The sequence below is a fragment of the Aulonocara sp. 'chitande type north' Nkhata Bay genome, linkage group LG9 (assembly GCF_057382095.1).
Source record: "Aulonocara sp. 'chitande type north' Nkhata Bay isolate Kocher_YH1m ecotype deep benthic linkage group LG9, A_spYH_male_GT1.1, whole genome shotgun sequence".
Taxonomy (NCBI): domain Eukaryota; kingdom Metazoa; phylum Chordata; class Actinopteri; order Cichliformes; family Cichlidae; genus Aulonocara; species Aulonocara sp. 'chitande type north' Nkhata Bay.
In genome coordinates this window covers 12,467,104-12,538,206 of record NC_141352.1, presented here as the reverse complement: position 1 = coordinate 12,538,206, position 71,103 = coordinate 12,467,104, and the positions used below count along the sequence as shown (strand labels likewise).

The following is a 71,103-nucleotide window of genomic DNA, read 5'->3' as shown; positions in this document are numbered from 1 at the left end:
TCTTCCTTGGTTCTGGCAGTAGCAGCAGCATTGTAGTACTTGGGTTCCTGTCTCCTGAGCTCCCGTGGTTCTCCTCTGGAAAGATGTGATGCAGGTAGCATTAAGCAGGATAAAAGGAAAAGCTGGTGTTACAGGAAAAATGATTCTATGTTTCTTTACCTTCTTTTAAATGTATAAAGATGCCTTTTGTCTGCCCTCTGCCTATGGTTAGATTAGTTTAGAGTTATCTTTTTAGACTTTCCCAGCAAACACATCTTGTTTCTGGGACATATTGTTTTAGATTGTTTTATCTTCCCTAGCTCTCTGCTGACGAGACTAGCACCATATATGGAGTTGTTTTATTTTATCTGTTTATTATTTGTTATCCTGTTCTCACTGTCTCTGTGCTCTGTGCCTATAAAAATTACCAAGCCACTGTGCATGGTGTGAGTTGTTCTTAGCAGCTCACCCGTGTACACGTTTGATAAAGAAAGTAACTTTGTCTCATTGTGTCTTTATTTCTCCTGGGTTTTTTACAGAGTTTTCCCCCAACATTTCTTGGTCCTTCGAGCCGGAGCACCTCCATCGTGTCCCATCTCCGTGACCAGTCCACGTTGTTCGCCTGTCGACAGCCCACACACCAGGTGTGTGGAAAAAGACCAAGAGCGTTAAATTCGGGTCTTGGCCAACGTCTTAGAAAGCGACCCACGGTGGTGGGGCCCGATCGAGGTGGACCAGACCCGGCGACACCGACCAGGTAGATACAGACACACTGACACAATCTTGCGTAATAGCGTATTTTAAATTCAGGGAATTTAAAATAGCGAAAGTAGCTCGTCGCGACTGGAAGCTCCCCACCTCTGTGGGTTTAAAGTAGCTCGTCGGCTGGTAGCTTGGAGCTCGTCGACTGGAAGCTCCCCACTTCTGTGGGTTAGGTTTGGAGCTCTGGGTAGCTCCCCCAGCTGGGTCTAGACAGGGTCTAGGGAATAAGTAGCTCGTCTACAGAAAGACTGGCAGCTCCCCTTATGATAAGGGTTCCGATCGTGCGAATAGGTGTGAATGTGAATGTGTGTGTGTGTATTGTTTTAATTAACGGAGCAAGCTGAATTTTCACGGTCCAATAAGAGACTGAGCTGCTCCTACTGTGTTTTTCTTTTACTGCTATTCACTGACGTGCTGGTGAGTTGAGAGAACGGTCGAGTTCCGTCTCGTAAAGTTCACACCGCTTTTGGAAATAGTCCGAAAGTAGAAGGGCGTGTGAGCAACCACTCTCGTCTCTAATACCAGCGAAGGTGATAGCAGCTGTATCGTGTATATATTACTTAAACAAAAATAAGTACATACATAAATAAGATGGGTAATCAAGCAAGTGAAATTAAAACTCATTCCTGCTGACGAGCAGTGGTGAGAAAAGAAAAGTCCAGACGCCGGACAAAAAACAGAGAGAGATTTAAGAAAACAAAATATAAACAGTCAGAAGAACAGAATCCAACTGCCAGTTTAGTAAAACCAGAAGACGAGACACTGTGCAGTGTCCACAATCCTTTTAGTAAACCATCACTCACTCCTGCAGCCGCATGTGCAGCAACACCCATATCAGGAAGAACTTAATAATCCCTTATTAAGTGAAAACTAGAGATCAAAGTAGTTTGAGGTAGTTTAAAAGGGTTGAAAACAGACCCCACTGAGTAGATATAAATATAAAAAGTACGAAATAAAGATAAACAAAGGGAAAGTTACAGTAGAAATTATCTTTAGAGTATTTGAAATTAATAATAGCAAGGATAACAACCTGTAAAGTGATATTATCAATGAAACACAGTTGGCATGATGACCATGCCCACAATGTATAAAATGAATATAAAGCAAATAATTCACACGAAAATATTTTAATAACATAAATAAAGTATATTAAGGCTGTGTCACTGTTCAGCCAAGGACAGTGTGTGAAAAGGTAACTGTCTCCATCCTGGGAAAAGGATGATTCTGCAGGTCATCTGAAGCCCTTGATGGATACAAAATAAAATATAAATAATATATTATAATAGAACTGCCTGGTCCGCCATGCAACAGAGAGAACAAATGTGACCGCAGATTGGATGAATTCTAAATTATCTGTTTGCTGAATAAGATGATCCTAACTAACAAATTGGCTCAGTAGTAGTATAATGGTACACACTAATAAAACATTATAATATGCTATTGCTGTTATATAAGACAAAGAGGATAATATTAACAATGACATAATATTAATATGAAGAGGCACCTTAGTCGGTTATGATGTGAGGTGGATAATTGTTAAACAGTAGTCTGCATCAAGCTTAAGGTTTGCTGAAACTCAGTGTAATGACATGTGAGATGAAGACAATACAGAGAATAACTAAACTAATGAAGTGCATAGAGGCACTTGACCAGCTTGAAACCTATCATCCTAGAATGACACATTGCTGAGATATAGAGCACACCTATAATAACAACCAATAAGCAAAACCCTGTAGACAACAGCTAAAACTACAGGATTGAGAAGCTGAATTAAATATGTAGACACTGCTAAGCTGATGAGCATGTTACACATTTTCTTTTATTTTTATTTATTTGTTTCTTTTAGAGCAGAAGCTGCTGTAACACACCCAAAGAAAGACTCTAGGTCTGACCAACCGTCTCAGTCGTGGGCAAAAAAGATGACAGTCAATAAAATTCTAAAAGATAATTTATTGACGAAAAATATATCAAGAGATAAAAGATAAAACAGTCCAGTGTCCCACTTATGAATTGTATAAAAACACACAGTCCCAAGGCCAGAGACAGCTATGCCACACGGCCAAGTTGCACCCCACATGTTGCCTTTAACAGGGTTAGAAGTTGTCCTTGGAGACCCACCACCCTGCAAGCATATAGTCAGTGGTCACTCAAGCCTCTGGAACTCTGCTGCCTTTAGGCTGTGGCATATAATAGGCCCTGGACTGCACAGAGAGACAAAACAACACAACAGTGTTTGTAGTGTGGGCTATAAGTAGACCAGTGTATCAGTGCAATCAAGTACACCTGCCTCTAATTAGTCCAACCCCATTCCAGCCATTGGCTCACCAAAAATGTGACACACACAAAACCACTCCCAACCCAGTGGAACTTCACACAATAATATGGAGCTGAATTAACACAGGCACATTAGTCTACCACGTTACAAGCTGCATGCTATTAAAAGCCAACATATGCAGACTTCTGCCTTGTTCGGGTGGCAGCATTTTTCTTTTTCTTTTGTGTCCTGACACGTTTATGTTTTTTGTTTTTGTTTGATTATTTTGTTGGTTTTGGAAACGAATTTAAACGAACTTGTGACAATACTTGAGAATCACAGTGACACATAGTGATTAGGCATATGATTGAAAAATGCCTAGGTTTAGAGCTGTGAGCTATGAGCTGTGAGCAATGCAAAGTTAAATATATATATATATATATATATATATATATATATATATATATATATATATATATATATATATATATGTATAAATGGGAAACAACCCTAACTTGAAAGTTTGAAATGTGTGAGATCCATGAATTGTTTGAAAAACTAGAAATTATTTAAAATTGCCTTAAGTGAAAATGTAGTGTTGCATCTATTCTCCCAAACCAAAAAAAAAAGAAGAAGCATTCTGTAACTTAAAAATAAGGCTGACGTGTTGACAACATGACATTAATGGCAGTAAACACACATCAGATTCCACTGGATGTGTTGCAAAGTGAACAAAAAGCAGCAAGCACAGCAGAGCAGGCAAAATGGCTAAAACACGGTGCAGTTCTGACAAACGACTTAATGATGTGTTATGGCAAGCCAGTGTTGCCAAAATCGCTCCACAAGATGGCGGCATTAGTGACTCATGGCTGTACGCATTTGTCATCGGGGGGAATGACCTGTATTGTCAACTCTCATTTCTACACTGTAAATTCTACACTGTAAATTTTGAAACTTCAGCAAAACAATTTGTCAGAACGTGCATGACGTGTCGAAAATATAATGCTCAGGGAAACCTGAGACCACACAATCCATATGGACTTTATTGAGCTAAATGAATGCCAAGGGTAAAAATACACCCTAGTGGTTATAGATGTATTCTCAAAGTGGCCAGAAATCTACCCAGTGAAAAAGGCAGATACAATTTCAGTAGCAAAATGTATGTCTAAGTTGTTGGAAAATAAAGAGATGATTGTAAATGACGAAGAATGTAATGATGTCTATCAAGTGTCTTGCAGATCACAGCCCGGTGACTGGGTTCTGATCAAAGTGCTCCAAAGGAAAAACTGGAGCTTGCAAAATTGCGGAACGACCATCCTGGATCCATCAGAGTCACTGCAGGCGAGTCAGTGAAGCCATCTAAACACAGCTGACGGCAGGCTTGCCCACTTGTTGTGATCTCGCCCGGTGGAGGGGTCAGCTTTCCTGGCCGGGGGGTCTACTCGCGACAGGAGGGTGTGTCCCGTCGTCATGAGGTGGTGGCTCTTAACAACTGCAGCGGCCCTGACCATGGCCGGGCTCCTCATCTTTGCTTCCGTGAGGGACAATAAGTCACGCTATATGAAGGCAGACACTGTATGACAAAGGAAAGTACACCAAGTTTCCCCATGGTTACGCCACTAACTTCTGGTGGCAGTTTATGAACACTACAGCTTACTTGAATAATAAAACTGACTGCTATGCAAATACATATACACTTTCTGCCCACCGAGGAACGAGAGGAAGTGTATGGACTGTTCACTCAACGAAACCTGTGCCAGTAACGCGACACTGATGAGCCTCAACTGTCGCTCCAACTACAGCTACCGAATGATACTACAAACAAAGACTCATTACCAGACAGGATGTGCACGGACGGCACCAAGCAGTAAAGGAACCAGAGTTTCGCATCTGAGGAGGAGTGAAATTCTTACAGAGCTTGATCCCCGGCATTGGAGCTGCCGAGGTGCGGGATCATGTGGAGATCAACCGATATGCTCTGCTACGACACATCAACTTAACTAAGGCCCTGGGAACGGCCTTAGCAGGAGAACAGAAGGCCATCAGAACGATGGTGCTGCAGAACAGACTGACACTAGACCTGCTAACAGCATCACAAGGAGGAGTTTGCAAGCTGATCGGGGAAACATGTTGCACTTTTATCCCTGATGGATACGAAACTGGAGGAGACATTTATGAAGCTTTGCAGAATTTGACCGCTCTGCAAAAATATGTCACTGACCACACACCTGGAGCAGCTACAGCACAAGGCTGGCTGGACTGGCTGTTCAGCGGTTCATGGCTGGCTGCTGTAGCAAAGCCATTTTTCCTTCTAGGTCTCATCATGATAGCACTGCTCATATTAGTGATGTGTGTGTTGCCATGCCTAAGAGTAATGATTTCAAAGATGATAACAACTACAATGACTGCTTATGTTGCCGTGCCTGAAGAAGAACAGCATCCCGTTGCAATTCTGTTAGAGGAGAACTTGTAATAACTGCTAATGAATGACGTGGTGATTAAAAATGACTTGTCAAGTGATCATGCACTGATTAAAACATTAGTAGGTTATGCAGGTTTTCATCCTTTTATTTTTTGAAGTTTTCAGTTTTAAACATAAAGTTTTTCATTTTAAATATAAAGTTTTCATCCTTTCATTTTTTGAAGTTCTCATCCTTTTATTTTTTGAAGTTTTCATTTTAAATATGAAGTTTTCATCATTTTACATATAAAGTTTTCAATTTAAGGTTTGCATCATTTTAAATATAAGGTTTTCATCCTTGTATTTTTTGAAGTTTTCATTTTACATATTAGGTTTTCATCATTTTTAAATACAAAGTTTTCATTTTACTTTTCATCCTTTTATTTTTTGTAGTTTTCGTTTTAAAATATATGGTTTTTATCCTTTATTTTTTGTAGTTTTAGTTTTATTATTTTTTCTTGTTTATTCCACTTGTTATTTCATTTACTATGATTTTCATTTACTATGTTTTTCTTTTTATTATTTTCTTTTGTTTTATTCTTTAGACCAAATGACTTCCATTTCTGCTATGCTGACATTTTGAAAATTAAAAAATTGCTTAAGATACTTAATAAATAACCTTCACAGACAATTGTTGTATACATTTAAAATAAGTTAAAACAGGAGGGAATGTTACAGGAAAAATGATTCTATGTTTCTTTACCTTCTTTTAAATGTATAAAGATGCCTTTTGTCTGCCCTCTGCCTATGGTTAGATTAGTTTAGAGTTATCTTTTTAGACTTTCCCAGCAAACACATCTTGTTTCTGGGACATATTGTTTTAGATTGTTTTATCTTCCCTAGCTCTCTGCTGACGAGACTAGCACCATATATGGAGTTGTTTTATTTTATCTGTTTATTATTTGTTATCCTGTTCTCACTGTCTCTGTGCTCTGTGCCTATAAAAATTACCAAGCCACTGTGCATGGTGTGAGTTGTTCTTAGCAGCTCACCCGTGTACACGTTTGATAAAGAAAGTAACTTTGTCTCATTGTGTCTTTATTTCTCCTGGGTTTTTTACAGAGTTTTCCCCCAACAGCTGGACATCATCAGCGTCTTCCAGTCCACCAGCTTTGCAGCCGTGTATTAAAACTGGCTTCAATTTATCTGCTTGTGATCAAGCTGCAGGAAGCTCTGTGTGCTAAATTGGACATTACACTGATGTCTCTTTCCATTGAGGATTTTTTTTGTGATTTTTGTTGTTAGCACATCTAACTATGTGAAGAACAAAGTATTAAGAATATTTTAATAATTTACATTTGGGATGTCATCTTTTTGTGTTCCCTTCATTTTTGTTATTTATTTTATTTTATTTTATTTTTGAGCAGTCTATATTCACATTGGTTTTTTGGGAGGGTTGTTTTCTTAAAGCCTACTTTCTTTGTCAATTTCTTTCTTTCTGTCCACAGCATCTCACAAGTAAGGCACACACCCACATCAAGAGCTGCTCTACAGTCACAGACTCTGGTCAGGAGAAGAGATTTTCCAGTGCCTACTCTCCTGGGTTCAGTGGGTGAAGTTGAACAGGTACATCCTAATGCAGTTTATGAACACATGACTGGTTATCATGTCTTCAACTCTCACTGAGCCTGACATCAATGTGGTTGTTGATGCTGCAAAACAGGATGGTTTAAACAGATGCTTCGAATCCTCAGCGACAAACCACCTGCTCCAGCAGAGATGCTTAAACCAGTTTTGTGTTCCAGTCTGTGAAGCTGCAAAAATGGCAGACTGGAAGACTCTGATGGCTTTCATCAATTTGAATCTCTCAGAATCTCAACAGGTATGTACTCAGCATTGTTGCCCAGTGAGCAATGTTCAAGTGAAATCTGGTGGCAAATTGTAGGAATGCAGCCAACGTGCAGAGTGTTTGTGTGATGCTATTCTGTATAAGAGTGAGCAATTTAGCCATTATTTAATTACTGTTTTGGTATCATTTTCTGTTCTAAAGTGACTTGTCCCAAAGCATAACAGTAAATATGCTGGCCCATGTGGACCATATAGTTATAATCATTCCTTTTTTCAGTTGAAGACTTGTTGTCAGAACTGAAGGAGGAAGTTTAGGAAAACCAGCACATGATGCAGATAAATTTCAGCACTGTGGCTCGACAGGAGCAGGTCCTGCCTTACCTGAACACCTTTGTCAGTGATGGTGAAGGCCACTTCTTCCCATGTGTTGGTGTAGCTGAAGCTGTAGAAGTTAAATATTACACAGTTCTGTGTCAATATTTCCTACTATTGTTTGGTGCAGTTTATCCATCTAGATTATTTTGGTATGGACAACCCACTTTTGTAGTTTTCTCTGAGCTCCGTGTCTCTGAAAAGTAATGTTTCCATCCTAAAGAAATCCAGACTGTGTTACAGATCTACTGACCTTGTAGGAATTCTTTTCTTTCCTCTGAACTACATCTGCTAACCATATCAGTGTCCTGGAGGAAGCACGTAAAGGCTTTGAACAAGAAGCTTGACTTCATGTCAGGCTTCATGCTTCTTTGTAGTTGGCAGGTGTAGACACTGCACCAGATTTCTGAGTTTTAACAAATTTATGCATTTCAACAATACTTTCGACTGACTTCAGCTGTTGTTAGAATGTATTTAATATTAATTTCTAGTATCATCTGATGTTTGCTGGAGCCACAGCTGTAAAGCTGCTGGTCATGATATCGGTTTGGTTATCTGGTGAGAGGGAAACATGAAGATGAAACCAGGAGATGTCCTTACTGAATCACCAGAGCTGAGCAGGTGATGGAGAAACAGGTTTACCTTTTAGGTGACATGAATGAGTTGAACAGAAGTTCTGAACTGTTTCTGAGAGACAAATAACACCAGCTGACAGCTGGTAACTATGCAGGGGCGGGTCTAGCAAAGTTTTGCGAGGGGGGCCAGGTAGGGCATTAACAGGGAAAGGGGGGCACAAAGAAGTACTTATTCTCATTTAAAATGTCTAGCTTTTTAAAAAAATAATTATCTGAATCTTACAACAAACGATTGATGGATTGATGCATATATACATCAGAAAAGTGCACATCACTGTCACAACAGCATTTGTTTTCATTCAAAGGCTTTATGATTTTTTTTTCCTATAATGGTGGGCCGGTCGATTTATTTATTTATTTATTTTATTTTATTTTATTAATTTTTTTGTCCCAGTCCAGCCGCGTATGCAGTTCATCTGCAGTCTGGTGTTACCTACATCTTCCTATTCGGAAGGCAGAATTTTCGAGTTCTGAGTACAATTCAAAGCACCATAACTGCAGTTTTCGTGTTGGATGTAAAAAGCGCACATGACACTGTGACGTAGGCTAGAATCATGGCAGCGGTCAACGGCGGTCCAGGCGTGGGATTTCTCTCGTGTAAATATACAGATTATTTTTATCCTTTCTATTGGTAGGTGGCACGGTGCACTTGTGGCAAGTAAGCAAGCTAGAAGACTGCCAATCTTGCTTGGTATCCAGTTACGGAAGCAACACATTAACAAGAGAATTCTGAGTAAAACCAAAAATTACTTTTCCTAGTAACTAGTTACTTTGAAAGTAACGAGTAACTTGAAGTAACTGAGTTACTTTTGATAGAAGTAACTAGCAATGTAACTAAGTTAATAATTTAAAGTAACTTACCCAACACTGGTCAAGAAACATGAAAGGAACATTTAAATTGGCCGTCAGATAAAATTTACATTAAACCTGATATGCTGCCAGTGCCAGCTAGTTTCCATGTTAGAAAAATACAGTTGACGCAGAAGTCCTTTAAATTTCTCTGAAAACCACCAGCATGTGGTTTCACAATCAGACCTCCACGCATCATATTTCTGCCATGTTGTTTTTGAAACCAGTATTTCAAAAATCCTCATCTTGAGGCTCCAGAATGACCATTGACCAATAAATGGGGGCTGTAACAGTAGCTACAACCAACTTTATGCTGTCTAGGCTAGAACCTGATACTATCATCACAATCATCGTTATTAGAAAGCATCATTTAGAACATCTGGTAACAAATTTATCTTTTTAACCACCAATGTCTCAAGAACAGAAAGTGTAATCTCCCAGATACAGTGGGGCAAAAAAGTATTTAGTCAGCCACCGATTGTGCAAGTTCCCCCACCTAAAATGATGACAGAGGTCAGTAATTTGCACCAGAGGTACACTTCAACTGTGAGAGACAGAATGTGAAAAAAAAATCCATGAATCCACATGGTAGGATTTGTAAAGAATTTATTCGTAAATCAGGGTGGAAAATAAGTATTTGGTCAATAACAAAAATACAACTCAATACTTTGTAACATAACCTTTGTTGGCAATAACAGAGGTCAAACGTTTACTATAGGTCTTTACCAGGTTTGCACACACAGTAGCTGGTATTTTGGCCCATTCCTCCATGCAGATCTTCTCGAGAGCAGTGATGTTTTGGGGCTGTCGCCGAGCAACACGGACTTTCAACTCCCGCCACAGATTTTCTATGGGGTTGAGGTCTGGAGACTGGCTAGGCCACTCCAGGACTTTCAAATGCTTCTTACGGAGCCACTCCTTTGTTGCCCGGGCGGTGTGTTTTGGATCATTGTCATGTTGGAAGACCCAGCCTCGTTTCATCTTCAAAGTTCTCACTGATGGAAGGAGGTTTTGGCTCAAAATCTCACGATACATGGCCCCATTCATTCTGTCCTTAACACGGATCAGTCGTCCTGTCCCCTTAGCAGAAAAACAGCCCCATAGCATGATGTTTCCACCCCCATGCTTCACAGTAGGTATGGTGTTCTTGGGATGCAACTCAGTATTCTTCTTCCTCCAAACATGACGAGTTGAGTTAATACCAAAAAGTTCTACTTTGGTTTCATCTGACCACATGACATTCTCCCAATCCTCTGCTGTATCATCCATGTGCTCTCTGGCAAACTTCAGACGGGCCTGGACATGCACTGGCTTCAGCAGCGGAACACGTCTGGCACTGCGGGATTTGATTCCCTGCCGTTGTAGTGTGTTACTGATGGTGACCTTTGTTACTTTGGTCCCAGCTCTCTGCAGGTCATTCACCAGGTCCCCCCGTGTGGTTCTGGGATCTTTGCTCACCGTTCTCATGATCATTTTGACCCCACGGGATGAGATCTTGCGTGGAGCCCCAGATCGAGGGAGATTATCAGTGGTCTTGTATGTCTTCCATTTTCTGATGATTGCTCCCACAGTTGATTTTTTCAACTTAGCAAAAAAGCTATAGGTATATTACTACTGCTACATTTGTTACAAGTATCATTACTGCTAAAGGAGGCTGAGGAGTAACTAAACATCTGACACAATAAGCAGGAAAGTGCAGGAGGGACAGATGAAGTAGCCATGGTGCTAACGAGTCAGCTACGAGCTAAGCTAGCGAAACAGTACAGACACAGTGAGTGAATACTTTGGCTATAAATTAGGTAGTGAGTACATAGAAAGTGTGCTTCGGATGAAGCACATGAAGATTATACTGTGAAAAAGAATGTATTTAAAAGTTTTTTTATTAAATTGCTAATTGCAGATAAGCTACTCAGAAACACCACTGTGTTTGAGCAGGAACAGGAAGTGATACTCTACCATAGAGCGAGCAAACACCAAGTGACAGTAATCCGATTACTTTTTTCAAGTAATGAGTAAAGTAAGGGATTACTATTGCAAAAAAGGCCATTAGATTACTGTTACTTTCCCATAAGCACGCTGCGTTACTGTGTTACTAAACCATGATTTTGTTTGCGAGAGTGTCTCATGACAATGACGTAAGCAAGTGCTACGTTCGTGGCAACAGCTGTGTGCAGATAACAATGGATAATATAACGAGTGCAGGAGAGAGTATGAGCGTGCAACGTTTAAAGCGCGGAAGTACTGACCTTACTTTGAGTTTGATTCCGTAAAAAGCGACAAAAACATTAGCGTATGTTGTTCATTGCATGGGAAGAAAACTTCTTTTTACAGTGAAAGAGCCAGTGCCATCCATGAGTTTTCAGCCTCAATGTTTTCTTTTACTTTCACTGAGTCTCATAACATAATGAACTATAATATTTGAGTACATGCATTTTTAGAAGTCATGGAATCTTGTTTAGCCTGTCATCACAGGTGGGTGATGACAAGCTACAGGGAAAAACATAATGAGGTGACACAGAGGTTGACGTGTGGAGAATGGAGAGCAGAGAGCAACAGAGGTTTATCAAATTAAACGGACAGAGTGACAACAAAAAGAGGCAAACACACACTATAAATACACACCAGGCAATGAGGAAATGACACGCGGGGTGGACACAGCTGAAACTAATGGGCATAACGAGACACAGACCTTCAATGTAAAACCGGAAACTGTTTTGAGACACAAACTCAGAGATACAAAGAGAACACCGGGAGAGGACACAGGTAGGGATATCAGAAACACTAAATACAAGAACCAAAACCCAAAACCCAAGGAACTAAGAAAACAAGAATGAACCCAAAACACAAGACAATACTAATACTAAACACAAAACACTGGGTCTAACGACCCAGGACCACGACAATTTTTGTTTAAACTCATGTAATTCAAATAATCTGTCAGACTTAGTCTCTTTCAGTAAATGAAAGACACAAATTAAAAACTGTGGATTTTAGAAATATTAGAATTTTGTAGTGATGGCCAAATGAAGCTTTCCGAAGCACTGAAGCTTGTATTGAAAAACGGTTCATTACTCGAAGCTTTTCAACACAGTCCTCTCCGGTGACATCTGGTGGTGAAAATTTTGAAGAGCAGCTTGAATCTGCAAAATAAAACGGACTGCTCAATTATCAGTGCTCACTCAAGAGTGGAGTTCTCTCTGATATTGGGCCACCGTTCCGTTGCTTTGAACATGTAATTGGTTTTGTTTTCTCGATTGGGGGGCTGAAAAAAATGTAATGCGTATCTGCGTAATACATTTTGATCAATAAACTTTCCCTATTTAAACATGCACTATGGTGGCCTTTCTTTGCTCATAACTCCTTGATGTTGGTAAATACAATAAGTGAGCAATATATATAATATACATATGATAATGCACAGCACATTATGGAGTATGCCCCTGCTGTGAAGTCCTGCCTCCATCTACTTGTCGTTTAATCACTGGACAGCTGGACAGGTTCATACAAAATATTAGATAAGGCCAATTGTCCTATACATATTTTTGACCTAGGGGTGGGATTGATTGTGAACTGGAAAGGGAAAATGCTTAGGGGGCTGAGTACGGCTGCATCGTCACTGATTTGTAGAATCCTTTTGATTCGATACAGGATCCGATTCAATTTGATTGGAATCTGGAAAGTTTTGCCCCAGTCAGAAATATTACAATTCTGATCATTTAACAGTATATATCCATAATTTCGTATCTATTAAAAGAAAGCTGACACATGTGAGACTTAATTAGAGATGTAAACAGAGAGTTATGAAACCTGCAGCTGCAGAAGCCAGCGAAAAAAAAAAAGAGACAAACACAGCGCGGACCCGCCGACACATCAACATCTGATTCTGACGCGTCGGGTCCGCGCTCTGTGTTCACGTTTGTATGCAGAATCCGTAAACCTGCTCCCAGTTACTGTTTTAGCTGCATGGTGTTTGACGACATGTTGTGAGGTTTAACCTGAGATGCTGGCGTTTCAGGCATAATAACGTTAATTTACAAATCAACACAGGATTGTAATGAATCAATATCACTTTATTCAATTTAGCATGGATTGTAATCAGAAAAGCGATAATCAAAACCCACCCCTAATCAAGAACTTGCAAAGTAAAAACATGATCAATGTAAGGTAGCCCTTTTGTTATTTACATTTAAAAAGAGGATTAGTGTTACTGTGCGCTGGCTGAGTCTGTTTCTTTTCTTAGAAATAGTTTCTCCTGCCCTGGAGAAAATCCACTTGCATGGAACAGAAGAGGCTGTGGAGTGCAGGAACCACACTGCAAGTTGGTAGATATGCAGGTATTCCTGGGTCCTGCAGACTATCACCTAAAAACAATAAACAAAATGATTTTCTAAACTGTAGCAATGTAATGTACGTATAGTGCCAAATACATTTTTGTAGTCTTCATTAGCTTTAATTCACATGGAAGTGTTCCTAAAGTCATATGCTGTAATGATATTTACATTATGAAAACATGATTTTGGACATTTCAAGTTTTTCACTTCGGCAGATAAAATGAATTGAGCAAAATCAACTCAAAATATTCCCACACGCCAGAACGTCCTCTCTTCCTCGCTGGCTCCATATCTGTCAGTGGAATGATTACCTCGTCGCTATCTGTCACCATCAACACACTCCACGAATCCCGTGGATGATTCACTTCCTTATATCCGTTTGAATCAGGTACCGAAGCAGTTACGTGCGTAATGAAGCTTCGGACGTCACTGGTCACGTGACTTTTGCCAAACGAAGCAAGCCTCGACACAGTGCTTCTGAACCAGTGTGTTGTTTTTTTCGACACACGCTCCGGAGCGTCAGCTTCAAGCGGGCCATCACTACCACCCTGCGTCATCTGTGTGTTTCCCTGCCGTCACCATCTTGTACCGTCGTCCACCTTGCTTCATGTTTGAGTTCCGGTTTGTATTCAGTAGTTTAGTTGTCTCCAGTCTAGTTTAGTTCGTGCTCCATTTGCTGTTTGTCTATATTTATTTCGTGTCCAATAAACCACCTTCACTCCTCCACTACTGCCTGCAATTGGATCCTCATTTATTATTTTTATACGGCTCATCTCACTCGCCGTGACATAAAAATGGAGAAAATAAAATTCAGACTCAGAGGAAATGTTAATAAGTTCTCACAGATGTGGCAGCCTTTTATTATTTACTTCAGTTCATTGAAAACACTTCCAACAGACTAAACTTTAGTACCATGGGGTTTTCTTTTGTTCTGGTTCTGGGGGGAGTGTTTTTTTGTTTGTTTGTTTGTTTTTGTTTGTTCTTTTTTTCTTAGCTTTTTCTTTTGTATTGTTCTCTGTGTGTGTTTTTCCCACTTTTTCCTTCATTTCTATTTTATTTTATTTATTTATTTATTTAACTTTAATGGCCTAATCTGTATTGAGATATATCTTTGTGTCTGTGGTACCCTCTTTATTGGGCCTGATATGTCAACTTACATGTAAAAACTCTATAAATAAAGAGGGGGAGGGGCTGAGAAAGTTCAGTTTTGAATGGGTGTAAATATTTTATTTACAGTTTCTCATACAAAAGGCATATAGTATTCTTCATGTACATTCATACCAGCAGCAGGGTTAAATTCATGCTGGCCGTTGTCTGGTGGCATCGACCAGCCAAATGTCTGGGGCGAGTTGGGGAAGGTCCACTGAGGTCCAGGAGCAAAACTGTCCACAGCATGATGATAGGGGCCCTGATGGTTTCCACCATTTGGGATTGGGTTTACCTCCTGGTGCTCGGTGTACTGCTGCCTGAATGGGGGCTGTCCCTCTCCCTGAAACTGAAACACAGACAGGTGGACTGTCAGTAAAATAAGAATACTTCAAGAATACTTCAATCAATTCCCCGGATAATGACAGAATCAGAAACAGTGCTTTTTAATAATAGGAGATACTCTAATAGGAGATGTCTCTCTCCCTGAAACTGAAGGGGACAAGGGGACTGTCAGTAAAACGAGAATAGTTGTTTTAAATTATTGGCATTACACTTTTTTAAATACAGTCAATTCCCCAGATAATGACAGAATCACCATCATCATCGTTTATTTGTATAGCACTTAAGAACACACCAGGCAGACCAAAGTGCTGAACAACACAGATCAAAACAACAACCAAATTAAAAATACCATAAAATCAAATCATAAACAATTCTGTTTAATAATAGGAGATACTTACATGAAGTGGGACGCCCTGATTCACATGCTGAGGATGTGACCTCCTCCTAAACTTACTCCGTCTGTTTTGAAACCAAGTTTTTACCTAAAGACGGAAGAAAACAGAAAACATTTAATCAGTACAATGGACCCAAAATTCAATTTCTTATGTTCTATTGAATTGAAAAACACTCACCTGTCTGTAGGTCAGACCTGTCATCTCTGCCAACTGTTTCATCTCCCTTGGCTCATAGTAACGTTTCAAATTAAAGTGATGGACAAGAATATTCAACTGCCTCTCTGTGAACACCACCCGGGCCTTTCCTTTAGGTTTCTCTGGAGCAGTGCTGGGAGGGTGCAGAGTGGCAGTGATGTTGCCATCCTGGCTTCTTGGGAGAGCAAAATCTTGTTTCTGCTCTGAGACTGAACTGGAAACAGCCTCAGAGGTATCAGCGGTTTTTTTGCTCATCTCCATTTTTAGAGCAGTCTCTGCCCATGTAGCGAGTTCTTCCAAGGAAAGACTCCCTTCAGGGCCGCTGCCTGAACTCCACGAGTCTGTGAGGGTAAAGAGACAAGAGGACAAGTAAGCACAAGTCTATATGGTCCACATGGGTCAGTTGCTGATATGTTTTGGCACGACTGACTTTCTAACAGAAAAAATTAACAAAGGTTAAATTGATGAGTCTTAAATCCCAAAAGGTCTCAGACTGAAGAAGTCACAAAACATTTCTTCCATTGAAAACATTACATCCAGGTGAACTGAATCAACCTTCAGGGATTTACTTACCTGATGACTGAGCATCAACACAATGAATCTTAAACACAAAAGTTTCCCACAAAGTAGAAAAAAATAAGTCAGATATTTGTAGATTCTTTAAAACCAAAAAGAATTTAAAGTGGACTCTGTTCAACTGTGGAGGGAGAAATGGTGACTTCTGCCATCAGGACTTACAACACAGAGTAAAAGAGTATTTTTACAAGTTTTCTTAGAGGTTTGCCAACTCTGTTCATATTAGCTCACCAGTCAACAATGCTGAGTACATACCTGGAGAAAAGTGCATCCCATAATCTTCCATGAAATCCCAGTGATTAAAAGAGGAAAACTGGAGAAAGTATCTCTGATGAAAGAGCTCCAAACCAAGCAGGAAGGTGACTTAAGAGCAATTCTCCTGGGCTTTTAAGGAGGTTTGTGGGTGTGGGCAGGAATGTGGGGGGGTTGAGCTTCTTCTTCGCTTTACAACCAGTCAGGTTGTTTCTACCAACTGGCATCATTTACATTTCTTTAAAATGCTGATTCTCAGGTCTGAAAAAAAAAGTACAGTTAGAAAGCTGCCGTGCAAAATGAGCTTTACCAAATCTTTCCACCTCACACTTTATAAAATATGAAACACTTAATGCCTAAAATTAGCAGCTAAAATTAGCAGCTAATTACTGAAATGAACTCACTGCATGTTTGCATCAATTAACGCAGTATTAGATCACCCAAAGAACTTTCCACTCACATAGAACATTTTTGCAAAAACATCTTCACGTTATTTGACCTGCAGCCGTTCAGTTACACCTCTGTGTAAACCCCCACAGCAGCTTTTTGAGGCAAAAATGGTTTTTGTACTCACAAATGTGGCACAGAATATCACAATGACCGCTGACCACTCATTTTGTCTTTATTAACTTTAATAAATGAGTCTGAAAGTGGCAAGTGAAATTAAGTCAATTTATCAAGGTCTGCATAGTTAATCATGTGTTTAAAACGAAACAAGGTGGTCTATATAATGTGAAGAATTTATTTAATAAAACAAACAAATAAATCTAATGAGTTTAGATTGTTCTGCTTTCATGTCAACTAGATCTGTGTTAGATGATTTTGATTTAACTTCCTGCTCTGGTTGTTTCAGACAAGAAACCAGTTTGATCTTTTGCACCAATGATTAATTTATTTTCTATTATCAGGAGATTTGTGCAAATAGTTTATAATTTCAAATGTATCAGAGCAAATACAGCTGCTCTTTAAATATATTTTAAACAAAATGTGTATTATTAGTATTGAAACCTGATATTTATTAAATGTTTTAAAATAAGCCAAATTGTACCAATATTACATACAAATAATGACTTAGACCTCTAATTTAGATCTTTGTAATCATGTGGAGAACATTACTGAGTTTATAAGATAGCAAAAGGTAGTTTCCCCCTTCTTTGAAAAGCACCTCTAAATGTGTGAAAAGTGAAATTAAACCACCCACATAAGCCAAGGTCAACAAAAGCAAGGCTAACGATCCACATCAACACATCTGGCCTCCTCTGGCTCATTCAGAATTCGAGACGAATTCGAGACGCACCCAGTTCACCCAGTGACCACTAAACATACGCTAATGTGTCTTTTAGAGTTCCTGTATCACACCCTGCTACCTCTGATTAATTATCAAGTCAATGCAGACAGATGGCACCAGGGCCATGAGAGATAAATGAGGGTAAAGGTGTTTGTGTTAACATGTCTTGATTTGAAGTAACTGCAAAGACACAGAAGTCATATTGTTTGCAGATGATACAAAGTTATTGTGGAAGTAACTTGGAACAACTTCTGAATGAACTAGAAAATCAATTTAGGACTTGGTTTTTCTATAATGATTTAACACTGAATCTGAGCAAAACAAATCTCATACTATTTGGGAGTCAAGCAAATTATATCATTAATAAACTGATGATAAATAACATAGAATTAGGATAATAAACCAAACCTACTTTTTAGCCTTTTTATTAAATACTCTTACATTTAAAGGCTTGACTGACCTCAGAACTCTACACATAATTTATAAAGCAAGAAACAAATCTTTGACCCACAACATTTAGGACTTGATCAGGGCTTGTGTGGAACCTTCTTTAAATCTCAGTGATTCACCGAGATAGAAAACAATTTGAAAGAGTGAGTGGTGAATCAAAGAGAAGAAATTAAATAAACTTAATGCAAACTGCACAAAAGAATGTAAAACTCAGCGATACATCCAGTGAGCAGCACTTCTCTGAGCGAAACGAGCTTCTTGATGTCAGAGGTCAAAGGAGAAAGACCAGATGACTTCATGCTGATAGGAAGGCAGCAGAGACTAAAAATAACCACCCATTTAAAGCAAACTATACAGAAGACCATCTCTGAGAACACAACATGTCAGAATTTGAAGCACATGGGCTAGAAGCAGCAGAAGACCACACTGGCTACAACAGCTGTCAGCTAAGAACAGCAAACTGAGGAAACAGACTCACAAATATTAGACAATAAGAGATTGGAGAAATGTTTCCTGGTCTGACGAGTCTCCATTTCTGCTGTGACATTCTGGGTCAGAGGCTAAACACAAGATTTCACGACTTGTAAAGTGTAACATGCATGCACTTTTTAACATCCTATCAAATATTGTAAATTATGATGTTGGAGACTCAATAAAAGCAAAACAAAAATGCAGACAGTATTTAATCATAGAAAAGTCATCACTTGTTGGAAGAAAATGGATGGCACTGACTGCAACATTTACAATAAAAATAAAAAGTTGACTTTATCAGTTTCCTACTCGAGCCTTCATCTGCCCCACCAACTCTGGGGAAAAGAAGGGAAAAAAGATGTACATTACATGTTAATGTTTTTCTTATTGTTTTATTTTAACTGAGATTCACTGAGTCTTATCAAAACAGCCTCTGTTTTATATTTAAATGGAAAGAAGATAGAATCTACAAGAAATAAAACAGTTAAACAGGATAAAACATGTGTGTAGCTTCCATGTTGAAAAACTGCAGATGAGTTTTAAGTCTTTTAAATCTTTGTGAAAACCACCAGCATGTGGTTTGGCAAGACCAAGATTGAATAATAATAATGGATTACATTTATAATGTGCTTTTCAGGACCCCTCAAAGCGCTTTACAATACCACTATTCATTCACTACAGTTGTAGCCATGGCTGCCATATCGCGCCATCGGCCCCTCTGTCCATCACCAGTAGGCGGTAGGTGAAGTGTGTTGCCCAAGGACACAACAACCGAGACTGTCCGAGCCGGCAACCTTCCGATTACAAGACGAACACCCAACTCTTGAGCCATGATCACTCACGATGGAAGAAATCTTCATCTGAAGCTTTGCTGAACATAAGGATTTCTCTCCGGTCATCACGATTCGGCCATTATCCTGATCAAGTTCTAAATGTTTTGGCCAAAGATTTGTTTGTTGCTTTATAAATTATGTGTAGAGTTCTGAGGTCAACAAAGTCTTTAAATTTAAGAGTATTTAATAAAAAGGCTAAAAAGTAAGTAGATTTTAATTTTGAGATTGGACTCTCACTTTTATAAAACTTGTGTGTACTGCCAAGCACTGTTTTAATATATAAATATATTAAAACAGTGCTGAAGAGAGTTCTTAGGGGACACACTCGTCACAAAAGCGTACTCTGACCTGCAAGTCTTGGTTGAATTCATTGACAACCAGTTGCAGTACTCTGGTAGCTTCACGCGTACTGATGGATATATGCTAAATGCAGAGAACATTGACTACGCGTGAGGAAAGAGGATGTGCACTTGGTGTTGACTGAGCTGGATCCCTGAGGGGTGGCATTGAGGCACACAAGACGTCTCAGGCGAAGGCGAACTATTTTTCAAAAGGGCTGAACTTCATCTGGCACCTGTACTCCTACGGCAAACTTAAACCATATGGCATCTCAATCAATGAGAGTGTTGATGGTTTGTCGAGAAAAATAATCTGTCTTAATGCATACACAACAAATAGTAATCTGAAAGTGATCGGGGGGTGTTATGTAGAAGCGGTGCAGCGGTGTAGAGTTGCCAGAGGTGATCTTGGAACTGAAAATGGCCATGTTATAGGCTTTCAGTGTTTCCTTGTGCCCGTGGCTCCTTACGACACCTTTGAGAGTTACCTGGAGGGAGGAAGTACTTCCAATGAAAGAATTGAATACTGGTGGCATTTTCTTCACAGCCAGTGTCTGGAGTTCTGGTTATTCTTATTTGCAGACATCAGAGACAATGGGTACTTTGATGGTGGGTTTCCGGACAAAAACCTTCAGTTTGTTTTGCATGGGTCTTATCCGGGTGAGCTAATAAATTATGTTTTCTTGCATGTATGGATGCATGCATTTGTGAGTGAGAGATAAAGGGAATGGAGGAAGTGATAGAGAGGGAGTAGAAAAAGTATAGTGAGTGATGAGATGTGGACCAGATTGAGGGAATGGAGAGACTTGCAGGAAGAAAGAGACAAGAGAGGGAGAAGAGGTGGAGAGCAGCAGGGAGTAAATGAAATGAAAATTGTGTAAATACTATAATTTAGGCTTAAGAAATCGGCTACCTTAAAGAACAGTGTAACAACCAAGACTAGAGAAAGATCTGTGTTCAAGATGTTGACGTGGCATATGTAAACTTCTTATCTATAATATTAAGTCTTTACAATAAACGCTATCCCCTGGTGAATAAAGCAAAGAAAACTGAAAACATGGCTAACAAACGCATGTAAGAAAAAGAATCTGTTATACAAGAACAAACTTATAAAAGGTATAAGATAAATTCATAATAATTATGAGAACGAGTAAAATAAATTACTACAGTAAACTTTTAGATAAAAAAAATATGAAAAGCGTGGACAGTACTAAATGATATTGTAAATAAAGGAACTAAAAGATTGGAATATCCCAATAACTTTCAAACACAAAATACACTGATCAGTGACATAAAACAATTTGCAAATGGTTTTAATGACTTTTTTTCTTAATGCTGGTCCTGGCTTACCTAAAGAAATTGTAAAAACTGGACACCCTTCTAAAAATAAAACATTAACTATTACTGTAGCAAACTCAGCGGGAGTAGATGAACCAAGCCAATGGTAAAGACTAATGTAAAATATCACAGCATTACAATCACAGGAGTTAGTGTGTGGAACACCTGTACGTATGAAATTAACAAAAGTACATCAATACAAAAAATCATACGATTGTTTAAAAATAATAAATTGCACGGTGGGGCAGCACAACTGACACAGCAACACACACGGGGAAACAAGGAACCAGGAGAAGATCACACCACAACCATAAATGATTAAGAAAGATGAATAAAACTAATATATATAGTTATATATATATATATATAGGGCTGTTTTAATTTTATGCATTATGTGTTTTATTTCTATATTTTTGCTGTTTTCTGTTATTCTATTGTTTTGAACTTATTTTCTGTACAGCACTTTGTTCCTGTGCTGGGTATTTTAAAGTGCTTCATAAATAAAATTGGATTGGAACTTTGTGTTGACAAGATTGTTAGTTAAACAATTACAAGTCTACAAATCAGTATTGTTTGCATGGACAGCAACTTTTTTTAAAATTTGTTTATTAAGAGATTATACAAACTTATATACGTTGTATTGTATACATCTTACGTGACATATTTTATCAAACATTTCTTTCCCAATCATTTTAACGTTTTCTTGTTAAACAAAAGACAAATTAAAATACAAAAAACATAAGATAAGATAAGATAAGATAAGATAAGATAACCTTTATTAGTCCCACACGTGGGAAATTTGTTTCATACCAACATCATACCAACACAAGAACAGAAAATTGAGAAAAGAAAAAAAGAAGAAAAAAGTGAGTAAATTAGAAAAAATATTAAATAAATAAATAAAATTAAATTTAAAAAATTAAAATTAAACACTATATAAATACAATTTAAAAAATTAAATTAAATTAAAAAAGAATAGAAGGGGGGGGGGGTAAATCCTATGCCTACCTTAAAAAAAAAAAAAAGAACATTTCAAATTCTTTTCAATCTAGTCGGAGGGTGGGTAAATTGCATTGTTCTAAGGAAAAGATTTGAGATATTCCACAAGAATGTCCGGACAGTATTAAGCCATTGCAATGCAGATGGAAGTAAAATACAGCATCTAGCAAGAAGGGAACAAAAAGCTAAGATCTCAGTTTGCTGGGGAGTTACATTAAGAGGGATCTTTGAAACTCCAAATATGGCAACTAAAGGCTCTTCTCGGATCTGACTTCCAAGAACCCCTGACAGTACAGAAAAGAAATCAGTCCAAAATTGGGCAGAAGAAAAACATATAATAATAATAGATTGGATTTATATAGCACTTTACAATGCCACTATTCATTCACTCTCACACTGGTGGAGGCAGCTACGGTTGTAGCCACAGCTGCCCTGGGGCAGACTGACAGAAGCGAGGCTGCCATATCGCGCCATCGGCCCCTCTGGCCATCACCAGTAGGGTAAAGTGTCTTGCCCAAGGACACAACGACCAGGACAGAGAGCCCGGGGATCGAACCGGCGACCTTCCGGTTACAGATACGCTTCCCAAACCCCCTGAGCCACGGTCGCAAGGGGAGGTGTGACATCTGTCACATTGGTCTATAATTGAAGGAAACTTTAAACTGTATAAGCTGTAGCCTAGCACATGGTGTACTTGAACGCATGATGAGATTCACCTTATCCCACCATGATTCAAACAGTTCAACACCTAATTCATGCTCCCAGGCGGTTCTGATTTTACCTGATGGATTAGATTCGGTCACCATAAGCATACAATATATATTTGATAGAGGTGATTTTTGATTAGGCGTAACAGCCAGAAGGTCAACCCATGATGATCAGCAGGGAGAATTGGGGAATTTGGAAACAGTGATGAGACACAGTCTAATTTGCAAATAGAGAAGGGGCCTGTAGGACTCACAGGCCGTAGGCTCTTTGCCTTTCTTCAGTAAAACTGAAATAGATGCCTTCGTTAAAGTGGGGGGCAGCCAGCCTTTTCTCAGTGATTCATTATATAGATCAAGAAGGAGAGGGGCTAGCTTGTCTTTAAATTTTTTTAACAACTCAGCTGGAAATCTGTCGGAGCCTGGGGCCTTACCGCTCGCATACACTTGATTGAGCCAAAAACGTCCTCTATTTTAATAGGAGCGTCGAGCTGCAAATTTTTTATTTTTTTTTTAAAGTGAACATATAAGGAGAAGCGTCCACCAAGTATTTCCTGCCATGGCGTCCACGTCACCATGGTAATGGCACAGCCAGATAACAACATGAGATTTCAAAACATATGTACATTTAACGAGTTACTTTTAATGAACCTCAACATAATTACTTTTATAATTCTTTGTTATTTATCAGACTCCTGAATAGTATGAGTTTTGTTTTGCTCAGACTCAGTGTTAACTGATTATAGAAATAACCGAGAACTCAGTTAAATTGATTTTCTAGTTCATTCAGAAGTTTTTCCAAGTTACTTCCACAATAACTTTGTGTCATCTGCACATAATATGACTTCTGTGTCTTTGAAATTACTTCAAATCAAGACATGTTAACACAGAAACCTTTATTTATCTCTCATGGCCCTGGTGCCATCTGTCTGCATTGACCTGATAATTAATCAGAGGTAGCAGGGTGTGATACAGGAACTCTAAAAGACACATTAGCGTATGTTTAGTGGTCACTGGCTGAACTGGGTGCGTCTCTAATTCTGAATGAGCCAGAGGAGGCCAGATCCATGTGTCCGTGGGTTTATGACGAGCGTTGTTGTGGATCGTTAGCCTTGCTATTGTTTACATCGACTTATGTGGGTGTTTTAGTGTCAGAGACTTTTACAATGTAGAGGTGCATTTCAAAGGTGAAAGCTACCATGTGCTACCTTATAAACTCAGTAATGTTCTCCACATGATCAAAAATATCTTAATTATGTAAGTCATTAGTTGTATGTAATATTGGTATAATTTTGCTTATTTTAAAACATTTTCAAAGATGCTGAGTTCAATTGGTGTAATTTCAGTTGCCACTTTTAAACTGTTTCATTTAATAAAGTTAATGAAGACAAAACGAGTGGTCAGTGGTCATCGTGATATTCAGTGTCAGATTTTTTTAATGGTTTGTCAGAGTTTGAAAAACTTGTTTTGACCTTAAAAAGCTGCTTTGGGGGTTTACACAAAGGTGCAACTGAACGCCTGGAGATCAAATTAGTGTGAGGATGCATTTGCAGAAATGATCTATGTGAGTGGAAAGAACTTTCCACTCACATAGACACTTTCCACTTAATCTTGCTTTCACTCACCCACTGACTGAACAACCCAAAGAACAACCAAATGAAAGACCCACTGAACAACCCACTGAACAACCTACTGAACAACGCACTGAACGACCCATTGAACGACCCACCGAACTGAATTTGGTGTTGAATTTTTTTTTTTTGCTAATTTAAGAGCAGTTAAAACGGACACTAAAGTAATGGGTAAGAGGTTAAATTGAAAGTAAAACAGTAATTTTAGGCATTACATTTTTGAGATTTTATAAAGTGTGAGGTGGAAGGATTTGGTAAAGCTCATTTGTACGGCTGCTTTCTAACTGTACTTTCTGTTTTCAGACCTCAGAAACAGCATTTTAAAGAAATTTAAATGATGCCAGTTGGTTGAAACTTGGTAGGGTAAAGCGACTCACAAAGGAAGAAGCTCAACCCCCCACAATCCTGCCCACACCCACAAACCTCCTTAAAAGCCCAGAATTGCTCTTAAATCAGCCTTAGGATACACAGCACTATCCTGCTTGGTTTGGAGCCCTTTCATCAGAGATACTTATTCCAGCTTTCCTGCTTTAATCACTGGGACTTCAAAGATGGAACATGGGATGCACTTTTCTCCAGGTATGTACTCAGCATTGTTGCCTGGTGAGCTACATGAACAGAGTTGGCTAACCTCTAAGACAACTTGCAAAAATACTCTTTCACTCTGTGTTGTAAGTCCTGATGGCAGAAGTCACTCTTGGTTCTGAATAATGTATAAATATCCCACTTTTTTTCTGGGAAACTGTTGTGTTTCAGACTCAGCAATTTACTTTTTAAAAACTTTTTTTTCCTGCTGTCTCAGAAGAGAAACAAGATTTTGCTGTCCCAAGAAGCCAGGATGGCAACATCACTGCCACTCTGCACCCTCCCAGCACTGCTCCAGAGAAACCTAAAGGAAAGGCCCGGGTGGTGTTCACAGAGAGACAGTTGAATATTCTTGTCCATCACTTTAATGCGAAACATTACTATGAGCCAAGGGAGATGAAACAGTTGGCAGAGATGACAGGTCTGACCTACAAACAGGTGAGTGTTTTTCAACTTACTACAACATAAGAAATTGAATTTTGGGTCCATTGTACTGACTAAATGTTTTCTGTTTTCTTCTATCTTTAGGTAAAAACTTGGTTTCAAAACAAACGGAGTAAGTTTAGGAGGAGTTCACATTCTCAGTATGTGAATCAGGATGTCCCACTTCATGTAAGTATCTCCTATTATTAAACAGAATTGTTTCTGATTCTGTCATTATCTGGGGAATTGACTGTATTTAAAAAAGTGTAATGCCAATAATTGAAAACAACTATTCTCGTTTTACTGACAGCCCCCTTGTCCCCTTCAGTTTCAGGGAGAGAGACAGCCCCCGTTCAGGGAGCGGTACACCCAGCACCAGGTAAATTCAATGAGAATGGGTGCAGATAATCAGGCCCACTATTCTCATGCTGTGGGCAATTCTGCGGCTGGACCTCAATGGACCCTCCCCGACTCCCCTCAGATGTTTGGCTGGTCAATGCCACCAGGCAACGGGCATCACGAATACGACACAGCTGTTCAAAACCCAGCAAAAATGTCCACTATGATCGAAGCAATGGGAAGAGCTGTGAGTACTCAGACTGTTCTCATTGAACACAACATGGATAAGATCTTGGAGAAGCTCACGGCTCTTCAACAAGAAATTGACAGACCTGGTGACGAGTGACAGACATTTAGACTGTCTGTGAAATTGGAGGCACCAAACCCAAACATCGTCTCTCCCCTGCATACCGATGTCCCTGGAAAGCCCATCAAGACCTTTTTTTTACTGTTACTGTTTTAGAGGTCCTTTTTTTCCTCTTGTCCCTTATGTACGAATTTTCACTGTCTTTTTGTCTTTTTGGTTTCTTCCTGGTGCGGCTACATCCGCAGCCCCAGGACACAGGAATTTCATTGCATGTTGTACTTTGTATGACTGTGTATTTGACTAATAAAATTTGATTTGAACACCAGTTCAGCACTGAATGGAATATAAACAACCCAGGACTTTTTTAAAAATTATTTTTATTGTCTTCATGTAGCTCAACAGTCTCAGATTTGATCGCTTTCAGTAAAGGGGGAGGGGGGTATTCAATATCCAATGGATTTTAGAAATATTAGAATTCAGTAGGCTCCGGCTACTGTAAATAGTCAAAATAGCCAAAATACATACTGGGATATCAGAGAAAACACCATCAGAAATTCTGCATATAAGATTAAGAGATGAATTCATCAAAATGTGTTTTGTTTCATTTTGTTGTATTTGTTGTAAAAAATATTGTACATGAAGAAAATTCTCTTCCTTGTGTGTGAGAAACTGTAAATAAAATATTAGTTTCACCCATTCAAACTGAACTTTCTACATGTCTCCAAACCTTCTGTCAGAGACTGAACATCCGCATATGGAAAAGAAATAGTAAAAACTTATATGTGATTTACTCATGAAAGTGGCCACTTTCTCATTACTTTCATATATTGTTTTAGTAAGTATCCAAAACATACAAGTTTCATTATCTAATTTTTCAAGGGATCTTATATCTGTTTTCACTCTTATATGCTTTTCATACAAGTTTCACACAAGACAGATCCAAACTTTATAAGATTTATATATATCTTTTCCATATGGGTCCAAATGTTTTAGAGACTTTAAACCTCTATCTTTCCATGTTAACTTGAGCTACAATCCTCTATATTCACAATCAAAGTATGAGACAGATAATCTAAAGAATCTGGAGCTTTCAAATGGACAAAAAGATTTTTCCAGGAATACCTCAAATAACAACCCTACCTCAGACTTCATTTTAAGAAACCTGAGACGATACAGTGGAAAGTTTTTGCCTCTGTGATTATCTTCCTAAGACTCTAAATGTTGGGTTTTATTTTAATTGTTAACAAGTCTGATGCTGATTACTTGGTAAAGCTCCAAAAACATTTTATTGTCACCTTTTCTACTCTCTGCTCTGTGACTACAGAGTCTTGAAATGAAACGTGCAATGTTATTAAATCTTCCCCTTACTGAACACCTGAAGTCAGCTCATTTAAAGTGTAGGATGCTCCTGATGGCCATGTATGTTTGTACCAGGGCTGTGTTGGGATCTGTCAAGGAATGTTACGATGGGGCATGGTGGCTGGAGGTTGCCAGGTTCTTGCTCACAGTGCCACCATGATCATGACTGGGAAGCGTACCAGAAACCAGGCGCCTTGCAGCAGGAGCACGGTGGTGTCAAGCAGAGCCTGAGTGGAGCTGTCAGAACAGCGAAGCTGCAGGAATGAAAAATCAAGTCAATAAATGAGCAGCACTGAGTCTAATAATCCATGTAATGTTGTCTTTGAGAGTTTCTGAAAAGCATTATGACATAAGGTGTTTTTCAATGTGCTGAATTTGAGCAATGAAATACAAGAGGCATACAGATTAATGAATACATCATTAACTGAGTGAATGTGGATTGATATTGTACATTCAGCTAAGTAATTTCAAAGACACAGAAGTCATATTGTTTGCAGATGACACAAAGTTATTGTGGAAGTAACTTGGAACAACTTCTAAATGAACTACCAAAAAACTAAGAAATTGAAGACTTGGTTTTTCTATAATCAATTAACACTGAATCTGAGCAAACAAAACTCATACTATTCAGGAGTCTGATGATAAATAACATAGAATTAAAATAAATTATCTGAAAGAACAAACTTCTTCCGGTGATAATAAATCACAAACCATCATGGTCATTATCAGAATCAGAATACTTTATTGATCCCTGGGGGAAATTATTTTTTGTTACAGTGCTCCATTTTAAACCAACATTAAGACAAGACAGACAATACGCTAACTAAGAATAGTACAATATATACATATATATACATACATACATACATAAGTCACTTATAAATAAATAGTTGGAAAAATTATGAATATATCGATAACCTGTAAAACACACACAAAGTGTAATAGGGATCGTAAATAAAACCACTTCAACAGAACCATCATATCCACTTTTTATTAAATACTCTTAAATTTAAAGACTTGGTTGATTTGTTTGTTGCTTTATAATTTACGTGTAGAGTTCTGAGGTCAACCAAGTCTTTAAATTTAAGAGTATTTAATAAAAAGTGGGTTTGGTGGTTCTGTTGAAGTGGTTTTATTTATGATCCTAAGTCTGTTATTTATCATCAGTTTATCAATGATAGAATTTGTACATCTCCCAAATAGCAGAGTTTTGTTTTGCTCGTATCCAGTGTTAGTTCATTATAGAACTTTGTATCATCTGCAAACAATATGACTTCCGTGTCTTTGCAGTTACTTCAAATTAAGACATGTTAACACAAACACCTTTACCCTCACTTATCTCTCATGGCCCTGGTGCCAACTGTCTGCATTGACTTGATAATTAATCGGAGGTAGCAGGGTGTGATACAGGAACTCTAAAAGACACATTAGCGTATGTTTAGTGGTCACTGGGTGAACTGGGTGCGTCTCTAATTCTGAATGAGCCAGAGGAGGCCAGATGCATGTGTCTGTGGGTTTATGACAAGCGTTGATGTGGATCGTTAGCCTTGGTATTGTTGACATTGACTTATGTGGGTGTTTTAGTGTCAGAGACTTTTACAATGTAGAGGTGCTTTTCAAAGAAGGTGAAAGCTACCATTTGCTATCTTATAAACTCCAAATGACCTCCACATGATCAAAAATATCTAAATTAGAGGTTTAATTCATTATTTGTATGTAATATTGGTATGATTTGGCTTATTTTAAAACATTTTAAACATCAGGTTTCAATACTCACTGAAATAATGCAGAACATATGCAAAAATATATTTAAAGAGCAGCTGTATTTGCTCTGAAACATTTGAAATTATAAACTATGTGCACAAATCTTCTGATAATAGAAAGTAAATTAATCATCGGTGCAAAGATCAAACTGGCTGCTTGTCTGAAACAACCAGAGCAGGAATTTAAATCAAAATCATCTAACACAGATCTAGTTGACATGAAAGCAGAACAAACTAAACTTTACTCAACTCACCAGTGAGAAATATCCATAAAGATCCTGATATACACCAGCTCACAGTCAGCAACTCAACAGGTTTGGCTTTCTTTACAAAATGAGAATTTTTCACATCATATAGTCCATCATGTATTTCAAACACATGAGTAAAGATGTGTTTATTTAATTGATTTAAGCAGATTAAGTGTATTAAGTGTTTCATATTTTATAAAGTGTGAGCTGAAAGGATTTGGTAAAGCTCATTTGTATGGCTGCTTTCTAACTGTACTTTCTTTTTTCAGACCTGGGGTCCGTTCTTCGTACCTCGCTTACTACATCCAAGATCAAATCATCGCGCTAACTTTGAGCTCGCTAATCCGGTTCTCCGAACACACCTGTTGTTGACGATTAGTACAGCTGGATGTAGTAATGTGAGATCACTGGGTGGCTTAACAGGGGCTACGCATCGATAGTAGAAACATTGATCGGCAACCCTTTGATTGGTTGGCGAAAATGTCGAAGGAGCGAGTTCGGTATTTTGCGGCAGCAGAGCAAGAACTCTTGATTGAGGGATCTCAATCTGGCCAACACCAGTAGGTGGTAGGGTAAATTTATTATATTACACTATATTATATTATATTACATTATATCCTCTTTCACATTAGTGCCACAACAGGACCCACTAGAACATGGGAACAAGTAAAAGTGAAATATAAGAATATTCTACAGAATGGTAATATTTATCACTTATATTGCTTTTAGTCTCTTGGAAAGAGACCCTGAAATAATCTGTTTGTTTATAACAGCAACCAAGAAAAGGGCAGAGCAAAAAAAAGACAGGTGGTGGTCCTGCACCCCCTTGTCAACAAGTTGGTTAAGTAAATAATACCCTCACGGGAAAATCGATATCTCTCTATGAGCACACTGTCGCACTGAGCTAAAGGATCCTGACTATCCCGCAATATACGCTGAATTCTGAGGACTCTCCTTATCAATCTTGCACCTTCCGCAATGGGTGGCTCGCGTATACGGACAGGACATGGCTGCGACAGACTTCCCAAATCCACCTTCGCTTTTATAGCCGTGGTCTCTCATCTTGATTACACGAAGTAATTTACTATTACTACTCTAAAATATGAATTACATCTGAAATAATCAAATACATGAAATAGAATGATTAATAGTACATTTCCCTTTTTTTTAGGAAATGACCTGTATGTATCTGTATGAAATCAATAAAAGGATCAAGTACTGCATTAACTTTAGTTACATTGATAATATTTATTTATGGTAAAACAGTGGTAAAATATCGCTGTTGCTTTCATATAAATGAAGCGGACATACCTGAGTGGCCGCGATCTAATCCTGTTTACATAAAGTAAGCCTGCTCCCAAGCAGGTTTATGCTTACGGATCTGTTGCTATGACAGCAAATCCCAGATGAGCTTCGGGGAACCGAACGATCCAAGATCACGCGAAATCGTCAACAATCAAATCCAGCTAAGTTAGCGAGGTACGAAGAACGGACCCCTGAGAAACAGCATTTTAAAGAAATGTAAATGATGCCAGTTGGTAGAAACTGTCTGACTGCTTGCAAAGTGACCAACAAAAGAAGAAGCGCAAACTTCCACATTCCTGCCCACACCCACAAACCTCCTTAAAAGCCCAGGACAATTGCTCTTAACTCCGTCAGTCTTAAGTTCCTATCCTGCTTGGTTTGGAGCTCTTTCAGCAGAGATACTTTCTCCAGCTTTCCTGTTTTAATCACTGGGATTTCAAAGATGGAAGATTATGGGATGCACTTTTCTCCAGGTATGTACTCAGCATTGTTGCCTGGTGAGCTAATATGAACAGAGTTGACTAACCTCTAAGACAACTTGCAAAAATGTTCTTTCACTCTGTGTTGTAAGTCCTGATTGCAGAAATAACCATTTCTCCCTCCACAGTTGAACAGAGAGTCCACTTTAAATCCTTTTTGGTTTTAAAGAATCTACAAATATCCGACCACTTTTCCCCCCCAAGGTTGTGTCAAACTGTTGTGTTTAAGACTCATCTATATAACCTTTGTTAATTTTTCTGTTACAAAGTCAGTTGTGCCAAAACATATCAGCAACTGACCCATGTGGACCATATAGACTTGTGATTACTTCTCTTGTGTCTTTACCCTCACAGACTCGTGGAGTTATGACAGCGGGGTTGAAGGGAGTCTATCCTTGGAAGAACTCGCTATATGGGCAGAGAGTGCTCTACAAATGGAGATGACCAACAAAACTACTGATACCTCTTAGGCTGTTTCCATCTCAGTCTCAGAGCAGAAACAAGATTTTGATATCCTGATTGTTGCTCTGATATGTATTGTTAATCAGCACCTCAGCCTGACTGGTGGGCCTGTTTGTGCTTAACCCAACTTGCAATGTTGGTTAAAGTTAGCACCTAGTTTTCTTTAGATCCGTTTTCTCAGGATTAATAAATGGATATGGTTAAAAATTTTCCCCTGTGGCTCTGCTTTGTCTGTCCTGAATTAGCCGGGCATTTCACTATTCCACCCAGCATATACATTTCTGGTGTGGGCTTTCCCACCAGACACTGCTTCCACGGCTGATGCTGTTTGTTAGCACCTCATAAGGAGAAGCATGTCCTCACCTCACCAAAAGTGCTCTATGACCACTGGATTTAGATCAGAGCAGAGAGTTGGGGTGAGGGAGTGTTACGTCCCCCCCAAAGGGGTCTAGGCATGCGAGTGAGGGGACCAGTAACAAATTAGTCCAGAACAGTCCAGAACTCCTCAACATAGTGTCCCAAGTGACAGCCAGATGTTTTTTGAGCCATCACATATGGAGAACCCAGCGGATAGCTAGAAGGCCTTACTGAAACACTTTTCAGGCGCTTCTTTGCTAGGTCATGGCGACAGGCATGCTGGTTAGCCAGAGGTGCAGGTTGGAATGGGTGTGATACAACCAATCTGTCACACTGTAGGTCATCTGGACCTGAAAGACTGTCAACAGGTGGCGGATCACAATTAGTCGATTTCTGACAGGGACCAAATGACACCACCGAGCAATTATGCTCCAATTGTCGTCTCGGACTGGCAACTTTGTCCGTTTGTGAACCACGATTGACTCCTTTCAAAGCAGAGCCTTTTTGCTTTGAGTGGGCATTCAAACAGTTAGCAACCAGGTGGCCAGGTTTGTGGCAGAAGAAACAGAGCTGTGTTTTGGCTCCTGAAACCAAACCTGTATCAGCTTTGCTAGCTCGTACACTCCTAGCCCTTTAGACTGACTGTTTCTGTTTGTAGGTCTTACAATTTGCTACTTGAAACAGAAAAACACTTTGGTTTTGCCTTGGGACGGGACACAGGTACCTCGCTCCTTGGGTACTGCACAGCTGGCACATTGCTAACCTTCACTGAGGCATCGCGTCGGTCGTGCTCAATAACACTAGTTTTATGGGTGAGGGCAAACTCATCAGCCAGTGCTGCAGCCTGCTGTAATGAGGAAACCTGTTCACTGAGGTATACTGCAATCTGCTTAGAGATACGGTTCTTAAATTCCTCCACCAACATTAATTCACGCATCAACGCCAGGTCAGTAGCTTTGCTGGACACACACCACCGATCAAAAAGCACACTTTTCTTCCTTGCAAAATCTCGGTAGGATTGATCCTGTCCCCTTTTTAATCCCCGGAAACGCTGGCTATAAGCTTCTGAGACTAGCTCATAAGATAGCAGGATGGCACTTTTCAGCTTGTCATAATTCAGACTGTCCTGAGCTGACAATGAGGAACAAACTTCCTGAGCCTTACCTACCAGCTTAAATAATAGCAAAATAGCCCAAGAATCCCGTGGCCAGTGCAAGGCTGCAGCTATATGCTCAAAGGACTCAAAATAACTGTCAACCTCGATGTCGTGAAACACTGGAACCAGACAAATGTTTTTCCCCCACGTCAAATGGTGTGTCTGCCTGCCGAATGGAGGCAGTCGGAGGAAGGGAAGCCTGCTGGAGTTCCAACTGTTGCAACTTAACAGCTGTGTCCACCTTTTTCAATTCAACCTCCTTGGCTCTGGCAAGCTCTGCGTCTAAACGCTTAAGCTCCAACTCCTTTAGCTGGAACTGCCTCTCATGATCCTCCTTTTCCAACTGAAGACGAGCCAGGCGGACATGTAGCATAGCATCGTGCTTTGAACCTACGGATGACTCTATGGAGAGTGGTTCAAAGTGAGGCAGTGTCATTGGCTTGTCCTGAGGCAGCCACTGAGCAACAGGTGTAGACAGTGATGGAGCTACAGCTTGAGCTGGCACCTGCGGAACAGGCTGAGACGCTACACCATGCTCAAGTGGACTGGCAGACACTGGCAGGGCCACTATCCCTTTCTCCACCAAGCCAGACACAAGAGCAGCTTTCAGCTCAGCCTTACGTAGAGCCGTGGAGACAGAAATGCCATAAAATGATGCGACCTCATGCAAATCCATCTTCCTACAGGCGTCCAGCTGGACAAGCGAAGGGTTTTCCTTAAACACGGCAATTTCAAAGGTAGCCATTAAAACTGAAACTAAAACTACCTGAGGCTAACAGTAACAACAAAGAAGCACCACCTCCAATACACAAATGAAAAACAGGTGGGAAATGTTTGGCCACAGGTTAACCAATAAATAAAAATACCACCGACCCTCTCCCCAGACCTACCTACTAAAATCTTAGCCTAGTTAGCTTCTGGAGTGTACCAGGCTCGAGGCAACTTTAAAGGCTAAGCATCAAGTGCACAAAGCACCGACAAGCCTGCCCCCGACAGGGAACTAATCCCCACCCGGGATTACTCCGAAAATAAAAAAGGCAAAATAAAAAATGAGTGCCTGAAGGAGGAGCTTACGCTCAGCTAGACACTCCCCTTTGCTAACTGGAGAGAGAGCGTAGTAGATACCATACAACTAAACACGCCACCAGCAAACAACTCACTAATACTCAATTGCTGTTCCTTCCATTCATATTCCGGACGAGCCCCCACATTGTTACGTCCCCCCCGAAGGGGTCTAGGCATACGAGTGAGGGGACCAGTAACAAATGAGTCCAGAACAGAATGAAAGGAAAACAGACAGGTGTTTTTAGTAAATAAAATAGTCTTTATTATAGATAATCTTAACATAAAGAGCTGGCAAGGCCTTTTTACCAATAACACTTGGAAAAAGGGAAAAAGGTTGCAACAACACAGAACACAACAACCAAACAAAAACTCCACACCACGAGGAGGCACTTCCAGGGGCCCACAAGCTCACCCTGTCACTAGCAGCAGCTAGCTTTACTGCCACCAAGGCCCACAAGCCCACACTACTCACGTAAAGCAGGCATACTGCTTACACACTATAGGCAGGACCTTCACACAACTAGCACACAAAGCGGAGACACCAGAGAAAACTCCCTTGCTCAGAGCTCATCCCCAGCTTAAATAGCCTCAGAGGTGATTGCTGACTGGATTCAGGTGGCAAACAAGGCTAACCAAGAGCAGCTGTGTCCTGGGGAGAGAGGAGAGTGAGAGAAACAGAGGGGGTAGGAGTGGCAAGAGAGGAGGAGGTGGAGAAAGACACCACGCCCACACAAGGGCAGTTTCAGGAGGCCCAGCTAGGGCTGTAACAGGGAGGTTTACAAGGAAGTGAATTGGAACAGGTACATCCTTTTGCAGTTTATGAATACATCACTGATTATCATGCCTATGTCTTCCACTCACACTGAGCTGACATCAGCATGGTTGGTTATGTTGCAAAACATTATAGTTTAAACAGAATCTGTGCAGCCTCTGCAACAAACTACCTGCTCCAGCAGAAATACTTAAACCAGTTTTGCCTTTTAGTCTTAGAATTCTGGCAGCAGCCTTAAAGGGAGTTGTCCCCTGGTAGACCTTACTACATGGGCTGAGAATGCTCTTGATAAGGTGATTTACCATGACCCATCGAAAATGAAAGAGGTGGTAAAGATGGCAGTACTATCCAAACAGTGTTTTTATTTTTATGTTTCTAGAATACAAGTGAGAGCCAGCCCCCACTCGAAGAAATTCTACAACCAGCGCATGATAGAGGCAAACTTGAGGAGGAAAAAGGGTGGACTAATTAGAGGCATTGTGTAGTAATAACAATAATGTATACTTTATTGATCCCCGTAGGCCAATTACTCACCAAGTGAATTATGGGGCAACCACTTTACCTACTGAGCTATCCCTGCCCCAGATGACACAATCACACATGCACGCCTGTTTTGAAGTCAGACATGCATGAATCACCAATGATTTTTCTTCTAAAAAAATGAGGACTTTGGTAGAATGAAATACTGCTTCATGTGTCTATGTGAAGATCAATAATATTTTTTAATAAAGTGTTAAAAAGTTCATTAATCTTTCTGATTTTCTCCAGACGCCAGAAACACTCCATGTACATGGACAACAGTGACACCTACTGGTCCAACATTATATAACAAGTGTGTGTGGTCAAAGTCGCAGCAATGTCCTCACTGCACACACACACATACACACACACAAAATCAAAGCTACACTTGAACAATTAGCATCCTCATTCTCACATTTAACAAGCAAAATAAAATAAAAAGATATTTGATGTACAGTGTGTTCTTCTTGCAGGTTTATACAAATTTTATGTTTTTTATTTTTTTAAAAGAGTGGGACTGCCAGCCAGGACAGAAAGAATGAAAACCAGAGAGGAGGTTCATGGATGTAGTGAAGGAGGACATGCTGAGGTTTTGTGTGACAGATGATTAACCATTGAATTCAAAAGGTTCCAGAAACACTTCATGTACATACTCAACAGTCCAGCCTAGTGGTCAAACATTAAACAAGAAGTGTGTGTAGTTGAAGTCACAGCAACAACAGATCATCTTCGTCCTCATGGCATGAAAACTCAGTGGGCAGATAAAATGAGGAAAAGAACAGGAAAAAAAGTCAATGCTTCACTTAGTTCACTTGAGCTGTTTCTCATCACACACGAACTGGATCAGGGCGTCATCCCATCGGCCTTCACTTCAGCTCCAGCAAGTGAAGGCCGATGTACTGCAGGATGGAACTGAAGTGCAACTCCAGAACGTAGACCCAATATGTGATTAAAACTGACATCATATTTAAGCTTTAAATTTGCAGTTTATCAAGCGTCACTGAGCACTTCAAATCTACCTTTAAATCTGTAACATAACAGCTGGACCTCCGCTTGCAACACACTGTGTGACAAACGACACAAAAGCATTGTCAGCTCAGACATCAGCAAACGCACAACCTTTGAATTTGAAATTATCTGACTAAGGTTTGATTCATGTTACAGCAGCTCATGAGTAAATGAACACGGTGCATTAAAACAACTTTTAGAAGTACATTTTTCCAAATAGATTTACTTTAATTTACTTGCGTAGGGTTAGGGGTTGCCACCTCAGCGCACAGTCAAGTTTCGATACCATCTGTGATCATTAGTGCCATGTGTGATGTGGCCTGACAAACCAGTTTTAGGTGACCCTAAAACTTAACGTTCATGGAATAAAAATACAGTCTACTGGAAATCCCTATGAAAACCAAAACAATATATTTCATCATTCAGTGATCAAGCAAGACCCAATGTTCTCTCCAAGGGATGGAAGATACAAAATAACATTTAAAAAAAACATTGCTGTAGGATGTTTCTTTCAGCCACATTACATTATCAGAAAAAGTCAATAAGCCCGTTTTTCTTCTCTTTGTCAAAACAGACTGTCTAATTCTAATTATGAGCTTGAAAGAGCATTTGACATGCCCACTTTTATTTGTCAACACTTCCATCTAATACCTCACCCAAAGTAACAACTTTTAAAAAAAGAAAAGAAAAAGAACCCACACACAAAACAAACAACCCACGATACACAAAAAAGGTTGTACTTAATTTTACTGTGGTCATAAAATACTTACGTTAAAGACAGTCTCCGTTAAGTCAACATCAACAGAACATTAAAATGGCTGTCAGAGAAAATCCACAGAAAATCTGATACACTCAGCTCAGTCATTGTTAGTAGCCGGCGTCATTTACAATAGCTGTGATGTTTAGTGATGTTCCCTCTTATCCATGAGAGTGTAAACACTGGGAGATGTGTATAAACCACCATTTAGGTGGTTGTGTGAGTCACGGGTGAGTAACAGGTGGTACCCCTTGGGGAAGCAACGTAGAGGAAGGAGTGCCAAAGTGGCCAAATTAAACAGTTTTGAGCTGCTATTTTAAATAAAGCAGCGAGAGGCCACAAACCTTGTTCTTTTAAGCAATGTGTGGTTATTAAGAGTTTAAATTAAAAGGTCTGGTGGTATTGCAAGTACTGCCATTTAATTTGCTGCGTTCATTTATTTTTTTATGTTTATTTTATTTATTTATTTTTTTTTATTTTTTAACATTTCACCGCAGTTCTATATTCTCAGGTAATTTAATACATTTTATATTAATTTGCCATGCCTCTGTCTTGTCAGTACAGAGTCTGTGTGCCTTTGTAACTGGAAAACCTTTGCAATGGCTAATGTAATATTTCCTGAGGCATAACTGCACGCCCAAATGGTGTTGTCAGTACCATTTAGTTACCCTTTCCTCTTCTCCTCCTTCAGGCCACCACACTTGGGACAGTAAAAACCTGTTTCTCCTCTGTGACAGAGCTGGAAACAGCTTCAGTTTCAATCAATGAGTCAGATTGACCCAAAATTAAACATGAATTCACCTGTTTGTTGGTCAGTCCTTTCACCTCCTGTGGGTCATAATAACATTTCAGATTAAAGTGATGGACAAGAACTTTTAAGTTAAGGTTAGGGCTAAGCTAGGGCTCATATGTAGCGCTTGTCCTCTGTACACCATGCAAAGTGGCATTTTTGCTGTGGTCCTCCTTCCTTCGCACAGAGCTGGAAACAGTTCAGCAGTCTCAAAGATGTTGTTCCTCATCTCCTAATCAAGAGCTCTTTCAGCCCACATAGTGAGGTATGCCAGGGGGAGACTGCCTTCAAGGCTGCTGCCAGAACTCCACAAGTCTGTGAGGATAGGAAGACACAGGCCAAGCACGTCTATATGGTCCACATGGGTCAGCATGGTTACTGATGTGTGTTGGCATGAGTGACTTTAGATCAGAAAATACAAAAGTAAACCTCAGAGCTTTAAGGTTTTATTCTGGTGGCACGCTTTAAAACTTTGCCACCAAGTGTCGCCATTTGGGGGAAAAAAACAAAACAAAACCAAAACAGTGGTGGTATAATTGGAAACAGGGATAGACCCCCTTTTCTAGTCTGGAAAGTACTTCTGGGAGAACTACTGAAACATGGCCTTACAACACAGAGGGTATTTTTGTAGCAGGTCATAGGTTAGCTAACTCTGCTAATATTAGTTCATATTACCAAAGAAAAAAAAAAGTCTTCCTTATAATATAAAGCACCGTGAAGTGACTGTTATTGTGATTTGGCGCTGTGTAAATAAAAAATGAACATGCATACATACTATGATGAGCCACTGGCAGACAGCTTGGCCTGGCTTTCCTTTGTATACACTGGCTGAGTCCTGGTAGTGAAACTGGCCGTCCATGGTTTGCTGCTCAGAGCTGTGAGATGGGAGCTCTTCCTTGGTTCTGGCAGTAGCAGCAGCATTGTAGTACTTGGGTTCCTGTCTCCTGAGCTCCCGTGGTTCTCCTCTGGAAAGATGTGATGCAGGTAGCATTAAGCAGGATAAAAGGAAAAGCTGAACATCATCAGCGTCTTCCAGTCCACCAGCTTTGCAGCCGTGTATTAAAACTGGCTTCAATTTATCTGCTTGCGATCAAGCTGCAGGAAGCTCTGTGTGCTAAATTGGACTTAAGGAGTAGCTCTTGAGGCGTTCAGAGGGCGTGGGGAAAGACCAAGAACTAAACTTAGTATTTTACAGTTAAGCAAAGCAAATGGGGGGGGGCAATGCTTCCATGTTTACAATACTATTATTATGCATCTCAGGTCATACCCCTGTTGCAATGGTGTAACCCTGATTTGAAAGCTAAGTCAAAATCTATAGAATTTAATACAACCTCTAAATTTCAACTACCAGCCTCAATTCCGGATTAAAAAAACAAAACAAAAACTGGCAGACCATTTAGAACATAGGTGTCAAACTCTGGCCCGCGGGCCAAATTTGGCCCGCAGCCTAATTCGGCCCGCGAAGCCATACCAAATTACTATTAGAGCAGGCCTACTGGTATTATACAGCTAATATATATATTGTTTAGTATTAAGCTTTGCTGTTCCATATTCAGTTTTTCAGCTAAACTTGTTTGAGTCCATAAGAAAAGATTCATTCTTATATCTGGAGGAAGATTTTTTTTTTCAATAAATATTAATGTTAGCCCGTGACTTTGTTCCATTTTGAATTTTGGCCCACTGTGTATTTGAGTTTGACACCCCTGATTTAGAAGGTAAAGGAACAGGGATAAGCTACACTCTAAAAATATGGAATAAAGTGATTAAAATATGTGGTAGGGAACAAATACTAAAAGAATTTAGATGGTGTGCTCACGATACAGATTTTAAACCAAATGAAAGTGATAAAAGATTTCAGTCTTGGATAGAGTGGACTAACAACATTCCATTCCTTCACACATAAAGGGACACTGCAGAGCTTTCACTCTTTATAAATAAGAAATGGCTTAAGACAAGCAAAGGCTGGGAGAACTGGGAGAGCAGGGGCGATTCTAGGATCAGAGCTTTGGGGGTGCTGAGCACCCAGAGAGCTGCCCAGCCAGGCACGTTAAACCTGTCTCTGTCAGTCCCTGCATCCTTAAATGTTGTCTCGAGTTCTCTCTGACTGTCACTTTGGTGCATTTAAACCCCTGTTCCTCTCTGTCCTCATCGTCTGTTGTCTTCGTCTCCGTTATCAGTCATCATAATTTTACCATCTCTGTGCAAGTCTGCAAATTTCTTTGTTAAATCATAAGATTCTTGAATTCATCAAGTCTCTCTGTGCCTGGGTCCTCGTCACAAAACATGACATCACTGTTTTGTACATTTTAACACAATTTAATCCCCACATTTGTGAAAGAAAAGCAAAACACTTTTTTGAAAAGTCTGTAACAAAACCATTAAATCTGATAAAGGTTTTTTTAAATGCTACAAAAGAAGAATGTATTGGAATAAAAAAATACATATCCTAACCTTAATTACTGGGGGAGAATAATGAATGATGCTCATAGTGAGTAAGAAGTAAACTGAGTGCATTTTTTGGACAGAGATTCACTTTTAATGTGTTTGTATAATATAATACAGATACATAAAAAACACTCCCAAAACAGAATTATTACAAATAAATTATTACAAAATATTAATAAAAACTATAAAAATGGAGGCAACTTTGCCTGTGGTAGAATGCATACAATGTATGAAAAAAATCTTTACTGCAGATGCTAATTTTACTAATTTAATAACACTAATTTTGTGTTGTAAGTGTACTGTTGCACCCAATGTGACCCAGTGTCCTATATTGAGATTCACAGCCAGCTAAACTCTCTCTTGCATCACTTCCTCCAAGGAACAGGCACGTGTTGTATTTGGACAGGATTTAATGCAAAAAAAGTGTGAAACTGAAATGATACAGAATACAGAAATGTCACATAAACATTAGCTTGGGTTGAACTTAAGTGGACATATAAAACACATCAAAAGTTTCCAAATCACTTCAATAATGTCATATACCCTCTCTTAAAGGTAAACACAATTAAGAAACTTACTCATATTGCCACTCAAAGGGATTTAACGGAGTGGATGGCTTTGGATCGGAGGAAAACACACCATGTCTTGCTTCACTCATGAGCAAACACTTCCTATCACACTTCTTTTAGTGACTAATTGGCTCAACATAGCAAACTGTGCAAACCTGCGCCCCCTATAGGCCTGGAGAAATAACATACAAACAGTTCCAGTACACTCCCCGCCTGGCATTATTTTAAGATTGCCACTAGACCCTATTTACACATGAGACCAATCTCTCAGAAGAAGGATACAGTCCGAAATGGGTCTACAGAATGTCTTTGCAATCTTGTCGCGTGTCACCTTCACTTCCATCTTTCTGACAACTCCATCTCTGCTTGGAAGTGTCTTCACGATGACACCCATAGGCCACTCATTTCTTTTTAGTTGCTTGTCCTTCAGAAGAACAACGTCTCCTTCCTTCAAGTTTGGTTTGCTGCGCTGCCATTTCTGACGACCTTGGAGCATGTGGAGGTACTCCCTCTGCCACCTGGCCCAGAATGTGTCGGCAAGGGCTTGAACTCTCTTCCACTGACGTGTATATATGTCGGCCTTGGTGAATTCCCCAGGTGGAGTTGGAATCGGATCGAACTTCTGGGTGAGCAGAGCTGAGGGGGTCAGGATTAAGGGAGCGTCTGGATCCGAGGAAACGGGTACAAGTGGCCTTGCGTTGATAATAGCCGTGACTTCCGCCATTAACGTTGTCAGGACCTCGTGAGTTAGAGTAGGGTTTCCTGCTTGTAGGAGCATTGAGTCCAGGATGCGTCGTGAGATGCCTATCATACGCTCCCAGGCGCCACCCATGTGAGATGAGTGAGGAGCATTAAACACCCAGGAACACCTCTGCTTGCGTAGGTAGTCATCCACACTTGTATCACCAGGTTTTGGGGAATGCAACTTTAGGTCCTTGGAGGCACCAATGAAATTGGTTCCGCAATCTGACCTCAACTGTTTGGCAGGGCCTCTGATCGCAAAGAACCTGCGAAGAGCATTGATGAAACTGGAAGAGCTGAGAGTTTCAATCACTTCAATATGAACAGCCCGTGTAGACATGCAAGTGAACAAGACTGCCCATCTCTTACTGTTTGCATGACCACCTTTGGTGCGGCGTGTTGAAACCTCCCACGGTCCAAATACATCGAGGCCAACATAAGAGAATGGGGGGTCCGTCTGAAGGCGTTCGGCAGGTAAGTTAGACATGATTTGCTGCTCTGTTCTACCTCGAAGCTTTCTGCAGGTGACACATTTGTGGATTACACTGCTGATAGACCTCTTAGAACCAACTACCCATAAGCCACTTGCTCTCACAGCCCCCTCAGTGAAGTGTCTTCCTTGGTGCTGGGTGGCTTCATGGTGATGTCGAATGAGCAGTGTTGCAATGTGATGCTTCCCTGGTATCAGAAGAGGGTTAGCCTGATGACTCGGCAAGCCAGACTCTGCAAGTCGACCTCCTACTCGCAATAAGTTTTTGCCATCGACGATGGGATGAAGTTTGTGAAGAGCACTGTTGCGAGGTAAGTCTCGTTTCGCCATGATGCATTTTATTTCTTCTGCATAGGCTTCACGCTGGACACACCTGATGATTGTGTGCTCTGCTTCATATAACGCTTCATCTGTGAGACTAGCCTTACAAAGATGCCAGCCGCTACAGGCACCACCATCTTTAGACTTGAAACTGTGGGAGATGTGGCGAAGGTAGGCCACCGCTTGGACAAGGGAAGTCCATTTTGAGAATCTTTCAAAGCGTGATGAACCCAAGGCACCTGGAGCAGTTGTGGTCACAAGCACATTGACGTTACGTCGAATTTCAATGTCCGACTCTGGATCGACGAGTTCAAATGGACCCTTTTCTGGGGAGAGAGTCTCGTGATTGAGAAGAAATGCTGGGCCGTACAACCATGAAGTACCAGAGAGTTTGTCTGCTGGTACAGACCGAGAGCCATGATCGGCAGGATTGTGCTCTGATGGGACGTATCTCCATTGATCTGGTAGGGAAGACTGCTTGATTCTCTGTACACGATTGTTCACATATACATGGAATCTTCTGTTCTGATTGTTAATGTATCCTAACACCACTTTACTGTCAGTGTAGAATGTTGTCTTGTCAATCTTTACGTTTAGTTCTACTGTGAGAAGCTCTGACATCTCCACAGCAAGCACTGCAGCGCACAGCTCTAATCGAGGAATGGTCGGTTCTGGTACAGGAGCTAGTTTGGCCTTACCCATAACGAATCCGACCTCACTGTGCCTATCTTCATGTGTGACCTTCAGGTAAGCTACCGCAGCGATGGCTTTCACTGAAGCGTCTGAGAAAACACAAAGTTCGATGAATGTGGCTTGTGAGATGGAGAACGTGACGTAGGGGCGGGGAATGTGCAGGTTTGTGAGACTTCGTAGCGAGTCATGCCACCTTCTCCAGCCGTCGTACATGTCTTGGGGTAAGGAACTGTCCCACTCAAGGTTGCCGCTGGAGAGCTCTCTGAGAAGAAGTCTGCCTTTGATGGTTACAGGTGCAAGCAAACCAAGAGGGTCAAACAAGCTGTTCACTGTTGAGAGTACGCCCCGGCGAGTGAAGGGTTTTTGCTCTTGTGGAACGTGGAATGTGAACGTGTCTGTTGTGGGGTTCCAACTTACCCCCAAGCTGCGCTGGACTGGAAGCTCATCTGTTGTTAAATCGAGATCTTTGATATCTTTGGCCCTATCCTCAGGGGGGAATGCACTCACCACTTCCACTTTATTGGAAGCAATCTTGTGGAGACGTAGATTTGAGAGGGCAAGCATTTTCTGAGTTCTCTGTAGGACATCAACAGCCTCAGCTGCAGTTGGGAAAGACTTTAATGCGTCATCGACATAGAAGTTGTGCTCTACGAAGTCTCGGGCATCAGTTCCATACTCGCTTTCTGCTTCCCTTGCTGCCAGTCTCAGCCCGTAAATTGCCACTGCAGGGGAAGGACTGTTACCAAAGACATGCACCCTCATTCTGTAGTCTACTACGTCTTTGCCAAGGTCGTTGTCTTTGTACCAAAGAAAGCGAAGGTAGTCTCTGTGGTCTTCTTGGACCACAAAGCAGTAGAACATTTGTTCAATGTCAGCTGTGACTGCGACTGGTTCTTTCCTGAAGCGAAGCAGCACACCCAAAAGTGTGTTGTTCAGGTCCGGGCCAGAAAGCAGCACCTCATTGAGGCACACTCCATCAAACTGTGCACTCGAATCAAACACAACGCGTATCTTCCCTGGCTTTTGGGGATGGTACACACCAAAAATGGGGAGATACCAGTTCTCTTTGTCTCTATTGGGAGGTGGTGCGAGCTCTGCATGTTGGTTATCTAGCATTTTCTGCATGAATTCCACAAAATGTGTTTTCATTTCTGGTTTCTTGTCGAGCGTACGTCGTAACGACATCAGCCGTTGGTAGGCGTAGGACCGGTTATCCGGGAGTTTGCGTCTGGGGGTTCGGAACGGGAGTGGTGCAACCCAGCTGTTTGTATTGTCCTTGAAGAAGCCTGCCATCTTTTTCAAAAAGATTACATCTTCAGCTGAATGAGCAAGGTGGTTGTCGTTGCTGGTGTGACAAAACACAGAGTCTCCCAAATTCTCAGCCGTGGGCTTTTGGTGTGAGAGAGCAGATGGCGGTTGACTGGAGATGGCTTTGGTTTGGCTCAGACTGAAGTCCTCCTTTACACTAAGGTGACTGTCGCAGGGAGTGAGATAGCTTGGGCGCCCATTGTCCAATACATAGGTTTTCAGAACATTCACTTTACTTGGCTTGTGGGCATTACCAAGACACACATCGCCAATGATAACCCAGCCCAGGTCAAGCTTCTGTGCAAATGGGTCATTATCTCTGCCATTGATTTGCTCCCTCACTTTGTGAACTCTCAGAAGGTTGCGTCCTATCAGCAACAGAATGTCTGCACTTGGGTCGAGAGGTGGTATTTGAGCAGCTATTGCTTTCAGGTGCGGGTGGTGTAAAGCAGCTTCTGCAGTTGGCACCTCTTCCCTGTTGTTGGGGATGGCATTGCACTCAATGAGCGCGGGGAGAGGGAAACTCATTTTTCCATCTAATGACTCAACCATGTAGCCACATGCTCTTCTACCAGTCGTGTGTGTTACACCACTACAAGTTTTCAGCATGTATGGTTCAGGTGTGGTTTGTATGTTAAATATGTCAAAAAACTCTGTCTTTGCAAGTGACTGGTTACTTTGATCGTCAATTATTGCATACATCCTTCTGGCGTTGTCTCGCTGACCCTTGGGATAGACTTGCACTAAGCAAACCTTAGAACAGGATCTCCCTGTGATTTTATTTCCACATACCTCTGTGCATGTGGCAGTAACATCCGGGTCTTGTGGATTTGCTTGCTCCCCGCCGTGCACTTCAGGAGATGAAGGAGGTCTGAGCATTTGCAGTGTTGGGGCAGGATGAAGAGCTGCCAGGTGTTTCTCACTATTGCACTCTTCACACTTAATCATGACTGTACAGTCTTTGGCTTGGTGGCCGGTGGAAGCAAGGCAGCGGTAACAAATGCTATTGTCTCTGAGGAACCTCTTCCTCTGCTCAAGCAGCATAGCTCTAAAGCCCCTGCATCTTTTGAGTGGGTGGGGTTTGTGATGTATGGGGCACTGTCTTTCAATGTCTTCGTCTGCTTTTTTTACCTTTGATCCCTCTGATGATATGTCCATCTTGTGCACTGTAACCGATGACCTTTGGTTGTGGTTACTTAACGGTTTTTCTTTTCTGTAGCTGGACATGTGGTTGGCATAGGAAAGAGTCGTGTTGAAAGGTGTGGTAAAGCTTGGATCATTCCTTGCTTTTGCTTGACGTTTCACAAATTCGACAAAGAATGAGAATGGTGGGAAGCTAACATTGTGGTCTTCTTTAAACTTTGACCCTACCATTGTCCACTTCTCTTGAAGATGGAAGGGCAGCTTCTCCACAATTGGATGTACTCCCCTAGCTGTGTCGAGGTAACTTAAACCAGGCAAATAACCATCTAGCTTTGCAGCTTGGAGTTCACACAGCAGATCTGATAGGTCGCGAAGCTTGTGTGGTTCTTTACTGGAGAGCTTTGGAAAGTCTCGTATTCGGGCAAACAGGGAGTTTTCTATTGCTTCTGGTGAGCCGTAACATTCCTCTAGTCTCAACCATATCATGTTCAGACCGGCAGGTGGATGCTTTATGTTGACTGCTTTTAATCTCTTGGCGTGTTCAGAAGACTCTGGGCCTAACCACTTAATGAGTAGGTTGATTTCTTCAGTGGCTGTTAGACCAAGGTCCCTAACGGTGCTCTGGAATGTGGCTTTCCAACTAAGGTAATTTTCTGGCTTGTCGTCAAATTTAGACAGCCCTCCAGTTATTAGCTGACTCTTGGCTAAGAATCTGGCGAGGTCGCTTGCTATGGTGTCTGCATTATCATTTGAGCTTAATCCGTGCTGCAGTTGTAATGCATCGTGGAGAGTCTGTGGACTTACATCTCTTTGTAGTCGTCTCTCTGCCCCATCTTGTGGCATGAATGAGTACTGCACTGGCTCTTGTTTGGGACAAAGAGGTGTGTACATTACTGGTTGTTTGGATTGTTCATTCTGATATTTACTGTCATCATGGTGAGATGTAATGTCTGGAACCAGGTCAGTGTGGCTGTGTTTATTTATGTATTCACTCACTTTTTGCTCTGGGGTTACTTGTAGGGGTGACAATGGCCACTCTTCCCCTGATTCAGCTTTGTCAAATTGAGCTGCTGCTGACTCCATTACCTCTGCTTTAGCCAAGGCTGCATCTGCTTCCTTTTGGAGGTTGATTACATCCAGAGTTGCTTCTAGACGGGCCTTTTCTACTTTAATGTTCATCTCCTTCTCAGCGTAAGCTAATCTGGCTTTTGCTGCTTGAGCTTCTGCTTGTGCCCGCGCTGCTGCCATACTGGCTCGGGTTGATGCTGACGACCTGCTTGAACATGCTGCAGATGATCTAACAGTCAGTTTTCCTGAAGACTTTGAGGACCTTCTTGAGCGAGTGGACCTTGCTTCCTCGTCGTTTTGACCTTCAGCCTCTGATTTCTCCATGTTAGAGTAGAACTGTCACTCGACGTCCCTCGCAGAGCGCTATGATTTCACTGTACTGTTGCACCCAATGTGACCCAGTGTCCTATATTGAGATTCACAGCCAGCTAAACTCTCTCTTGCATCACTTCCTCCAAGGAACAGGCACGTGTTGTATTTGGACAGGATTTAATGCAAAAAAAGTGTGAAACTGAAATGATACAGAATACAGAAATGTCACATAAACATTAGCTTGGGTTGAACTTAAGTGGACATATAAAACACATCAAAAGTTTCCAAATCACTTCAATAATGTCATATACCCTCTCTTAAAGGTAAACACAATTAAGAAACTTACTCATATTGCCACTCAAAGGGATTTAACGGAGTGGATGGCTTTGGATCGGAGGAAAACACACCATGTCTTGCTTCACTCATGAGCAAACACTTCCTATCACACTTCTTTTAGTGACTAATTGGCTCAACATAGCAAACTGTGCAAACCTGCGCCCCCTATAGGCCTGGAGAAATAACATACAAACAGTTCCAGTACAGTAAGATTTATGAGTTTCATGCTTTCATAGTGGTCCTTAGGAGAGCTTGACATTTTATCAGGTGGTACACACTGTAAAAAGTGTGAGAAACACTGATAAGTTAAGTGTGTGTGTGCTTTTGGAAAACATTTAAAGCTGCAGTACAGAATCTTTGAAACAAGCTTAAAACATGTTTAGAATATAAACAGAGCATCTGCTTCTCTTTACAGCTCCTCACTCCACCAGGGCTGTTTGGCTCTTTCTGATAGTGTGCAAATGTGATGTACGTACTGCGGCAGTCATACAGACAACTGGACGGTCCAAAAGTTGGCCTACCTATTACTGGCTGAGGTTTCAGTAGAGTTGTGGCTGAACCACATAAAAATATATCATTAATTTTAATCTCTCCGATTAATTACAATGTTATGTTGGAATGTTGTTAAAGAGGCTCAAAAATGTTTCTGTCAGGGCTCTGTGTGCGGGCAGGCGGAGAGGAGGATCCAAACGCAGGACTCAGACACTAACTTGAAACTCAAAAACCTCAGCTTTATTGCTGGTACGAAAACAAAACATGAAGTGAACATGGAATATGGAGAACCGAAACACACAGGCATAATCTGATGGTACGACGCAACACCGAGCATTGGAAAACACAGGGCTTAAATACACAGGGTAGTAATGAGGGAATGGGCAACAGAAGGGAGACACAGCTGGGGGAGATCAGGGCTAACGAGACAGGGGAGCTAAGCTGCACACACTAACATAAGACAAAGACTTTCACAATAAGACAGGAAACAAGAATTACTAAACCAGATGCAGACATGACACAGAGACAGACTAGACACTGAACAGAAACTGTAATACACATGAGAACCCAAACCTAAGAACTGATCCCTCACCAAGAATAACAGAAACAGATCTATAATGATAATAATAAACAAAGCACCAGAACATCAGAAAACAATCCATAATGCAAAAATAAACCAAAACATAATAAACTCAAAATACTGGGTCCAACGGACCCAGAACCATGACAGTTTCAACCCAGTTTGTCTAGCAGATTCTGTATATCAGCTTTATTATAGGGAGGACACAATTTCCAGATTGTGTTGAGTAAAATCAGGTTTTTTTTCTTTGTCAGTTTAACAGTTTCTGTTTTTCCTATCACTGTTCCCTGTCTGTTTTCTTACCTGGTTCTTCCTGACCTTGTACTTTCTCCTCACGGTCCCCTCTTTCCTCTCTCCCTCTTTGGACTGACAATCATACACAAATAGATTGTATTCAATTAGATGAAAAATGACATTAATATGAAAAAAAAAATTCTATTAAGATCACTAACAAAAAGTCCTCTCTCAGTGTACTTTCAACCAAAAGGCAAATAACCAAACCACATGAACATCTAATAAAAGATATAAACATTGAAACACTGATCCAACATTATTCTTGATTGACGGATCATTTGATCTTACACTTTCACCTGAATGTGGCTCCTTTTTTTGAAAAAACTTCCTCATATCCATTATGAAACTGGCTGTCTCTCTGTACACAAACACACACACACACAACAGGAGGGTTAATGGGCATTCAGTCAGTTAGCTAGTTAGTATCCATTTCAAACAGGACAGTGGCAATTCTTCAATTCTTTATTTATTTGTCACATGTAGTTATAACTAGTACAACACACAGTGAAATGTTTTTTCCGGCTAAAAAGTACTCCCCCCCCGACTGTGCATCTTACCGTGCAAAATATTACGCTGTAATAGTTAAGAGCTATAGTGTACGTATTTACATAAATACAGATGTAAATGATAAAATACAAATAAAAATAAGGATAAAACTCAAAAGAAAATTATATACTGTGTATGGAATTGTCCATCGTGTTGTCCGATTTGTGTTTTGATTGAGGAGTCTCACTGTTTGTGGGTAAAAACTCCTCCTGAACCTTTCAGTTCTTGTTTTCAGGCTACAGAGGCGTTTCCCTGACCTCAGTGGCCTGAACAGTTTGTAAGCGGGATGGCTGGAGTCGTTAGTGATCCTGATGGCCCGGGATCTGCACCTTTCAGCATAGATGTCCTGCAGTGTTGGTAAAGATGTTCCCATAGTGCGTTCAGCTGTGCGCACGACCCTCTGCAGGGCTTTCTGTTGCTGTACTGTGCAGTTCCCGTACCACACCGTGATGTTATTACCCAGGATGCTCTCAATGACCCCGGTGTAGAATCTCCTCTGGATGTTCTTGGAGATCTTAAACCTCTTTAAACGCCTCAGATGATAGAGGCGCTGTCTGCCTTTGCTGATGAGGAAGTCCGTATGTGTGTTCCAATTAAGGTCCTCGTTGATATAAACACCGAGGTATTTAAAATTAGAGACTTTCTCCACAGGGTTTCCATTGATCTGAATTGGGGTGTGAGTTTTCTCGCCTCTCTGTCTCCTAAAATCAATCACCATCTCCTTTGTTTTGCTGATATTCATGGAGAGGTGGTTTGCCACACACCACTTTGCTAATCCGTCCACCTCGCTTCGGTAGGCCCTCTCGTCATTCCCGGAGATGAGTCCTACCACCACTGTGTCGTCAGCGAACTTCACAATGGAGTTAGTGGGGTATCTGGCCGTGCAGTCCGCGGTGTAGAGGGAATAAAGAAGAGGGCTAAGCACACATCCCTGGGGGGCCCCTATGTTCAGTGAAAGGGTATGAGAGTACACATCCCCTATTCTCACCGACTGTGGTCTCGCAGTCAAAAAGCTGTGAATCCACCTGCACAAGGATGTGCTGAATCCCAGATCCCGGAGCTTATCCGTAAGGATGTGGGGCACTATGGTGTTGAACGCTGAGCTGTAGTCTATAAACAGCATTCTCACATAGTTCCCACGTCCCTCATCTAGATGGCTCAGTGTGGTGTGCAGGACCTGTGCTACAGCATCTCCAGTGGATCTATTTGTCCGGTATGCAAACTGCAATGAGTCCAAGTCGGGAGGGAGGAAAGAACTAATAAAGGGTTTCATGAGCCTCTCAAAACATTTCATCACTACAGATGTTAGGGCCACTGGGCGATAATCATTTAGGCTGGCTGGGCGGGTGTTCTTAGGGATCGGAACAATCACTGATGTTTTAAAGCAGGTGGGGACTACCTGCTGGGCCAGGGAGGCATTGAAGATGTTAGTGAAAACTGTAGTTAGCTGATCTGCACATACTCTTAGCACACGTCCCGGTATGCTATCTGGTCCCGCTGCCTTCCTGCAGTTGGTTGCCCTCAGAGCTCTCCTCACGTCATGCTCAGAGAGTATCAGTGGTGCTGGTTCAGCAGCGGGGGCGGGTGCAGGGCTCTGAGATTGAAACTGAGGCGCCTCAAAACGCGCAAAAAAAGCATTGAGTTCGTCAGCTAACTCCGGTTTCGTACATCTCACCGTGCTGGGTTTATAATCTGTGATTGTTCGTAGCCCGTCCCATATATGTCGGGAGTCGCCATATTGGAAATGCGACTCCACCTTGTCCTTGTAACGCCTTTTAGCCGCTTTCACAGTCTTCCTTAAACCATAAGAAGCTGCTTTATAGTTGGTCATATCGCCCGATGTGAGCCCCATATTGTAGGCCGTGGTCCGTGCTTTGAGAGCTCTCCTGACAGTAGAGTCAACCCAAGGTTTTTGATTGGGAAAGGTCCGAATTGTAGTCGAGGGGATGATGGTATCCACTAGCATTCCAATGAAGCTAATCGCTGTGTCCGCAAACTCGTCAATGTTTGCGGAAGTATCCTGGAATACGTCCCAGTCTACATCACCGAGTACGTGGGACAGGTAACATGCTGGTGAAAATTAGGCATGACCTGTTTTAATTTAGCCCTATTAAAATCCCCCGCCACTATGAGGGCGGCATCTGGATGTTTAGCCTGGTGGCCGCTCAGCACATCATGGAGGTCCAATAGCGCCTTGTTGTTATCCGCTTGTGGCGGGATGTAAATCGCAGAGATAATCACAGCCGTGAACTCCCGAGGGAGGTAAAATGGCCGACAGAGGATGGTGAGAAGCTCCAGATGGGGTGAGCATGACCGGGACAGGACCGTGATATTCTGAGGGTTACACCATCTGTTATTAACCATAAAACAAACCCCACCGCCCCGCAGTTTACCGGATTCCGCAGTTCTGTCCGAGCAGAAAATAGAAAATGATTCCGCCGGGGTTATCCAGGTTTCGGTCAGGCAGAAGATGTTGCAGTCCCTGATGTCTCGCTGGTACCTGGTTCTCGCCCTGATGTCGTCCAGCTTGTTCTCAAGTGACTGGACATTAGCTAGCAATATGCTAGGCAGTGGAGGGCGGTATGCTCTGGTACGCAGCCTGTTCCGGACCCCTGCTCTTCTACCTCTGTATCGCCGTCTCCTTTGTCTCCAACATCCTCTGGAGTCATTGTTCTTGTCACGGAGGATCTCTTCCGGCCACAACGTTGTGTCCAGTAAACCCGTAGCAGAGGTGAGTGAAAAGTGTTGTCCTATATCCAAAAGTGTGCCAAAGTCATATTGAGTCCGGCCTAGTGCAACACGAGCAAAAAAACCAATAAAAAACATAAATAAAACGAAATAAAAGCACAGTCGTCGCAGAGCTGCCAGGGCGGCAGCCGAACTCAACGGCGCCATCTTGATCACCCTAGCCTGCAACAACAGCAGGCTAGGGACAATTTTAAGTCTTAGATTTTAAATAGGCTGTATACATTTCAATGGGAGCAACAGGACTGTCAAATGTCGCTGAATTTACTACAGAGCAGGACGGATTGTAGAGTAGCAAACATTGTCGGAAAACACGTTTTTAACACTGCAGGTTACCTGGATGTAATGCTTTTCAGCTAAAAAGAAACATGGTCTGACTCCTACCTAACTATATAAAGAGTAACTGAAGGTTAAATGCAGCTAATATGTCCTGTTTTAAGCCAGGCACTTACACCTCCGCTCCGTCTCAGCCACCATCGCTCTGGCAGCAAGATCGCTAGAGCCAGAGTAGGGGAGAGGCGAGATGGAACAAACCATTTTGGGAGGGGGGGGTATCTATACTTTTGTTGTTACAATGTTACGTCTCAAACAAATATAGTACTGTATGCTTTTTATATTTTTAGTAGTGTGTCACACAAACAGCAAATAATGTTAAAAAAAAAGTAAGAAATCTTTGGGGGTGCTTTGATTCATTTTGGGGGTGCTGAAGCGCTATTAGCAGACAGCAAAAAATCAATAACCAGAAAGTGGCTAAATCCAACTCCGCCAACATTTGAGGATTGGTTTAGTGTGTTTTTTGAAATATTTAATATGGAAAAATTAAAAAAGACAAATTCTATAAAATATGGAATAAGTGAATTAGCTTTGTGTCCCCCCTCCGCCCTGAATTTAGGTAAGACCAACCCTGAATTGGTGTATCTCCCATGTATTGTACAATGTCAGGTCGACCCTCTACTTCATAATATGTATCGGATGTACTTTATGTAAATAAGTTATGTAAACACTGTCAAGACACCGAGTTACTTTTCGTTACCTGAAGGTAAAACAAAAGGAATAAGAAAGTCGTTCTTTATTTTATTTTATTATTATTATTTTATTATATTATATTATTATTTTGGGACTAAATAAAATCAGTGCACTATTGTAATAAGTCTTTTTTTCAATAAAAATTTAATAATAATAATAAAAAGAAGTTTTGTATAAAACATTAGGGCATTAATTGATGAAAATGTTTTTCTTTATTTTCTTGTATCATCCAGTATTTGTAAATAATGTACACAAAGGTTGTCCAAGAAACCCCTCAAACAACAACCCTACCTCAAACTTACTGAATTTTTAGAAACATAAGAGATAAGATGCATTGGGAATTTTTTTGCCTCTGTGAAATACAAAGTGAATACAGATTAATGAATAACTCATTACCTGAGTGGCCATGGATTGATATTGTACATTCAGCTATTACATGATGATGATGATAATACACCAGAGTTGCCCAACCCAATCTAACACTATATATCTGAAACTATGACAGGCAGGAAGCCATTCATGCCTGCTGAAAATACGTTGAGTTTATCATCTAAATGTTACAAACAAACTTGGTAGGTTCAACTACAGTGCTGTCAACCTCTTAAGACATTACAGCCAAAATGTCTGCTGTTGATGTCTGTTACGACCCAAGATAATGCAGGTATTATGTGTGTTTATGTTTGACCCCTCCCATCAGAGGATGGCTGTGGGATTTTTTTTTATTATTATTAATTTCATTTAATGAAACTATCTGATAGGGGCAACTGAAATCAAACCAATGCATTTTTAAAGTGTTTAAAATATGCCAAATTATACCAATATTACTAATAAATAATGACTTAATTTAGATCTTTGTGATCATGTGAAGAACATTATTGAGTTTATAAGATAGCAAATGGTAGTTTCACCTTCTTTGAAATGCACCTCTACATTGTAAAAGTCTCTGACACTAAAACACCCACATAAGTCAATGTAAACAATAGCAAGGTTAACGATCCACACCAACGCTCATCATAAACCCCACAGACACATGCATCTGGCCTCCTCTGGCTTATTCAGAATTAGAGACACACCTAGTTCACCCAGTGACCACTAAACATACGCTAATGTGTCTTTTAGAGTTCCTGTATCACACCCTGCTACCTCTGATTAATTATCAAGTCAATGCAGACAGTTGGCACCAGGGCCATGAGAGATAAATGAGGGTAAAGGTGTTTGTGTTAACATGTCTTAATTTGAAGTAACTGCAAAGACACAGAAGTCATATTGTTTGCAGATGACACAAAGTTTAACTAGAAACAGAGAATGAATTTAAGAAATTGATGACTTTTTCTATAATTGATGAACACTGAATCTGAGCAAACAAATCTCATACTGTTCAGGAGTCTGATGATAAATAACATAAAAGTAAAATAAATTATCTGGAAAAAAAAAACTTATTCCAGTGATAATGCATCACAAACTACTGTGGTCTCCCACATTACAAATATATCGATGACCTATGAAACACACCCATTTTCTGCAACAAAGAGTAATAAGGAATTAAGGATCATAAATAAAACCACTTCAACAGAACCACCAAATCCAATTTTTAGCCTTTTTATTAAATACTGTTAAATTTAAAGACTTGACTGACCTCAGAACTCTACACATAATTTATAAAGCAACAAACAAATCTTTGTCCCACAACATTTAGGACTTGATTAGGATAAAGACCAAATCATGACGACCTGAGAGAAATCCTTATGTTCAGCAAAGCTTCAGATGAGGATTTCTTCCACCTTGGTCTTGCCAAACCACATGCTGGTGGTTTTCACAAAGATTTAAAAGACTTCCATGTCATCTGCAGTTTTCAACATGGGAGCTACACACATGTTTTATCCTGTTTTACAGGTTTATTTCTTGTAGATTTTATTTTCTTGCTATTTAAATATAAAACATAGGCTGTTTTGACAAGACTCAGTGAATCTCAGTTAAAGTAAAAAAAAGAAAGAAAGAATTAACATGTAATGTACGTCTGTTTTTGCTTTTTTCCTCAGAGTTGGTGCAGTAGATCAAGGCTCATGCAGGAGACTGATAAAGTCAACTTTATATATGTTGGAAATGTTTCAGTCAGTGCCATTCATTTTCTTCCAACAAATGACGACATTTCTAGGATTAAATACTGGCTCTAACATCATAATCTACAATATTTGATAGGATGTTAAAAAGTGCATGCATGTTACACTTTACAAGTCGTGAAATCTTGTGTTTAGCCTCTGACCCAGAATGTCACAGCAGAAATGCAGACTCGTCAGACCAGGAAACATTTCTCCAATCTCTTATTGTCTAATATTTGTGAGTCTGTTTCCTCAGTTTGCTGTTCTTAGCTGACAGCTGTTGTAGCCAGTGTGGTCTTCTGCTGCTTCTAGCCCATGTGCTTCAAATTCTGACATGTTGTGCTCTCAGAGATGGTCTTCTGTATAGTTTGCTTTTAATGAGTGGTTATGTTTAGTCACTCCTGCTTTCCTATCAGCATGAACTGGTCTGGTCTTGTTGCTCTGACCTCTGACATCAAGAAGCTTGTTTCATCCAGAGAAGTGCTGCTCACTGGATGTATCGCTGAGTTTTACATTCTTTTGTGCAGTTTGCATTAAGTTTATTTAATGTCTTCTCTTTGATTCACCACTCACTCTTTCAAGTTGTTTTCTATCTCGGTGAATCACTGAGATTTAAAGAAGGTTCCACACAAGCATGCCCTGATCAAGTCCTAAATGTTGTAGGTCAAAGATTTGTTTGTTGCTTTATAATTTACGTGTAGAGTTCTGAGGTCAGTCAAGCCTTTAAATTTAAGCGTATTTAATTGAAAGGCTGAAAAGTGGGTTTGGTGGTTCTGTTGAAGTGGTTTTATTTATGATCCTAAGTCTGTTATTTATCATCAGTTTATCAATGATAGAATTTGTACATCTCCCAAATAGCAGAGTTTTGTTTTGCTCAGATCCAGTGTTAGTTCATTATAGAACTTTGTATCATCTGCAAACAATATGACTTCCGTGTCTTTGCAGTTACTTCAAATTAAGACATGTCAATACAAACACCTTTACCCTCACTTATCTCTCATGGCCCTGGTGCCAACTGTCTGCATTGACTTGATAATTAATCGGAGGTAGCAGGGTGTGATACAGGAACTCTAAACGACACATTAGCGTATGTTTAGTGGTCACTGGCTGAACTGGGTGCGTCTCTAATTCTGAATGAGCCAGAGGAGGCCAGATGCATGTGTCTATGGGGTTTATGACGAGCGTTGATGTGGATTGTTAGCCTTGCTTTTGTTGACATTGACTTATGTGGGTGTTTTAGTGTCAGAGACTTTTACAATGTAGAGGTGCTTTTCAAAGAAGGTGAAAGCTACCATTTACTATCTTATAAACTCCAAAGGATCTCCATATGATCAAAAATATCTAAATTAGAGGTGTAATTTATTATTTGTGTGTAATATTGGTATAATTTGGCTTATTTTAAAACATTTTAAACATCAGGTTTCAATACTCACTGAAATAATGCAGATTTCATGCAAAAATATATTTAAAGAGCAGCTGTATTTTCTCTGAAACATTTGAAATTATAAACTATGTGCACAAATCTTCTGATAATAGAAAGTAAATTAAACATCGGTGCAAAGATCAAACTGGTTGCTTGTCTGAAACAACCAGAGCAGGAAGTTAAATCAAAATCATCTAACACAGATCTAGTTGACATGAAAGCAGAACAAGTTAAAATGTTCTCAACTCACCAGTGAGAAATACCCATAAAAATCACGATTTACACCAGCTGCAGCTCACAGTCAACAACTCAACAGGTTTGGCTTTCTTTACAAAATGAGAATTTTTCACATCATATAGTCCATCATGTATTTCAAACACATGAGTAAAGATGTGTTTGTTTAATTGATTTAAGTGCATTAAGTGTTTCATATTTTATAAAGTGTGAGTTGAAAGGATTTGGTAAAGCTCATTTGTATGGCTGCTTTCTAACTGTACTTTCTTTTTTCAGACTGGAGAAACAGCATTTTAAAGAAATGTAAATGATGCCAGTTGGTAGAAAGAGCCTGACTGCTTGTAAAGAGACTCACAAAAGAAGAAGCTCAACCCCCCACATTCCTGCCCACACCCACAAACCTCCTTAAAAGCCCAGGAGTATTGCTCTTAAGTCTTAAGTCCGTCAGTCTTAAGTTCCTATCCTGCTTGGTTTGGAGCTCTTTCAGCAGAGACACTTATTCCAGCTTTCCTGCTTTAATCACTGGGATTTTAAACATGGAAGATTATGGGATGCACTTTTCTCCAGGTATGTACTCAGCATTGTTGTCTGGTGAGCTAATATGAAGAGAGTTGGTTAACCTCGAAGACAATTTGCAAAAATGTTCTTTCACTCTGTGTTGTAAGTCCTGATGGCAGAAGTCACCATTTCTCCCTCCACAGCTGAACAGAGAGTCCACTTCAGGACCATCTGGGCTTTGAGTCACTTTTTAAACTTTCTAATTGGCAACATCTGGTGGCACATTTTAATAATTCAGCAAGTAAAATCAAGTGACATTGTGTGTGGGAAATTGATTAAGGCTCATCAGTTGATCCCTTTTGTATTATTTTCTGTTAAAAAACTCAACTGTGCCAAAACATATCAGTAGCCACGGTGACCCATGTGGACCATATATATTTGTGCTTACTTAGCCTCTGTCTTTCTGTCCTCATAGACTTGTGGATTTCTGGCAGCAGCCTGCAAGGGAGTCTTCCCTTGGAAGAACTTGCAGCATGGGCTGAGGCAGCTCTCGCTAAGGAGATGAGCAACAACATGTCTGAGGCTGCTGAAGCTGTTTCCAGCTCCGTCACGGAGGAGGAACTGGTTTTTGCTTCCCCAAGAAACCAGGAGGGCAGCAACACTGTCACAAGTACTATGTGTGTGAAGGACGAAAAGGCCAAGGTGCTCAAAGGAAGGACCCGAGGGCTGTTCTCAGACAGCCAGTTAAAAACTCTTGACCATCACTTTAATCAGAAAATTTACCCTGACCCACAAGAGATGACAGAGTTGTCAGAGCTGACAGGACTGACCTACAAACAGGTGAGTGTTTTTCAAGGTTACTAGAACACAAGGAACTGAATTCGTTTTGAATGTTGGGTCTATTGTACTCATTAAATTTCTTCTGCTTCCCTCCATCTTTAGGTGAAGACTTGGTTTCAAAACCGAAGAAGAAAGTTTAGGAAGATTCCAGATTCTCATCATCTCAATCAGGGCGTCCCGCTTCATGTAAGTATCTCCAATTATTAAACAGAACTGTTTTTAATTCAGTCACTATCTGGGGAATTCATTTAATTAGATGAAGCGTATTGATTATAATTTAAAACAAGAACTCTGTAATGTGGTTTTACTGACTGTGCATCTGTCTGTGATTCAGTTTCAGGGAGCATCCTCACTCGGCGAACAACTGGACATCAGCTTCATGAGAAAGGGTGCAAATAATCAGGCCCACTATCCTGATGCTGTGGGCAATGTTGTCTCTGGACCTCAATGGACCCTCCACAACTCACCCCAGATGTTTGGCTGGTCGATGCCACCAGGCAACGGACATTATGATTGCAACACTGGTGTCTTAAGCACTGCATGGAATATGAACGACCCTGGACTTCACAGTGCAAGTTTTTGCAGAGAAAGCGGAGAGCCTTGCTAACAGCTAAAGATGGCTGTAGCTACTGTTACATCTCTCTTTTATTTCTCAACTATCATTCTGAAGCCTTAAGATTGGTATTTCTGATATACTGGACGCTAATGTTATTTTTTTTATGTTTTCATTTTAATGTAAAGTTATTTAAAAGTTAACACAGAGGCAGGTTTGATAAAACTCAGTGAACTTCTTCGTCATTTACACTTTTACAAAACAAGGAAAAATTAGCTTGGTCATAGTTGGTGGGGTAGATTAAGGCTTGTGTGAGTGATTGATAAAGTCCACTTTTTATATGGTGTAACTCAGGGGTGCTCAATACGTCGATCGTGATTGACCAGTCGATCGCAAAGGTAGTATTGGTAGATCGCATGGCATTAAAAAAATAGATGCCAGCCTATCATCCATCCCGTCAGTTGATTGATACAGGGAAGCTAGTCAGATGACATCGGATTTTTTTCTGACGCTTAGGTCGCTGCGCATGTGCAAACAGCGGCGCGAAGTGTAGTAAAACTGACAAGCTAGTCAGCGAGTTAACTCCAATTTTTAGCTCTCGGTTTTTTCTAAACCTAAGAAAGGGTTAAAAATGAGTGAGGGAGCTGGACCAAGTAAGAAGACAAAAACGTATCACTTTCATACGGAATGGGAGGAAGACTTTTTTTTCACGATGTCATTTTCGAAGTGCGTTTGCCTCATCTGCCAGGCTGCCATCGCAATGCCAAAGAAGGGAAATGTGGAGCGGCATTTTTGAACTGTTCACGGAAAATACGACACTACATTCCCGCCGAAAAGCGAGCTAAGAAAGAAAAAGGTGAAGGAACTAAAATCCCAGTTGTCCGGACAGCAGTCATTTTTCACACAACAAACTTCAAAAGCGAAAGCCGCCACCGAAGCATCGTTCCGGGTGAGTCACATCATCGTTAAAAACAAGAAGTCTTTTCAAGATGGAGAGATGGTAAAAGAGGCATTCGTTGAAGCAGCTGACTCATTGTTCCGAGACTTTAAAAATAAGGCAGAAATAACATCTTCGATCAAAGCTCTCCAGCTGTCAAGAAGTACAGTTACACGGCGCTGTGAAGCCATGGCGGAGGATTTAACCCAGCAACTTTGGAAGGACATCGGAGATTGCCAGTGTTTCTCACTGCAGTTGGACGAATCTACGGACGTGAGTGACACAGCCCAGGTGTGCATTTTCATTCGTATGGTGTTTACTGATATCACTGCAAAAGAAGAGCTATTAACAGTCCTGCCCATGAAAGAACAGACGCGAGGAGAGGACATATTTCAGTCGTTCAAAAACTTTATCGAGAAAACCCAGCTCCCAGTGTACAAATTGGTGTCTATTACCACAGATGGAGCACCCGCAATGGTTGGCCGCTTGAATGGATTTATTGCCAAGTGCAGGCAGGACGATGCTTTCCCGGACTTCCTAAATTACCATTGCATAATCCACCAACAAGCGTTATGCGCTAAAATGCTCAACATGAAGGAGATCATGAATGTTGCAACGAAGATCGCCTGTTCTATTCGCGCCAGATCTCTTCAAAGACGGTTATTTCGTGCACATCTGGAGAAGGCTGACTGCGACCACTCTGAGTTGTTGCTACACACTGACGTGAGGTGGCTTAGTCGAGGGAAATTCCTGCAAAGATTTCGAGAGCTCTGTCCGGAGATTAAGGAGTTTTTCCGTGTAGCTGGACAAGCAGAATACATGCAACTTAATGACGGTCAGTGGCTGTTAGACTTGGCATTTTTAACCGATCTGACAAACATGTTGAATGACCTTAATCTACAGCTGCAAGGAAAAGACAAAACAGTGATCAACATGATCAGCTCAGTTAATGCTTTCAAACGAAAGATGCAACATCTCTCTTTAAAGCTGCAGCGCCATGATTTGATAAACTTTCAAAACCTGGCGTCAGAGCTGGAGATGCAGGGGATGGCCTGTTTGCAACTTGACAGTGCACGCTACACAGAGCAGATTGACAATTGTCTGTCAGAGTTTGACAAACGCTTTCAAGACTTTTCTTTGCTCGAGCCAGTCGCTACCTTCATGTGCTATCCTTTTCGGGAAGATGCTGATGTCGATTCACTCGCATCAAAAATTGCAAAACTATTTCACCTGAACTCTTCTGGAGTGGAAGATGAGATTTTGACACTACAAGCCGACATTGAGCTGAAGTCCAGAGATCATGGACAGTTCTGGAACTTACTCACAGAAGTAAAGTACCCCAACATGAGGAAATGTGCTGCCTCTTTGACTGCATTATTCGGCTCCACTTATTTATGTGAGTCATCATTTTCCCACATGAACATCATTAAGTCCAAGTACCGTTCCACCATGACTGATGAACATTTGGAAGTGTGTTTGAGGCTGGCCGTCAGCAGCTACTGTCCGGACTATGCATCCCTGGCTGATTCAATTCAGTGCAAGTCATCAGAGTAAACTCAGGTAATGACAAAAAATTTACATTGTTAATTGTGTTGTGAAATATTGGATATTGCGGTTATGCATGTATATACATTGTAGATATAAAGAATCCTCAATATATTTATAAATAAGTATATGTTTTGGATTTTTGTAGTGGGTAGATCATGTTGACTTGGTCATTTTATAAGTAGCTCACATGCGGAAAAAGTGTGAGCACCCCTGGTGTAACTGTTGTAAAGTCAACATGAATCTGTAATGATTTTTCTTCCAATAAATGAGGACTTTGCTAAAACAAAATACTTTCTCCATGCGTCATTTTTATTGAGTCTCAAACATATTTGGTGTTAAAAAGTGTAATGAAATCTCATGTTTGGTTTCTTGTCACAGGTGGGTGTGTGCTTTCTCCTTCACACATCAGCCAAGGTGGAGAGCCTTACAACAGTTAATGTTCAATATCACAGATATTGTAAATAGTAGCTAGTATCAATGACTGAGCTGACAGGATATCAGGATTCTGATCTGTTCTGTTTTCTGTACTTTTAGTAAATGGTAGGTATGGGGTGAACATTAGGCCCTTTATCTTAAAACCCATTGATTTTAGAAATATTAGAATTCAATAGAATCTGTGGCTTCTGTAAATACCTTGATGCATGCTCAATCATCCAGGTAAGGAAATCCCAAAAAGTTGATTCTGTTCATCTGGACCTAACGTTTTCAGTAGGACAAAGGTTTTCAGTAGGAAAAACTGCAGCTGGTGTAAATCATGATTTTATAGATATTTCTCACTGGTTAGTTGAGAACATTTTAACTTGTTCTGCTTTCATGTCAACTAGATCTGTGTTACATGATTTTGATTTAACTTCCTGCTCTGGTTGTTTCAGACAAACAACCAAGTTGATCTTTGCACCGATGATTAATTTACTTTCTATTATCAGAAAATTTGTACACATAGTTTATAATTCCAAATGTATCAGAGCAAATACAGCTCAGTTTTAAATATGTTTTGCATGGAATCTGCATTATTTCAGTGAGTATTGAAACCTGATATGTATAAAAATGTTTTAAAATAAGCCAAATTAAACCAATATTACATACAAACAATGACTTACACATCTAATTTAGATCTTTGTGATCATGTAGAGAACATTACTGAGTTTATTAGAGACGCACCCAGTTCACCCAGTGACCACTAAACATACGCTAATGTGTCTTTTAGAGTTCCTGTATCACACCCTGCTACCTCTGATTAATTATCAAGTCAATGCAGACAGTTGGCACCAGGGCCATGAGAGATAAGTGAGGGTAAAGGTGTTTGTGTTAACATGTCTTAATTTGAAGTAACTGCAAAGACACAGAAGTCATATTGTTTGCAGATGATACAAAGTTATTGTGGAAGTAACATGGAACAACTTCTGAATGAACTAGAAAATCAATTTAAGAAATTGAAGACTTTTTCTATAGTCGGTTAACACTGAATCTGAGCAAAACAAAACTCATACTATTTGGAAGACGTACAAATTTTGTCATTAATAAACTGATGATAAATAACAGACTTAGAATCATAAAAAAAACCCCACTTCAAATGAACCACCAAATCCACTTTTTAGCCTTTTTATTAAATACACCTAAATGTAAAGACTTGGTTGACCTCACACACATAATTTATAAAGAAACATACAAATCTTTGACACATAACATTTAGAACTTGGTCAGAACAAGACCTGAAAGGAATCTTTATGTTCAGCAAGCTGGTAGTAAGGACTAATGTAACATATCAAGTCTTTGACGTTGATGAATTGATGTAGTTTAAAAAGTCATGAAAGAGAACATCATCAGAGTTTTGGATATAACATTAAGAGATGAATTCATGAAATTGTGTTTTGTTTAATTTTGTTGTTCCAATAGTTGTAAAAAATAATGTACATGAAGAATATTATCTGCCTTGTGTTTGAGAAACTGTAAATAAAATATTAGTTTCACCCATTCAAAACTTTCTACATGTCTCCAAACCTTCTGTCAGAGACTGAATACCCAAATGTTTTAGAGACTTTAGACCTCTATCTTTCCATGTTAACTTGAGCTACAATCCTCTATATTCACAATTAAAGTATGAGACAGTCAATCTAAAGAATCTGGAGCTTCAAAATAGACCTCAAAGATTTTCCCAGGAATGCCTCAAATAACAACCCTACCTCAGACTTTGAATACTTAGTTTTAAGAAACCTGAGATGATACAGTGCAAGCTCCTTGCAAGCTCCTTTGAATACAGTGAAAAGTTTCTGCCTCTGTGATTATCTCCCTTAGACTCTAAATGTTGAGGCACCTGTTCATGCAGTGTCAGTTGGAGCAGAGAGGATTGATGTGTGGCTTTTTGTTTTGGGGTTGTTGAGTTTTTGGTTCTCTTGCGTGCTTTGCTTTAGATTTGTTTCTCTTAGTTTTCTTTTATTTATAAAGATTTAAGTTTCTTTCTGTCTCAGTGAGTCACTGTTTTTGGAGAAGGCGGCACACAAGTATTCAGGCTCACTCTCAGCTCCTCAGCAGCCTTTTCATTCTGTTGGGAGAAAACTCTGTAAAAAACCCAGGAGAAATAAAGACACAATGAGACAAAGTTACTTTCTTTGCTAAACGTGTACACGGGTGAGCTGCTGAGAACAACTCACATCGTGAACAGAGGCTTGGCATTTTTTATAGGAAAGACAGTGAGAACAGGATAAGAAAATAATAAACAGATAAAATAAACAACTCCATATGTGGCGCTAGTCTCGTCAGCAGAGAGCTGGGAGAAAGCTGTGAGAGATAAAACAATCTAAAACAATATGTCCCAAAACAATATGTCTTCGCTGGGAAAGTCTAAAAGGATAATTCTAAACTAATCTAACCATAGACAAAAGGGCATCTTTGTACATTTAAAAGAAGGTAAAGAAACATAGAATCATTTTCCACTAACATTCCCTCCTGTTTTAACTTATTTTAAATGTATACAACAATTGTCTGTGAAGGTTATTTATTAAGTATCTTTAGCAATTTTTTAATGGTCAAAATGTCAACATAGCAGAAATGTAAATCATGTGGCCTAAAGAATAAAACAATAAAAGAATAAAAGAATTAAGGAAGACACAGTAAAAGAAAATACAAAAGTGATAATGAAGGAAAATAATAAAACTAAAACTACAAAAAATAAAAGAAAATAAAAGAATAAGAAAACCTTATGTTGTACCTGTATAAACTACTAATGTGTTAATCAGTGCATGATCACTTGACAAGTCATTTTTAATCACCACGTCATTTATTAGCAGCTATTACAAGTTCCTCTAACAGAATTTCAACGGGATGCTGTTCTTCTTGAGGCACGGCAACATAAGCAGTCATTGTAGTTGTTATCATCTTTGAAATCATTACTCTTAGACATGGCAACACACACAACACTAATATTAGCAGTGCTACCATGATGAAACCTAGAAAGACAAACGGCTTCGCTGCAGCAGCCAACCACGAGCCGCCAAATAGCCAGTCCAGCCAGCCTTGTGATGTGGCTGCTCCAGATGTGTGGTCAGCGACATATTTCTGCAGAATGGTCAAATTCTGCAAAGCTTCATAAATGTCTCCTCCAGCTTCGTATCCATCAGGGATAAACGTGCAACATGTCTCCCCGATCAGCTTACAAACTCCTCCTTGTGATGCTGTTAGCAGGTCCAGTGTCAGTCTGTTCTGCAGCACCATCGTTCTGATGGCCTGCTGTTCTCCTGCTAAGGCCGTTCCCAGGGTCTTAGTTAAGTTGATGTGTCATAGCAGAGCATATCGGTTGATTTCCACGTGATCCCGCACCTCGGCAACTCCAATGCCGGGGATCAAGCTCTGTAAGAATTTCACTCCTCCTCCCCAGATGCGAAACTCTCCCGGCACTCCAGTGTCCACTGTAATGCCGAAAGAATTGGGTGAGGCGATGTCCAATTCACGTCTCTGTCGGCTGCTTGGGTGATGTGCAACACTTTGCATGAAGAAGACGTGATCTGATAATTGCACCAGGGCGCACAGACCCCCCCAACCTTCAGGGAGTGACAGATAAGCCTTATTGCCACATAGGAAGTACCAGTCAGCCAAAACTCTGGTTCCTCTACTGCTGGGTGCACATCCTGTCTGGTACTGAGTCTTTGTTTGTAGTGGCATTCGGTAGCTGTAGTCGGAGCGACAGTTGAGGCTCATCAGCGTCGCGTTACTGGCACAGGTTGTGTTGGTTGAACAGGCCATACACTTCCTCTCATTCCTCGGTGGGCAGAAAGTGTATATGTATTTACATAGGTGAGTAGGCAGCTCCCCCACTGCCCGCGATCCATTGTTCATCACACATACTGGCAGTTGTGATGCGTTCAGTTTGTTCAGTAGAATTACATCAGGCAGCGGGTCTGAGACTTGGGGCCAGGTCAGTAGGTATGTCTGTCCGGAACAGTTCACATTTGTGGGTGATGATGACCTCCAGGTTGCTTTTGCTGGGATGCTGTAGTTGGCCTTGGACCAAAGAGTACCGTAGCCTGGGTGTGTTGCCAGGCCCAACAGGCACCAACTGCGATCTTCAGGTATGCTGTATGGCCACAGGCCAGACGTCTGTGAGGATAGGGGCATATGGGTACATGCATAGCAGTCAGTTTTATTATTCAAGTGAGCTGTAGTGTTCATAAACTGCCACCAGAAGTTAGTGGCGTAGCCATGGGGAAACTTGGTGTACTTTCCTTTGTCATACAGTGTCTGCCTTTTCTTCATATAGCGTGACTTGTTGTCCCTCACGGAAGCAAAGATGAGGAGCCCGGCCAGGGTCAGGGCCGCTGCAGTTATTAGGAGCCACCACCTCATGACAACAGGACACACCCTCCTGTCGTGAGTAGACCCCCCGGCCAGAAAGGCTGTTCCCTCCACCGGGCGAGATCACAACAATTGGGCGAGCCTGTGTCGACTGAGTTTAGATGGCTTCACTTACTCGCCTGCAGTGACTCTGATGGATCCAGGATGGTCGTTCCGCAATTTTGCAAGCGGTGGGCGTGGTGAGGAGAACCTGATGTGGTCCCTCCCACCTGGGTGCGCTCCAGTTTTTTCTTTGGAGCACCTTTATCAGAACCCAGTCACCGGGCTGTAATCTGCAAGACACTGGAGAAACATCATCAGGTTGTTGATTATGTACAATGATCTCCTTGTTTTCTAACAGCTTAGACATCCATTCTGCTAATGTGTTTTCTCTGATTGATTTGTCTATTGGTTGACTGGTGATGGGCAGTGGGAACGGCCTACCATGAATGATTTCAAATGGAGTTAGTTTATGGGAGCCTTGCGTTAAGCGCATCCACATTTTCACTAAACCCAAACATTCAGGCCACGGCCTTCCTGTTTCTGCCATGCATTTACTGAGCCTTTGTTTTATAGCGCCGTTAGTTCTCTCTACAAGGCCTGCGCTCTGAGGGTGATACGCACAATGGTGTTTTATGCTGAAACCGAGTGCTTCAGAGACCTTAGTGATGACATCATTTACAAAATGAGTGCCGTTGTCTGATCGTATCAAAGCTAGGATGCCATATGTGGGTATGAAGTGATTGCACAGGCACTTTGCTACTGAAATTGCATCTGCCTTTTTCACTGGATAGTTTTCCGGCCATTTTGAGAACACATCTATAACCACTAGGGCGTATTTAGACCCTTGACATTCGCTTAGCTCAATAAAATCCATATGAATTGTGTGAAAAGGGTGAGGTTTTTGACACATCATGCACGTTCTGACAAATTGTTTTGCTGAAGTTTCAAAATTTACAGTGTAGAAATGAGAGTTGACAATACAGGTCATTCCCCCCGATGACAAATGCGTACAGCCATGAGTCACTAATGCCGCCATCTTGTGGAGAGATTTTGGCAACACTGGCTTGCCATAACACATCATTAAGTCGTTTGTCAGAACTGCACCGTGTTTTAGCCATTTTGTCTGTTCGGCTGTGCTTGCTGCTTTTTGTTCATTTTGCAACACATCCAGTGGAATCTGATGTGTGTTAACTGCCATCAATGTGATGTTTGTCATTTGTGCCGCCTGTTTTGCTGCTCTGTCAGCAAAGTTGTTGCCTGTAGTAATGAGTCAGTAGGCGTTGTAAGAGGTTGGCATACTGAACCGGTTTTCCGGTTGATGTAATCATTCCTCTGTTTTGCCAAATTTTTTGCAAAATGATGCACAGCAGAGAAAACATACTGGCTGTCTGTATGTATATTTATTAGTTTGTCTTTGTGTATTTCACATGCGCGAATCACAGCTATCAGCTCAGCGCTCTGTGCAGAATATGAAGAAGAAAGTGGTTTTGCTTCTATTATCCTACTATCTGTGGTTACTGCGTAACCTACACAATTTCGGCCTGTGCTGTAAGGTCAAATGCTGTTCTCCTAGCTTCCACACTTGCTGATCATAAGGTGGATCTGGGCCTGGAGTTTGTTTAAATCTCAGAATGTTGTGATACTCGGTTGGTTTCTGGAAAGTGGATGTGGCGGGTGTGTGTTGATGGGCCACATCGTGTAGTGCTTTTAGCTCTGGTGGGGTGTCATTTAGCATGCACTCAGCAGTTAATTGTTGTACAGTTGTGTGGCCTGCAGCTGACTGTACAACTAATTTGTCCTTTGAAAACTGTAAGTTCGTAAGTGGCTGCCTCAAAACTGTTTTGCATTATTTCTCTGTGGCCTACTCCTACAATCTCGTGTGAAGTGACTTTCCTCTCCACGGTTCTAGCAGGCATTGTCTCTATTTTATCTGCTGTCTCTGCGTGGCTGTCTACAGCCTTGGTGTCAGTGACCTTGCTTGCCTCTCTGTTCCTGATAGCCACCTGCAAATGAGTCTCTTAGTCTATTGTCAACACGTCAGCCTTATTTTTAAGTTATAGAATGCTTCTTCTTTTTTCTCTTCTCTATAGATGCAACACTACATTTTCACTTAAGGCATTTTTAGATAATTTCTAGTTTTTCAAACAATTCATGCATCTCACACATTTCAAACTTTGAAGTTAGGGTTGTTTCCCATTTATACACATATATATATATTTAAACTTTGCATTGCTCACAGCTCATAGCTCACAGCTCTAAACCTAGGCATTTTTCAATCATATGCCTAATCACTATGTGTCATTGTGATTCTCAAGTATTGTCACAAGTTCGTTTAAATTCGTTTCCAAAACCAACAAAATAATCAAACAAAAACAAAAAACATACACGTGTCAGGACACAAAAGAAAAAAAGAAAAAAAATGTGTGATGAATGCTGTGAGAGGGCAACTTGACTCTTCCAGGAAGCCCTGGTGATAAGTCTTCCCTTGGTCTAAGGCCGAGAACCAGGAGCTTCCTTTCAATGTGTTGAGCATATCCTGTATGCGTGGTATGGGATGGCGGTCAGGGATTGACTTCATATTTAGCTCCCTATAGTCACAGCACAAGCGGAGGCTGCCATCTTTTTTTCGCACACATACGATGGGGGTGGAGTAGGAGGATTTTGATTTCTTTATCCACCCTCTATTCAGCAAGTTTTCCAGATATTCTTTTACTTCTTTATGAAGTGGCTTAGGCACTGATGTATATGTTCGGCGAACAGGTGTGGGGTCGCTGCTTAAGCTGCAGTGAGGGGATATTGCCAACATCCTGTTCATCACGAGCAAAGGCATTACTCTCCTCCCTTAATAGCTGCCTGATCTTCAGCTGCTGTGCCGGAGAGAGATGGTCGAGGGGAACTGGGGGGTCCCATACACCTTCACTGTTGCTTCTTGTTCTGTTTTCCTGTTCCCCAATTTGGCTAGCTGGAGGTGCAGCTGTTGCTTGTACAGTAGGTCTTGTTGTTCCCAACTGTTCTATTTCCACTGCCACTGTGTTAGCTGGGTAAATAGTTCGGACCCTCTGAGTTTGTCCCAAAACAGTTCTCGGAGGCAGTATGATCTCATAAGCTTTGGTATTAGTGACTGGGAAGCTAATACGGGACCAGCTGCCTTGCTGTAAATGGGCAACGCACTCTTGCACCTCCAATCCCTCTGGCATCTGAGGGTAGGGGCTGGGCTCGAACAGGACATCCTGCTGGGAGTGGGCCTGCTCTCACACTACACTTGACCACTCTTGTCTGACCAGGTGGGATACTCATTAATTCTCTCCCAGTTTTCACTCTGCCCTCACCTAGCCCATCGTCTCCACTCTTCATCACCTTTATAAAGACCTCAGCTTTCTTACAGTCAATGGAGAATGCTGTGCTAACAGCTTCTGTTACAGCACGAGGTGGCTCTATTCCCCTCTCTAGCATGTATTCAATCATGTTGAAGCCAATTATTGGCTCCTCCGCCACCCCATCTTCCTGAGCTACTACTAGTACTGGCACAAGAAGCTCTAACTGCGCAGCCTCTTCTGTAGGCAACCTGAATTTGATTTCAACGCACCCGGAAAATGGGATAAGTGTCTGGTTTACTGCCCTTCCATCTAATATACCAGGCCCAATGATTTCAGTTAAACTCCTAACTTTGAGGTGTGGGATGTTCTGTTGTCTCCATTTTTCATTTATGAGACAAACCTGTGATCCTGTGTCCCACAACGCTGTGGTTTTTACTCCCTCAAGCAGGCAGGTGATCACGTGCGTCTTCCCAATAAGATTGAGGAGCTGGGCTCTTCGCTTTGGGGAGAGGAGGCTGACGGAGACCACTTCATTCCTCTTATCTTGTGTGGCGGCTGCTACTTTTGTCTCCAAATGTTTTATACTGTCCGTTAAGAGTTTGTGAACATCTTGTTGTTGCTCACCTTGGTTTAGTAGCTGAAAAGAGGGTGACGGGCGTGGGTTCACCGTGCTAGCTGACATACCAATCTGCTCTGCCCTGTCTGGAAGTTTTCTCCGGGTGTGGCATCCCCTTGACAAATGCCCACTTTGTCCACATTTGAAGCAGTGGTCGCAGTTTTCTCCTCTATTGCTGTCCTGACAATCCCTGCAGCCACGTTTGAGACTTGGGCGGTGTGAGGGAGAAGGTCGGCGCGACTCACGAATAACTCCTTTTATTTCAGCTATTTCCCCTTTTAGTTGATTGATGATATCAAACAGCTCAGTTTCCTTGCGTGTCACTGTTGCTGGTGCTTTAGCAGCTTTACCTTTTGTCGAGGTGGAGAATGGCTGGTCTTGCCCACCCACTGCACCAACCGCTGCCTCCTGCACTGACTGTGCCTCTGCTTTTATCTCTCTTACTTTCATTTCTCGGGTGGTCTTTCTGAATTTTTGTTGCCTCTCCCACTCAAGGCTGGCCGCTTCATTTGTCTTTGCAATCAGCACATCATCAGTGACTGCTGGATCATCCAGGTAGGGTTTGATCTGGTATTTCACATTGTCGCTAATCAGACCTGTGCCAACGGCTCGCAGAAACTTTTTCTGAATCAGTTCGACACTGTATTGTTCATCTGTTCCTGGCTCCCTTGATGATGCTAGGATTCTTTCTTTCAGCTCGATTGCCCTAAATAGAAAGTTCTGTGGGGACTCATTACTTCCTTGAGTGATATTTATCAGACGATGATAGAGGTCAGTAGAGCTATCCTCCTTGTAGTGTCCCCTCAGTATGGTACGAAGCTGCATGAGGGTGAGGTCTGTTTTAATCTCTAACATATCACGGAGACTTAGGCCTGGGCTTATGGCCCTAACAACAGCTTCAATAATTTCAGCTTCGCTGTGATTCTTTTTAAGTCTCATTTTGATTTGATGAATCAGGTTGGAGTATGACAGTTTGTCTTTCTGACCCCGTTCCCCAATTTGGCCACTGATTC

General features: G+C 40.8%; 5 protein-coding genes and 1 pseudogene across 7 annotated transcripts; 3 read left to right on the top strand and 3 right to left on the bottom strand.

The window, feature by feature from the left end:
- Positions 1–14,446: 14,446 nt before the first annotated feature.
- On the bottom strand, positions 14,447–16,374 carry LOC147321772 (homeobox protein NANOG-like). Its single transcript, XM_086305108.1, has 4 exons — positions 16,344–16,374; positions 15,495–15,853; positions 15,321–15,404; positions 14,447–14,926 (listed from the first exon to the last, which is right to left on the bottom strand). Exons 1-4 carry the CDS (start codon positions 16,372–16,374, stop codon positions 14,672–14,674), a joined length of 729 nt encoding a protein of 242 aa, XP_086161234.1. The 3' UTR covers positions 14,447–14,671.
- Positions 16,375–24,943: 8,569 nt separating this feature from the next.
- On the top strand, positions 24,944–26,085 carry LOC147321771 (homeobox protein NANOG-like). The gene is made up of 4 exons (XM_086305109.1): positions 24,944–24,971; positions 25,195–25,415; positions 25,506–25,589; positions 25,729–26,085. The coding sequence occupies exons 1-4, from the start codon at positions 24,944–24,946 to the stop codon at positions 26,083–26,085; spliced, it is 690 nt and encodes a 229-aa protein (XP_086161235.1).
- A 10,750-nt stretch (positions 26,086–36,835) lies between these two features.
- LOC147321770 (uncharacterized) lies at positions 36,836–47,603 on the bottom strand. 3 transcript variants are annotated; one of them, XR_015131013.1, is made up of 3 exons: positions 47,523–47,603; positions 41,110–47,375; positions 36,836–39,051 (listed from the first exon to the last, which is right to left on the bottom strand). XR_015131013.1 is itself a non-coding variant. In XM_086305906.1 (2 exons), exon 2 carries the CDS (start codon positions 47,186–47,188, stop codon positions 41,348–41,350), a length of 5,841 nt encoding a protein of 1,946 aa, XP_086162032.1. In that variant the 5' UTR covers positions 47,189–47,375; positions 47,523–47,603; the 3' UTR covers positions 40,975–41,347. The 3 variants fall into 3 exon arrangements, 1 of the variants encoding a protein (XP_086162032.1); XR_015131012.1 differs by lacking the exon at positions 36,836–39,051 and adding an exon at positions 40,600–40,962; XM_086305906.1 differs by lacking the exon at positions 36,836–39,051 and having other exon boundaries at positions 40,975–47,375.
- Positions 47,604–57,487: 9,884 nt separating this feature from the next.
- Positions 57,488–58,896, top strand: LOC147321769 (pituitary homeobox homolog Ptx1-like). The gene is made up of 4 exons (XM_086305107.1): positions 57,488–57,518; positions 57,925–58,289; positions 58,392–58,475; positions 58,624–58,896. The coding sequence occupies exons 1-4, from the start codon at positions 57,488–57,490 to the stop codon at positions 58,894–58,896; spliced, it is 753 nt and encodes a 250-aa protein (XP_086161233.1).
- A 1,072-nt stretch (positions 58,897–59,968) lies between these two features.
- Positions 59,969–61,764, top strand: LOC147321768 (general transcription factor II-I repeat domain-containing protein 2-like). The gene is made up of 2 exons (XM_086305020.1): positions 59,969–61,316; positions 61,706–61,764. The coding sequence occupies exons 1-2, from the start codon at positions 59,969–59,971 to the stop codon at positions 61,762–61,764; spliced, it is 1,407 nt and encodes a 468-aa protein (XP_086161146.1).
- Positions 61,765–64,019: 2,255 nt separating this feature from the next.
- LOC147321767 (uncharacterized) lies at positions 64,020–66,344 on the bottom strand (annotated as a pseudogene).
- Between the last annotated feature and the right edge of the window lie 4,759 nt (positions 66,345–71,103).

Excerpts from the sequence above, each read along its gene's own strand:
- LOC147321768 (XM_086305020.1), top strand. The coding sequence starts at position 59,969 with ATGGCGGAGGATTTAACCCAGCAACTTTGGAAGGACATCGGAGATTGC. Across the intron at positions 61,317-61,705 it reads CCTGGCTGATTCAATTCAGT|GTGGGTGTGTGCTTTCTCCT; the intron begins GCAAGTCATCAG and ends TTCTTGTCACAG.
- LOC147321772 (XM_086305108.1), bottom strand. The coding sequence starts at position 16,374 with ATGGAAGATTATGGGATGCACTTTTCTCCAG. Across the intron at positions 15,854-16,343 it reads TGGGATGCACTTTTCTCCAG|ACTCGTGGAGTTCAGGCAGC; the intron begins GTATGTACTCAG and ends TTACCCTCACAG. Across the intron at positions 15,405-15,494 it reads CAGGTCTGACCTACAGACAG|GTAAAAACTTGGTTTCAAAA; the intron begins GTGAGTGTTTTT and ends TTCCGTCTTTAG.
- LOC147321771 (XM_086305109.1), top strand. The coding sequence starts at position 24,944 with ATGGAACATGGGATGCACTTTTCTCCAG. Across the intron at positions 24,972-25,194 it reads TGGGATGCACTTTTCTCCAG|AAGAGAAACAAGATTTTGCT; the intron begins GTATGTACTCAG and ends CTGCTGTCTCAG. Across the intron at positions 25,416-25,505 it reads CAGGTCTGACCTACAAACAG|GTAAAAACTTGGTTTCAAAA; the intron begins GTGAGTGTTTTT and ends TTCTATCTTTAG.
- LOC147321769 (XM_086305107.1), top strand. The coding sequence starts at position 57,488 with ATGGAAGATTATGGGATGCACTTTTCTCCAG. Across the intron at positions 57,519-57,924 it reads TGGGATGCACTTTTCTCCAG|ACTTGTGGATTTCTGGCAGC; the intron begins GTATGTACTCAG and ends CTGTCCTCATAG. Across the intron at positions 58,290-58,391 it reads CAGGACTGACCTACAAACAG|GTGAAGACTTGGTTTCAAAA; the intron begins GTGAGTGTTTTT and ends CTCCATCTTTAG.
- LOC147321770 (XM_086305906.1), bottom strand. The coding sequence starts at position 47,188 with ATGGAGAAATCAGAGGCTGAAGGTCAAAACGACGAGGAAGCAAGGTCC.